Genomic DNA, 61,785 nt, shown 5'->3' on the forward strand with positions numbered 1-61,785 from the left:
GTGCTGCTTGACCCATCTCTGAGTGCCAAAACACTCCTCTCCCTCATCTATATTTCAGTGCGCTGAGGGTGTTCTGTAATCATCTCAATTTGTGAACATGCCCGGCGCCACTTTGCCATTTCCAAGCACCGTAATCTTTAGTCACATTCTGCTAAGGTGCTGCAGAAACAGGGGTCACGACAGCCTGAAATGCTATACGTGTAGTGCCTGCAGCAGCCATCTTCTGTGCTGTTGGAGTACTTTAATTTCCCGCTGAAACTCAGCTCAGCTCGCACAGTTCTCCAAATTCGTGACTGCTCTTAGCATTAAAAGGGCTTTCAGTGAGTCATACTTTTCAGAATTTGACCATGAGTTTGGTTGGCTCAACCTGAGGTGCAGTCTAAGAGTTGACACCTTTACAACAGTCTTCGATATCATTTGGGAAATGCGCTTTGGGGATGTGAACGAATAGTATTAGTTTCACATTTGTGACAGAATATAAAACCTTAACAAAAATGAGGGGGGAAAGAAATCTGACTGAAATATTAATTTTTAATGAGCTGCTAATGTGTAGCAGGGCTGTCCTTTGTTTCTGGGATCAGACTGAGCCTTAAAGAGATAGTTTGATGTTTTTTGTGAAATACGCTTATTTGCTTTCTTCTTCTGGAGTTCGATGAGAAGATTGACACCACTTTCAGACATGAATGTGGTGTTCATGTTCTCGTCTAACTTGTTAAGAAAAAGGAAGAAGCATATTTCCCAAAAATGTAAAATTATCCCATCAAAGAGAGTGTGTGTGTGTGTGTTAACCTCTGGAGGCTTCGAGTTTGGCCCTTAGAGTCTAGTTGACTCTCAGGCTTAGCCCTCCATTTACAACAAAACCCTGCTGCTTCTCTCTTCTCTTAATGAGGGCTGGAGGGATATAACGGGCCTTTAGCTGTTTTCTCTTCTCTCTCTTTCTCTCTTTTTTTCCCCATCCTACACTGCAGTCAGCTAGGCAGTGTTAAATATCTCATCTTATTTTATCCTCCAGCATGCCATCAATTTCAAGCTGTTCTCCTCTCATTTACAGTGGTGCCTCACCATCCACGATATCAGGATACGCATCAGCTGCCAAACGTACACTTCTACTCAGTGCAAAGAGAAGGGGGGATAAACAGTTTTGCTGCAATCCTTCACATGTGCCAACCAACCTGGCGCTCCATCCGTCGAAACATGCTGGTCCCTCTAAGCACATTTATGGATCATTTGATTCAATTTCATGTGCCATAAAACTGTAATAATAGCAGACTCAATTATACAGCTTCTTCTTCCCTTCCTCTCTCATGTCAGTCCTAATGGTGTCATGTCACCGCTTCCATCCCGACTGCCTGCTTCATGTTTTTATCCCGACATTAAACTTCTGATTGTCTCCCAGAAGAGAGTGGATGGTCATGAATGTTCTCACACACACACACACATCACCCCAGAGGTAGACTCCTGTCAGAAAGAAGTGTGCAAGACGAAGCGCTCCACTGCTCTCTGTTGGCTTGATCATGAAAGTGCATGACTGTAATCCTCAGAGTACTTTTTGTCTATTTTAAAAAAAGAGAGAAAAAAAGGCTAAATTTGTCTTGGTACAATATGTCATTAGCTGTGACATACTGAAGTTACCACAGATATAAGACTGCACTGTTTTAAGTGATTAAAAGCTCTTTTTTGGCCCATTTTGACACAGAAGCACTTAAAAGCTGCCTTGATATTATGCTTCATTTCTTAGACATAGAAATGAAATATATTTACACTTTAATCCAGGATAATAATTTAATGAATCTAAATGAGTCCGCACAGTGAGAAAACCTTTGTTCTTTATTTAGTTTGCAAATCCCCTTCAAAATCAGCTGGATAAAGTCTGAACCAGATGGCTGTCGGTCAGAAAAAACTGTCTTTCCAAACGTGGATTATTTATTTATTTATTTATTTTTTTTTTTGGATTGTACACTGACTGGAAATCCAAAATCAAGTCACTTTTGCTGTCATTTTCACAGGCAATGCCTTCTTCCAACCATTTCATACTGAGGCAGAGTCTCGCTCTCCTTCTCATGCTGAGTTTCCTTCAGCTTCCCCCCCTCCCCTTTGCTCAAGTTCTCAATTTGTTCCCTATAGGTACCTATAAAACCTTCCGATAGCATTACACTGTTCAGACGAGGTGGCATGGTCATGACATTGTGTCTCCTGCTACCTCCAGGGTCACCTTTGATGTTGGCTGGACTGTTAGAGCTCTCTCTCTCACCCACTTTTAACTTTCTTTCACTCTACCACTGTACCTCCTGAGTCAGCGTTACACTCAGAGTCTGCTGTAAGAATAAAATACAGATGAAAAGCTTAAGGAAATGGGATATGATTTATTTAGTAAAGTAATCGTGTATCAACATCCAATAAAAAGATGACACAACTCTTTTGTATGTATAAGTACTTGTGCATGATGATGTATGTGCAGAGTTTGGCACAAAAAGACACATTCATCTCCTGAAGGGTGAACGTTTCTCTGTGCTCACCTTAAATCTGAGTTCAATGTGTGTACAGACAAGAATGATTTGTGACACTGCAACTACAGTGGAGCCAGTCCTGGTCGAATAAGCAACTTACACAAGTCTGACGTGGAAACTTGAAGCCTCCAGTGCACAAATACTGAGAATGAACTTTACAGTGAAGTAGTGAAATCAACTTTTGAAATGAGATATATATTAACAGATTCTAGGGGGTTTTCTGAATGATGAATGAGGGAGAAGGAGAAAAACGTCATCTTTAGAATTCTCAACTAATTAACTAAACTTTTTCATGTATAACCATATTAGACACATATTATTATTCAAAGCAGACTTTTTTTATATGTCTTAAAACATGTCTGGAGGGGATCTCTAAATAAAAGTGCAGAAGTATCATCAGTTAAATGTACTTTGCGCTGCAGAAAACAGACCCTGCCTAGCAGCTAGTTTTAAATACTTTACAGTTAGTTTAGTCTAATGGCTCTGAACTGGGGGGGGGGGGGGGGGGGGGGGGTCTCACTCTTCTAAAGGATAACATAATAATGATAGAGATTAATGGGAAAGAAAAACCTAAGTTCATGCTTCACAAGTTTGTATTCTTTTTTCACTTTTTTGTGAAATAGATTTAATGTATGGACCTCAAACTATTATTAAAATTAAATGAGAGTTTTGCTTTAAAGTGTAGAAGAGTAGATGTACAAAGTAGCATAAAATTGACAAAAATGTACATGTTGATGTCAGAGCTCTGTGCAGGTCAGTCAAGTTCTTCCACACCAAGCTATTTTTTCATCGACCAGGCTTTGTGCACAGTGCCATGTCATAATGAAACATAATTCTGGAAACAAGGGATCCTGTCCAAACCAAGAAAAACAGCCACAGACCATAAGTCAATAAAAAGGCATGTATATCGTGCTGTATAAACCCTTCCATATTACTCTTCTTTTACTTGTTGACAGCGTTAATGAAATAAAATTCAACAGTGATGGGGGAGTCACTGAAATATGAGGTTTAATTAATATACTATATTATACTTACTTAATTTCTGTAACAGTCCTTCACCCCTCATTTATTCAAAATCAGGATATTAAAAGAAATTAGTTTTCCTGACAGATTCAATCGGTGGTGCACTAACACACACACACACACACACACACACACACACACACACACACACACACACACACACACACACACACACACACACACGCACACGCACATACCGCACACAGATATAGAGTTCCTGTGTCATTTCAAGGGTAAAACTTTGTAGAAGAAAAAAAGAAACAAAGTATTTTCCAGATATCTCATTAATCACTCAGGGGTCCATGTGTTGTTTTATATAATCTGGCCCCACATGGAGTGAGCACATCACGGTGGACAGATGTAAACATCAAAGTGGATAAACTCAAGCATGTGGTCTCCAAATGGTGAGTCATGTCCATGCTCCTGTATATCGAAACCTTGCATGTGTGTATGTGTGTGTGTGTGTGTGTGTGTGTGTGTGTGTGTGTAGTGGAATGAGGGCGGTGGGCTCAGCTTCATCCTGCTACTCTTCTGTCATTCATGAGTGCAGACCTATTCCGGTCCTCTCAGCCACCTCTGTTACGGCAGAGAAATGAGGGCTGACACAACAGAGTTTACAAAGCCCAGCTGGCAGGCTTTGTTATGCAAGCATATTACCGTTCTGTTCCTGTCAGTGCATTACAGGAATAATCCACCCGAAAACACACTAATACTGTCAGTAAAACAGCTATTGGCGTGCTCCATGTATTTCTGGGCCAATTTCATTGTTTGATAGTGTATTTCTTATTGCTACAGTTGGCTGAGAGAATGGATTAGTGCACGACTGGTGTGAGTCTTTACAGTGCCCGATACTGATATCATTATATTTATGCAGTGAAATGCCAGCATGTTGATAACCAGATATGATATTAATTACTTTAAATCTGATGTTTAAAAACAGTATTACAAGGTGATTTATTTCACTTGTCTTGGAGAAAAAAGCTCTGACCATTTAGATTAATGTGTTTTTTCATGTTTTAGTTGAATTGTGTATCATCTATGACTATTTCCAAGGCGGATACAATTCTTTTTAGCAGGCTATGAAAATCAACTCGGAATGACATCATTATTTCATCATCTTTATGTGGTAATACATTGGGGAGTAGGGATTGTTTTCTATCATAATTGCTGCATTCAAATGCTTGTGGGAAATTCCAACATCAAAGACTTTATAGTTCTCTGTTTGCGTTCATGGCTTGTTTGAGAGATTAAAGACTGGAGAGACAGCCAAAAAGGGATAACATGAATTTAAGACTGTTAAGCAGTAAACTGTCACTGTTTCTTACAAATACACAAGCAACACTCAATGAAGAGGACTCCAAAACTGCCATTACATTTTCATGAGAGTGCAAAAAAGAAATATTTTTGAAGAGATGTAGAGAAACGAATGCCCTGAAAGCAAATAAAGCACATCTGTATTTCAATCAATCAATAAATCAATCAATCAATCAATCAATCAATCAAGCAAACAACTTTATTTATCCCCGCAGGGCAATTCAGTTTGCAGCCTCAAGTCACATGGAAAGAACAAAGAACAAAGAACAAAAAACAAAACAAAAACAAACAACAAAAACACATACAGCATCCGCTCTGTCAGTACCACAGGTTGACATGGGCAACCGGAGCTAGCAGCAAGTAACAGTAATAGAAATATACACATTAGGGCTCTCAGGTTTACAATGCCTGGCCTGTGTTCATTTAGCTGTCAGCAGCATTTAAAAGCCTGATGGCCGAAGGAATAAATTAATTTGCGTATCTGTTTGTCTTCCTTAGGGGGGCAAGGTATCGCCGCCCTGAGGGCATCAAACAGAATTCCTGACTGAGAATACGGTCAGGATGACTAATTTTATTTGGGGATCAAATTTAAGACTTAGGACCAGTTAATTTGGGACAGTGTGTCCAATCGTTAGCAAACATTGTATTCCCCATTACACAAGCAAAAAAAGATGAATTTTAGGTTGGTGATTAAGGTCAAGGTTAGGCAATTAGTGGGGATGATTAGGGTTAGCATTAGAATAAATCTCCAGAAAATGAATGTAAGTCTTTGTAATGTCCCAAAAAGTGACCATGGTCTGATGGTCTCTCTCTTGCTCTCTGCGTTTGTGCGTGCGTGCGTGTGTGTGTGTGTGTGTGTGTGTGTGTGTGTGTGTGTGTGTGTGTGTGTGTGAACTTGTTCGACTATCATTGTGAGGACCAATTTTATGAACGTGAGGACATTTTGGCCGGTCCTCACTTTCTGACACACCTTCAAAGGGGCTGTTTGAAACTTCAGACTTTGTATTGAAGGGTAGGTTATGTGTGTGTGTGTGTGTGTACTGAATAAACCACCAAATACATACCACATTGTTCATACAAAGGCCCTTTTTAAAAGTTTAATAAATATGTTGTACCTGCTACAATCATCCACATAAATAGAGGGCGCTGTCGGTCTTCAATCTTAACTTCGTTGTTTTTTTACCGTCACGTGACCGGATGTGCAGCTTCAAAACACTGAACAACAGACGCGGGCAGTGCACCTGTGTCTGACCATACGATGCCTTCTGTCGCTTTTAGCTAACATTTTGAGTAAAAGTGGGTGACTTCGCTGCTCTGGGGTCTGTTGCAGTGGCTCCAACATGGCGGGTCCTCTGCTGGAGTTTGAGACCGAAATGTTCCTCAGTCTGTTCGGCTGTGACGGGCTGCTGGTGGCGGCGGAGGGGATGGGGATAGACCGCATCCTGCTGCAGTTCATGCGGGTGTACTCGGAGCAGGGCAGCCTGGTGCTTCTGCTCAACACAACCACACCTGAACAGGTAACAACGGACAAAAGATGTTAATTTGGCTTCATGTGTTAGCTTGAAAGCTTTATAGGTTGTCAGTTGCCTAGTGATAAGTGGCAAGAAGTTACAAATATGTAGTTTTGACTGTTAAATGTGACACTGGATGTAAGAACAGCTGATAATTGGAGATGTGGGATGTGTTTAAAGACACCTAATAGCGTGGCTGTATGAAAATAACACATAACCATATCTTAAAGTCCTCTACTCTTCTTCTTATTCCTACAGCGTGATGTTTGAGCTTCACTGTGCAGAATGATGTATCAGCAGAGTTTGACACCAGAGGCTGTTTTCATATTCAACTGCTGACAGTGGAAAGTTTCTTTGCAGTCAGTCAGAAAATTTCATTCTTAGGGGCGAGCATTATGCATTAGAGTCAATCCTGGTCCAGTATTCAATTTACACAAGTGTGATGTGGAAACATGAAGCCGCCAGTGCACGAACACAGATAATTGAACTTTGTAGTGAAGTAGAAAACATCTTGTGTCCAGCAGTTTAACTTCTGAAATGAAATTTGTTTGTGTATTTATAGATACTACTACTACTACTACTACTTGTTTCGGCTTTACCTTTCCATATCCAACGCACTTTGAAATTGCCTGGCACTGTTGTCATACCTCAGAGAAGGAGCAGCTTATACTGGTGATCAGTGCATTGTCAGATAATAATAAATAATTACCTAGTTAAGTTGCTGTTATACACAAATTATTTTTTAAGATTTGCCACACGATTACTATGTGCTGAACATGTTGAAGATCCCCTCCAGACCTGTTTTAAGACATGGTAGAAGTCTCTGCTTTGAGTAATGATTTGTGTCTGATGGTTTTTTTTGTAAAGTTTAATTAACCGATTAGAAATTCTTAAAATCTACTCATTTTGCCTCATAAAAAAATCCAGAATCTATGAGTATGCAAATACTACTTAATTTAAAAGTTTGCATGATGTCTCCTGTGTCACTGAAGAAGTCCATTCTAAGTGTATGTCCACTGGAGGTTTCAGATTTCACATCACACACATAGAAGTTGTGTACTGGACCAGGATTGGCTCCAAACTAGTTATGATGTCACACACCTTACACTCAGATTTCTGTTAAACACAAAAAAACTTCAGTAGCTGGATGTGAAAACAGCCTTTGAGTGTCAGTATCTGCTCTTGCATCACTCTGCACGTCTACGTTGCAATAGTGAAGTAACAATGAGAAAAACATATTTTTGAGTGTAAGGGGACTTTAAATGTTTCACTGACAAAGACAACATAACACAGTCTTCCTTCTGGGTATCAAAGTTTTATGGAGTTACCTCTCGCTGTAGCTAGTGTGTGAAGTTAACTCGAGCAGGATCATAAAATACTCTCTTCCTTGCTCCCTCCTCCTCTCAGGAGTATTTCACAGAGCAGTTGCGAGTGGAGGGTGTGACCCACCTGCCCAGGACTGTGACCAGTGACGTCCAGAGCACTGAGCGCTACAATGTGTACACTGAGGGAGGAGTGCTGTTTGTCACCAGCAGGATCTTGGTGGTCGACTTCCTCACAGACCGCATCCCTGCTCATCTCATATCAGGTCTGATTGTGATGTTGTGATCTTGATTATCAATAGACAAATGATGAGTCTCATTTATTTTGGGAGGAATATTTGTTTATGTGCCTGTTATATCTTCTATCTGTTAGTCTCTGTAAAAACTGGATATTCAAAGTGAGGCAGTGCTTATGCCTTGTTCCTATTTTCTTGGTTACTCAGTAAAGATTCAAAGAGCACAATCCTAGAACAACATGCTCATATCATCTTTCTTTGCTTCCCCTGCCTTCAGGCATCCTGGTGTACCGCGCTCATAAAATAATTGAGTCGTGTCAGGAAGCGTTCATCCTTCGTCTGTTCCGACAGAAGAACAAAACAGGTTTCATCAAAGCCTTCACTGACAAGGCCACGGCCTTTGCCTCAGGCTTCTGTCAAGTGGAGCGCGTGATGAGGAACCTATTTGTCAAAAAGCTCTACCTCTGGCCCAGGTACGATAGATGTTTTTCACAAGAGATATTTAGACAAGTCATAGCAGACTTGTATGAGAGTCTCGGGCTCTTCTCATCGCTCTCCGTCTTTACGCTCTGTGTGCTTGATCCAACAGGTTCCAAGTATCTGTGAACACAGCACTTGACAGACATAAGCCGGAGGTGGTGGAGCTCCATGTGTCTTTGACGCCAGCTATGAGGGCCATCCAGAGCTCCATTCTGGACATCATGAGCGCCTGTCTGAAGGAGCTGAAACGCTACAACCCCAGCCTGGAAGCTGAGGATCTCTCTCTGGAGAACACACTGGGCAGTGCCTTTGAAAAGGTGTGCCACTGTAGAGATGAAGGTGTCGGAATGTGGGATTTCAGAAATATAAGGGGGTTATGAGTTATCTTTCATTGCACCTGCTCTGCATTCCTGCTGTTTAGTTGTGGTGTTTACCTCCTTACCTGTGTCACTCGTAAATCCTACTTAAAACAGGACACATTCTGTTTACTACAAAGTTGCATTCTGCCTCGTCTCCATCCATCCAGGTCATCCATCACTACCTGGACCCCTCTTGGCACCAGCTGGGCACAAAGACGAAGGCACTGGTTCGAGACATGAAGGTGCTGAGGGTTCTCCTGCTCTACCTCACCCAGTACGACTGCGTCACCTTCCTCAATCTGCTGGAGTCGCTGCGCACCAGCCAGAAGAGCTTTGGCTCCAATGCAGGTGAACTAAAAGTATTTATCTGCTGATGTACAAGTGATATAAAATCTATGACTCTTGACAGCATGATTTAAAGATTCTTGTGATGTCAGATGTCATCAATTCACAGTTACATTTAAGGCTTTTCATCAATGAGCCCAGTCATTTGCATTTTTATGTAATATATTATCATCACCATCATGTTGTGCTCTAATAGATTAAAAAATGACTTTATTCTCATATTCAATCTTCTTTCTATCTTTGGTTGTAATGTCTGATGGCTGTAACCATCAGGGTGGCTATTCCTGGACTCCAGTACCTCCATGTTTGTGAACGCTAGGAGCAGAGTGTACCGCATAGCTGAGAAGAAGAAGAAATTCAAAGTGGGAGAAGAAGCAGAGAAACAGAAGCCGTCCTCTGCCTCAGGTGACTAACCAGTGAACATTCATCAGAGAAGATACAAGCAGTGTTTTACTGCTTGTATGATTATTATTGCTGAAATTACTAAAGTATGCTTTTGTGTGTGTGTGTGTTTCAGAGGTGAAGCGGGAGCTGGTGCTGGAGAACAGCCCCAAGTGGGCGGCTCTGACTGAGGTACTGCAGGAGATTGAGAGGGAGAACAAGAGCTCTCAACATAAACCAGGTTAGTGTTAAAGCGTTATAAGGACCCATCATGTCAACAGCGCATATCATCTCTATTCTACATATTCACATACAGTGTGAATTTCACATAAACTACCCTTTTAGTTTACAAAAAAGTGCTTTTGTTGTCTATTGAAGTCTTTGAGTCCTTGATCTTTTGTAATTTAAATTTTAGGCCTACTGCACAGCACAGAAATGCCTCCCATGTAGACAAGTGTGCATTTCATTGCATGCAGCAGCGTAGGGCTCTGGTGCTGTGCATACTAACTCACTGACATAGCTTAATCTGGTGTTATGCTGTCCGTGTCCATAAGCACACAACGGTCTGTTAGTGACATAAATGTTGTCATCAAGTGTGAGTGTGTACACATAGGGTGTGTGCAGGCATCCATGTATCACCCAGTATCTCTCTGCGGTGTCTGGAGCTGCGTGTGTACGCATCCTCTTGGGAGTATATTTGAGGCTTTACTGGAAAACCTAATGAAATGCAGACAGAGCGCTTAGCAATGAATCATTTTTCTTTCGAAATCACAATTTGATAAGACGCAATCTTCAAATTGGAAGAGCTGCGAGTTTAATCCTAAATTTCATAAGTAACACTGTCTTCACAAGCTGTAGCCAGTGAACATTTAAGCTGGCGGCCCATAATTAATATGTTCTATGCATGCCAGAGTTTGCACTATTTACATGGCGATGGTTTTGTCAAAGAAAACAAACCACTCTTTATAATTTTTAATGATTGAAAAAGTATCGAGTGGGCTGCGTCTTTAAGGCACGTCATATCATTGTTTCAAGCTAATCACATAACAAGCTTTAAATTAGGGCCTCCAGTAATTTGGGCAGTGGAGCAGTCTGTTCTTTCTTTGAAGCTAATGTTGGCTTCAGGCAGCTACAATGCAGAGCTGTCAGCAGTGGAACCATCAGTCAGATATTACAACACTGTGTGATGTGACCTGCTAGTTAGTTTATCATTATTAACATGACTGAGCGTTACGTTGCTGTTGTTACTAATAAGTTTAACACATATTTAAATGTTCACTGAGTTGAGTTTACCACAAATGTAATAAATGTGAGCTAAATTGGTCATTTTTTCAAAATAGAAAACTAGTCAAATTTAGTCATTAGTTGACTTCCTCTGATTGGCTGGCTGGGAAAAAATAGTTATTAACAAGCAACAGCAGTATTTTATGTGTTCATTTGATGCATGGTACAAACTTATTTTATTTAATACTAGACGGCAAATACAATCATTTAGTTTTTAATTTTCCTATTGTAGTATTAGTCCAAAATAGGAAAAAAAATATTAAATATTTTCCTCAAATTATTCAGCACTATGTACACCTATGTTTAATGTCCAACATAAAAAAAGGTCCATTGGGATGTATCACATATATGATGTTGATTCACTATAACAAGAGGATGTACATCCTTTTGTGTGTGTGTGTGTGTGTGTGTGTGTGTGTGTGTGTGTGTGTGTGTGTGTGTGTGTGTGTGTGTGTGTGTGTGTGTGTGTGTGTGTGTGTGTGTGTGTGTGTGTGTGTGTGTGTGTGTGTGTGTGTGTGTTATAGTGTGTCTAACTACATAACAATCCCCCACCCCCAGGTCATGTGCTGATCTGTGCCAGTGATGACAGGACTTGCGCCCAGCTGCAGCAGTACATCCGGCACGGGTCAGAATGGTTGCTGAACCGACTGTACGCCCGCACCATTGCTAAACGAGACCCCGTCGCCGCCGCCGCCTTCGACCTTGACTCTCATAAAAAGGGCAAAAGCTGGCCCAAAAAAGGAACCAAGGGAAAGGAGCCCGCGCAGAAAAAGAAGCCCACGAAAAGTAAAAGCAGGCCATCTCTGACCCTTACCCAGATGATGGGGAAAGAGGAGGCAAATGGGGCAGCAGCAGCGATGGGCAGCAGCGGAGATGAGGAAGAGCTGACGGAGGAAGACGAAGGGGAGGAAGAACAGCTGAAGCTTGATTTGTCATCCGACGATTACTACGCCGTCCTGAAGGAACCGCTGACTGTCATTCACCCACTGAAGGGCTGCACCGACCCCCACAGCTTGACGCGGGTTCTGCATGAAGTGGACCCCAGTTTTGTGGTGCTGTACGACGCCGAGATCAGTTTCGTGCGCCAGCTGGAGGTCTACAAAGCTACCCGGCCTGGAAAGCCACTTCGGTGTGTGAGGCGGAACAAAAGTTGTCATTTCAGATCATTAGTGCTAAAGTTACGACCCATTAACTCAACTCATGATCTCCTTTTTCCTCTTAGGGTGTATTTCCTCATCTACGGAGGCTCGACAGAGGAACAGAAGTACCTGACAGCTCTGTCTAAGGAGAAGAAAGCCTTTGAACACCTAATTAGGTCAGAACCGTTACTTTCACCTCAACAGGCTCAATAAGATTGTTACAATCATTTTAAGAGTATGTGTTGATTTGGGGCTGTGTCAGTTTCTCATTGGTGCTTGTGCTTGTCTGCAGGGAAAAAGCCACCATGGTCATCCCAGAGGAGAGAGAGGGGCGAGAAGATACCAATCTGGACCTCGCTAGAAATTTAGAGCCTGCAAACGCCACCACCAACACCCGCAAAGCCGGCATGTCTACTTTAGTCATTTCCTTAATCTGTCTTCTTTTTATTATAAAACTTTCACTCCAAAGTGTTCTTGAACAGGTATTGATTTGTGTTTTTGTTTCTATTTCTCGTTTGATGATCAGGAGGTCAGGAGCAGCCCAAAGAGCCTTCACGAGTCATTGTGGACATGCGCGAGTTCCGTAGCGAACTGCCCTCCCTGCTCCACCGCCGCGGGCTGGACATCGAGCCCGTCACCTTAGAAGTAGGCGACTATATCCTGACCCCGGAAACGTGCGTGGAGCGCAAGAGCGTCAGCGATCTGATCGGCTCGCTGCAGAGCGGGCGTCTCTACAACCAGTGCCTCTCCATGACCCGCTACTACAAAAGACCAGTGCTGCTCATCGAGTTTGACCCCGCCAAACCATTTTCCTTAACAGCCCGGACAGATTTCCGTCACGAAATATCGTCTAATGACATTACTTCAAAACTCACCTTACTCACTCTGCATTTCCCACGCCTCCGCATACTCTGGTGCCCCTCCCCACACGCCACAGCCGAGCTCTTCCTGGAACTGAAGAAAGGTCGCTTCGAACCAGATGCCGCATCAGCGCAGGCAGTCACAGCTGAGTCAGACATGGTTGCTGAATCAGCAGACCTCTACAACCCTGGACCGTATGACTTCCTGTTGAAAATGCCTGGAGTCAATACAAAAAACTATAGAGCTCTTATTAAAAACGCTGACAGCTTGGCAGATCTAGTCAAATTCAGCCAAGAAAAGCTAGCAGAACTACTCGGGAATGCTACCAATGCTAAGTTGCTTTATGAGTTCCTTCATAATGTCGCAGATGTTCAAGCTCCGGTGCAGAAGAGCAAACATCAAAGGCAGTAAAACAATGAGTACCACACCCACCTTCCTGTTCTCTTGAATGAGTGAGTGTGTCCAAACATTTGACTGGTGCTGTAACTGTATAAATATGTTTTTGCCAAACATCAGGTGTTTTTTAGTGTAGAACTATGTAGATTGAATCCTCATCTTGTGCCTGTACATTAGGAGTAATTTGTCTATGAATTGAAATATGTGTGAAAATGTAAAGAATTAACTAAAATAATTCAATTGTTTTGTACAGAATTTGTGAAAATATTCCACAAATGTGTACAAATTTTTTATTAAATAACTTAAAAATATTTTTTACATTCTGGAAAAATACTTTTATAAAGTGCTTTGATATTTCGTAATACAGCTAAACTCAAAATAAAGCTTCCTCGAACAACACGGTTTCTTGTCATTCTTAATGTGTCATGTACAGCCTAAAAAATATAATTTCATTCATCATTAGCATATCATTTATTGTAAAATCTATTAACTAATTGTAAGGGTAAGGGTAGTGGTAACAGTTACACTAACTACTGTTATTTAGAGGTAGAAAATTGCTCAAATGCCACAAATGAATAATAATAGTCTATCATGTAGGTGGATTTTCAGTTAAATGTACTTCAGTATAATTCTGTAGAATTTTATCTTATATCACCGCTCTCCTTTTTTGCTGCTACTTTGGCGAATCACTTCAATACTTCTGATGTGCTCTCAGAGAAAGTGAAGAAAATGCCAAGCAAAACCAAGTTGTATGATTTAATTTTATAATGAGTTTCTTAATGAGGGTGAATGGTTCAACCCTCCCCTGTGTGGATGACATAGCAGTTTCACTGTTATGCAACACTGCTAGATCACATCTGACAACAAACATCAACTTCTTCTTTGGAATGTATTTTTTTATTGGTGAAAACAAAAAAAATATTCCTTTGGAATATCAAGTGGTTTCTTGAGACCTTCTACTACCTCTTTATTATTTTTAACTGTCTATGATGGTATTTTGATATCATTTTTTCTCCCAACTTTATTGATAACAGTCAAGCTCAAGCGACAGTAACATATAAACACGTTTAAAGAGCAAAAAGAACGCGCAAAGTACCACAGAATTCAGTTGTGACCAAAAAAGCTTTTAAAAAATAAGAAGAATTTTAACATTCAATAAAAGCAAAATAATATTTAGGAGGAGGAACACATGAATAAAGGGATACAGATTGATAATTAAATAACATTAGTTGATCATTTTAGTTTCAAATATTGTTTGAGACTTTGTTGCTTATTTTTCAGCTTGATTAGAGAATTGTAATTACGGTTCAATCAATTGGAAATAAATAAAAGTTAACTTTACTAAAATTAAGTTAAGTGATAAACTGTTGCAGACCATGCTCTCAGGTACATGGTGGCTGTTAAATGTTGACCCCTGCCCCCCTTACCCCCTCCCGCCACGCCCCTACTGTCCGACAGCGTCATTACGTCACTCTGCACTCTCGCAGCCATTTTACTCCGCGAAATAAACTTCAATCTCGTTGCCAGTGGGAAAAAAAACAAACAGAGAAGACTATTCCGCTGACATTCATGGATGTTTCACCGTGAACCAGAGCCCGGACGCCTTCAGGGGTCTCCCGCTTTCACTATTCGGTAAGACCGCAGAGCCTGTGTTGTTTTTAGCATGTTAGCCCGTGGTATGCTAAACCGAGCTAACTAGCGAAAAATGTGAGGAGGTTGTTGTTTGTTGGGGAGCGTCCCGTGATGCGCAGGCAGAGACAGCAGACGAGACTCGGTAAGACTACACAGCAACACCACGGGAGACTAGTATTTAACCGTAAGATATCTTGTGTAGCCGTAGAAACGATTGGCGCCGTTTTTTTTTTACTGTCGGTGCTGTCTGTAACTCACTCACCTGTCAGATTTAAAGTGTCTAGCCAGTGTTAGCTTCTCCCACACCCACCCACTCCCACCACCAATATCACTAATATCTCCTTGGGTAACTGTGCTTTGCGCTGTTTAATGTATGAATTGTGTATTTGCGTAGTGTGTGTTTATTTAGGCATTCATTCAGGAGCATGACATAACGTTACAGTATCGTTGCGAGCTGGCAATCCAGTTATCACTCCAGGATAATAGCAAGCAGGCACGCACGCTGTGTCATGCCCCCCTTCCTCTCTAGCTCACACGCAGACCGGATGATGTGGTCTGATTGCCCCTCCGATCGATTGAAGCGAGGAAAGGGAGGCAGTGCTGCAGCAAATCCAAACAGGTCGGGGTCTGTGTGAGTCATAGTCAGACAGGATGTATGCTGGTTTCATTTACGGATTGATCCAGTCACAGTCTGTCACTGGAAAAAAAAAGTGTGAATTATTACGGTAAACTTAAACGCTGTGCATATGGCTGGATGGCAAAGTAATTATCTTCAAGGCTGTTATTGTGGTTTGCTTATTTTAACCCCCGGCCCCCCGCCCCCCAGTGCAGTATTAGTTTGCAGGGGAGACTGTCTGCTCTTGATCGGTTCAGACAAGGCTTTTCATGTCGCTCCCTGTGGTGAATTCAATGGAAATGAAACACAATATCACAATGTAGGCAGGGGCGTTTGCAGTTAATATTACTTGAGCTTTGTCTAAATATAGTCTAATATTAAAATGTTTGCGAATCAATCATTGTAGCTTTATTTATGTAGCACCTTTCACAGAAATCTCATTCAAAGTGCTTTACAAGGGACTGAGGAAATGTAAAGATGGTAAAAATGGATTTAGAGGCTGTTGTGGCAATTTGACAAAGAGGAAGGACACAAAATCTCTTACAGTATTGTCACGCTAGCTCAGAGCATCATATGCATGCGGACTGAATGTCCACATACCTATGAGTGTCAGACAAAGGGAATCACATATGTGTGTGTGTGTGTGTGTATATGTATATATGTATATGTATGTATATATGTATATATTCACCCATCATGAAAGCTGCAAACATGTCATCACTCATAGAAGCAGTTGAAATTCAATAGTTAACCCATTGTTTGTTACTTATCATGTTTCTTTCCTGCACAGTCTCTGCCTCTGTGCCCATCTGCTGAGAGGCCTTTGATACATTTTGCACCCACTGGGAACAGGGGGCTCCACACCTTCTCACACTTCCTTATCTGCACTTTACCCGTGGCTATTTTCTGTTCACAACAACGGCATTTTAAAACAAACGTCCATACGGGGCTTTTAGCTTTTAGTTTCAAAATTAATCTCCGACCTCACTCACACGCCTGTTCTCGTACATTGGGCAAGTGCAGCGGATGTAAACCATTGATAAAATGATCCCACCATGGAGTAGTGGGAATAAAAGGCAGAAAAATCAGTAAATCAGTCTGCATTGATCTATTAATAAATGTCTGGGATTCTTCCAGTATCTGCTGTCCTTCAGTTCATTGAATCCCTGCAGCATCACAAGGCAGCAGGACTGATATTTTGATAAATGTGCAGCCTCTGAGAAGTGCCGTGCCAGAGCGCAGTGCTGTTATTCACTGTTTACCTTCATTAAATCTCCTGATGTCACCAGGCTGCTACAGCATAACCACACACACAAACACCTCTACACACATCAGACTGGTCGGTTATAACTCCATATTCTGCTTTTTTACATGAACGAGACGTCAGGTTAGCAGCTCAGGATAGCCTCTTTTCCAACATTCATTTGAACCAAAGTAGCATCTCATATTTTATCCTTGAGACACAAAATGCAAATTTTGCTGTGTCACATTAATTACTAAAGTATGTGACCAGATATATTATAATTAATGCTGAAATAGCATGAGTCCAATATAATCATATTAACAGCTTTACCAAATCAATGTCATTATTTCAGTTGTATGCAAATGCTTGGGCGCCCCTTATTTACTTTTTAACATAAATTGAACAAAAAGTGTTGTCAGCTTTCAGCTTCCACAGTGAGTGTGTAATTAAGAGATGGCAGTTTAGGGAAACTGGAGGTTAAGATGAGATCTGGAAGATAAAGATAACTCTCAGAGAAAACTCCCCGTATGCTGATCAGAAAAGCAAATCAAAACCCCCCATTTGACTGCAAAAAAACCTGCAGGAACATTTAGCTGACTCAGGAGCGGTGGTGCTCTGTTCCACTGTGCACCGACGCTTGCACAAACAAGACCTTCATGGAGGAGTCAGTAGAAGAAAACCTTCCCTGCGTAATCATAAAAAGTGTGCAATGGAACTTCTACAGAAGCCTGATATGTTTTGGAAACAAGCGCTGTGGACTGATGAAGTCAAAATAAAGCTCTTTGGACACAATCGGCAAAGGTATGTTTTGGAGAAGAAAAGCAGCAGCATTTCACGAACAGAACATCTTGCCAATTGTTAAGCGTTGGGGTGGATCTATCATTGTGTTGTGTTGCAGCCAGTGGCACATGAAGCATCGCACAGGTGGAGAAAGAAGAATGAATTCCACTAAATACCAGAAAATTCATCATAGCGTCAGTTAGAAAAGCTGGAGCTGAAAAGAGGATCATTTTATACAACAGGATAATGATGTGAAACATACCTTGAAATCCACTATGGACGACCTCGAGAGATGCAAGCTGAAGGTTATCCATCACAGTCCTGACTAACATGTGACTGAAAATCTGTAGGTAGATTTTAAAGAAGCTATGCATGCAAGACGGCCAGAGAGTACTTCTACTAAAAGCCTTTAGCAAAGAAGAGTGAGAGAAAATCACAAATACAAGAATTTAAAAACGTTTAGCTGCTACAAAAAGGGTTTGCAAGCTGTAATGTATGCAAGAATGGACTTACTAAGTACTGTCTATGTAGGGTGCCCAAACCTACCAAATTTATGACGTAAAAAGAAACTATGTATGAATGTTTGCTGAAAATCGTGTTTTGTTTAGTTTTTTTCATGTTAGATATGTTATTTATCAAGTAGTGCCCAAACTTTTGCTGTAAAAACTGTATAGTAACTAACTGATGAATAACGACTCCACCTGTCCGTGGGTGCAGATTTGTGTGTTCTCACATTTGAATCACGCAGATGTTTCTTGGGAAAAAAAGCCTTCTGTTTGCAGAGTTGTCATTACATCACGTTTAACTGGGATTGGCACAGCCGTGTCAGAGCTGATGTAACTGGCTGAGAGGTTATTTAATTGTCGCCGCACCCGATGATTTACCTTCAGACCTTTTGCTCTTTGCACACTGCACACATATGATAAAATAGTAGGTACACATAGAGACACTAAAACAGTCTGTGTGCTTCTGCGCTTTGCATTTATTATTCAAATATTAAACTGAGGGTGTAATGTATGCTTTTGTACCTTTAGTAGAACCGGGCCTGTCTGTGTCATCGTTTTCATGGCTCTGTTTCTGCCCGTCCTGACTAAAAAACAAAACATCTTTCAGTCTGAAACTCCCTCCGTTTAACATCACATGCTGAAGATTCAGAATAATTAAACATTGTGGAAATTAAACAGGATTACATACACAGTAAGTGTATTAACAGTGTAGTTTGTGAAAGACTAAATTACAACAAAATAATTAAAAAGCAGAAAAACTGTTAATTGAATAGACAGCAAGAAAAGATGGGTAGTTAAGATAAAAGATACATACTAAAATTTAATAGAAGCAATATAAATAACAATAAAAAGAATACAATTATGAAATGTTACAAATAATTGAATATAGTGAAACAGTAAAATGTTAAGACAGAATAAAATGCAATGATGATAGTAAATAAGATCAATATAAATAATAAACCCTTAAAATTATACAACTGAACATAAGACTCAACAGATGGTTTTTAGTTTATGTTTAAAAAACATCATATTTTCAACGTCGGTTACAGAAGTGGATTCATGTCAGAGTGTTTGTGTCTTGACTGACATTGGAGGGTTATCCACCCACAGAAAAGCTGCACACAATCTGGGCAGTTTATTTGTGCTTCAGTTGATTTGTGTTCATTTCTCAGAAACTACTTTACATAACAAGCCCACATAACTCATCGTTGCAGGCAGCTCTCGCTAACTTGTGTCCTTTTTAGTTTGAGGCTGTTTTATACGCAGCTGCTGAAATACGCTTTGTTTTCTCAGGAGTTATGGCATCCAGTCAAAGAAACACCTTGTTTTTTTGTTTGTTTGTCCAGTCCTTTTCCAGAGGGTCTTTTTTAGCAAAGTTCACAAAGGCAGCCAGGAAGGAAGCAGCAGCAGCAGTTGTGTGTCTGTGGGAACCGAGCATGGCACTGAGGCTCAGTGAATAAGCCACGGTGATGTCATCACTTCTGTCTTATCTCTGGATAAAAGCAGACATTTTTGTTGGACAAGACTTGATCTATTTAAGGCCCCAAAATAACCGACTAAAACTGTAGTTTGGCACAGAGCGGTTCTCATGCTGTGTGCTCACATATGTTTGGGTTTGTATGTGAATGCTACATTTGCATAGGATCTCTCAACATGGTTATAGATTAGTTATAGGGCAATGAGATTTTAATAATGTTAATACTCTTAAAATGATTTATTCTGACATATAGTATTATAACACAGTATAACATGCTAAATAGATTAAATGAATGGTCATTGACTCGCAGTGCATAATAATGTTATTTTTGCAGCATTCCTCTCTTAGTATCGGCTTTAATTTAGCGAGATTCGATTCAGTCAGTTTATTTTCTATTAAGACTCAGTCATGTGAGACAGAGGATATTTAGTTTCTAGAAGTGACATTTAAGTCGCAGCGTCAGCAAAACTCTGTCAGTGATTCATAGGGGAAGCGTGATTTTTAATCAGTGTCGTGTTTACATTCATTAACAAAAAGCAGACCACCTCGACTCTTCATGGTTTATTAACTCTCAGGACGAAGCTGCAGTTATCAGTTAACTCGTCCTGTCAGTTGACTGGATGTGCGCGAGTGCTTTCTTTATCACAGCCGAGCCTGTTGTAGTACAGCTGACCCCACGACCTCTTCTCGTCAGTATGCAGAGACCAGAGAGCAGCAGCTTCTCTCTGTTTGTTATTGTTCTGGGTACATAGCATTATTATTATTATTATTATTATTATTATTATTATTATAATTATTATTATTATTAGCTTTAATTTACTGTAAAACTAGCAATAATGTATTGATTGTCTAGTTGGTGATTGTCTTGCATCATTTTCATTCAGTGTCATCAACCTTCAGATAAGCAAGATGTTCCAGGTACAACGTCGTAAAGGCTTTCACCTGCACTGCCTGTACGCTTATGGCCGTGAGATAAGAAGAACAGCCTGAGGGGCCTGACACACCTTAATACATACTGCAGAGGTGTCACTCAAATAATGATCTGGTTGATCTCCCTGCAATGCAGATAGACATTACTAACAATTAGAAATAATTAAACTTGGAGCTACTTTTTGTTCTCAGTTATTCAGAGTATTCATCCAGTATTCATCCATTCTGAGACGCGTTGTGGGACGCCACAGACTGAGCTCTGGCAGTGTGGAGAAGTTGCTTCGAAACACCATCAAAGTGAAGTCTGTTGGGCAATAGCACTGTCCCATAAGTACTTCGTCTCTCATGATGTATTCTTAGCCTCTCCAGTGAAAGCGTGGCATTTTGAGGATGGCATCATCAGTTAGTTTGTTGGGTGTTTGGGTGGTGGCTCGTAGAGGTTATGGACCCTTACATTTTCCTCTAGATGTGACGTTTGTTGTAAATGATCCATTCAAATGGTCAGATATGGCTAGTCCACATCACCACATTTTTTCCAACTTTCCAAAGCAACAATTTGACAAATATAGGCCTCAGACGAATGTGACAAATCAGCTTTTTTTGTAGGACTGGTATAGGTGTTGAACGTTGGCTGCTGAACTCCTCTAATCAGGGTCTTCTGCTCTCTCCGTTCTTTCTAAACCTTAATCTCTGTCTCTAGCTGTAAAAACACAAGACTCCATACCAATGATGTTTATGTTGCGCTCAAATGTAATAAAAGGTCTCCTCATTCCTGATGGTGTTGCTAAAGTTTTCCCTACGGTGATAAATGACATCACTCATCTGTCTTAATAACACGTCGAGCAGACGAGCTGACAGCTGCTTGGCAACATGTCTGACAAAGAATAAAAGACTGTGTGCTGACAGTTAAGGGAAAGGTTCATTTGTTAATATTTCTGTGGTTGCACGGCACAGTGTTTGATGATTGACAGGAGCGTGGGCCACTGCGGTGACCTCACGCATCACCTGCGTCAGGTTTTAAAATACCGAACACACCCCGTGGTAGAAAAACACACAGTACTGCTCTGACTGGTCATGGGACAATCAGTGAACCGCGCAGATCTATTCATAGCAGTCACTGGTAGTTTTTTTTCTTCTTCTTTCTTTTAAGCCCACCTTTGTCGCAGCCAGTGTGTTTACTTGTGTGTCGTGTGTTACCCTTTGATGAAACACATGGTACTTGTTGCCCCCGTGCCATTAAAAGAACAGTCCAGCACAGAGCAACATGCAGCGCCTGCCATCTGGATCTGCTCTTTGATTCCGCCGGGGCAGCGCCGATGTTTATCCCATAACGCCCCGTTGGCCGTGACAGTTGTTTGTTCCTTCCCCTCTCTCTCTCTCTCTGTGTCTCTCTGTCTGTCTTTCATTCATTGCCCTTTTCTCTCTCACTCTCTCTCTTTCTCGCTCACATGTTTGCCCAACCTTGTTCACCTCATTTTATTTTGCCCCCAAACACATATACACACATACACCGCATGTGGAGCTAGGTCTGTTGGAATGAGGCCCTTGCTTCATTTATCTTGCCAGTTAAGTTTCTGATGTAGGCTTTTGAAGATCAGTATAGATTTTTTACTTTTTTATTTCAGAATGTGATGCTCCAGAAAATCATTAATACCTTCAACGTGCAAAGAAACGGTTTATATGATGCTGTTGTTGGAGAATCTTACTACACTCAAACACTATTTCAATGAGGTAGTACAAGACAATTACCTGCCCTGAGTGTCCATACATTTCTATATCAATCTAACCCAAATCCAGTTATCTGCCTCCTAACCCAATCATATTTGCTGGAAGCTCACAAGCGTGCGTTTCGTATTCTCAAAGAGTCTCTTCCCTCAGACTGCAGCGTTGCGCTCCAGCTCTTTAGGTAATCACTACCAAGAGTTTCCATTGTCTCTGCACGGAAAGACTCACTCTCATCGTCATAGAGACTGCCGCAGGTTTTCCTAGCAACCTGTGAACATCAATTTTCAGACCTCGGCGCATCCTCGAGTGTCGGCTAGTTTCAATTCAGGCTTCTTTAAGTGGTGCTCATCGTCTGTTTTATCCTCTACTTATCTTCAAACACGCCTATTCAAGTAACACCAGCGTCTGATTCCTCAATTAGCTTTATTTGATTATTTTTTTAATGGACTTTGGAATGGGTTTTCAAAGCATAATAAATATGCCATTAACTTGAGATAGTTGTCCCCCGGCGTTACATCTATTTCAATCTTTTCCCTTTTTAAATGTATTCTTTGGCAGTGTGTTTTAGCCCTAATGCCATATAAAAATGCCATTGTCTTAGTGGGTTTTTTTGAAGTTTTGCTTGTAGGGCATCTTTTGCTTTTATGTCCAGAAAAGTGTTTTAAACTTCTGTTGACAAAAGCGGTTTGTTTTGGAGTAAATGGAGCAGTGATAGCCAACAGGGCTAGACAGAAAAAACCCCAAAACAAAACATAAAATTCAAGTGGAAAAGACAGCGCCGTTCTCGACACAGATGTGCAGTAGCAGGAACGGCACAGGAATGAGCGCCCAGTGTCCCAGATGCCACCAAAAAGGAAAGAAAAAGAAAAACCTGGAGTCCTGGTTTAAGTTTAGATGATTGCTACATTTATGATATTTATGACATCTCTTCTTCTTCTCTCTCTCCTGCCAGGTCTGGCTCCATGGCTTAATGTGACTGTTGACAGAATCTAGCCCTGACGTCTCTGTCCTCCGTCCCCTGCTGTCCTCTGCTGCTTAAGGTATGCACAAAGTCATCGATTGACTGATAAATAAATGGTGTCCAAAGGCCAGCTTTGGCTTATCTGACAGATTCATTAACAGAAAGTTGTTTTTTGTGCATTCCTGGCTACTTCTGGCTCTAAATCTCTATTGGAGGAACTACAATAAAGGGAAATACAGTCAAACTTACAAATACACTTTTGACCTGGATCAGAAAATTCAAAGAAAAAGCAGCATAGTGTATGATGTGCTGTTTGATTACAATCTACATGAATTAGTTACACATTTCTTACTGAAGATGGATATCTCTTGTCACAGAAAAACCATTGACGTGGAACCATTAAACATCAAGGCCTCGATTGCTTCTTTAGGTTTGTGTTTTAGTTGCACTTCATCATCATTAGGGGGCCAGAAAGTGGCTGTGGGTCAGAAGCCAAGTTTTTTTTGAAGAGTAGTGGAACTTTGCACTGCTGGACAGATTTGAATCTAGTTGAGATGAAGGTGAGGACAAGTACCCGACTCAGAATTTTGTCAGTCGAATCGGATTTGGCCGTCCCAACACGAAGATTCAACTTTTCATTTCGTCTTTTTTTTCCATACAGACTCTCTGGCGATCAGAAAATCTATTGGCACGAGTTTCCGTGGTGATTTTGACCACATTAATATAGTAAAATGCATCAGAGTCATGGGAGCATATTTTTGAGCATTTAAAAATCAATAAAAGACAGCTGCATATGATGCAAGATTTAAATTGCAGTCTATTGAACTGCCAGCATATAATGTCAGGCTTCCATATGGATTTATGTGAATAATGAGACAGCACACATAAATCAAACTATTATAGCCTATTGTTTAATCTCACTTTAAACCTTAGAAACAACGTGTAAACAATTAAATGAAGCAGTTAAAAATAAATTAACAGCATTGCCTGCGATGATATAACTGATAATAACTAATAAATCTAAACAAGAATAAATTAACAGATTAAATGATTTAAGATTAGAATATTTTTAGATGAAAATAGTAGGCTTGGATAGTTTTGATAAATTCACGACATTGTCCGCTTTAAGATAATAACTCATCTTTAGCAGGCTTCTTAAGATTATATATTTCTGTTGAAGTTTGAATGATTTATTCAACGAATGAAACACTTGCAATTTAAGGTTTGACTGACCAGAAGAAAGAACTGGTCAACATGAAGAATCTGAGTGAAGGGTGTCCAGCAAAGCTAAAATTCCCCATTTATATCCCCGTCATTTCCTGTCATTTCTGTAATCATGGAAAAATATTTGAATGGAAATGTCATGGTTCAGCTTTATGCCTTTTCATTTGTGACATGTAGATCCATCCATGGCAGGGACTCATTATTAGTACTTTTGAAAAGCATTATTGAGAAAAAAAGAGAGTTTATTTTGATTTGATGAAAATACAAGAAAAATGAATCGAAAAAGCAAGCTGAAAATTCGCAGCTTGTTTTTGCTTTTGCTTTCACTTTTTATCACCGCCTTCTGTAAACAGTTTTTGGCAGGACGATTAAAAAACGGATAAAAATCAGTTTAACCCAATGTCTGAAAATTGTAAAGTCAGAAAAGATAAGCTTTATGTATGACATACAGCAGATTGTAATTGTGAAATGATGCATTTGCTTGAAAGCAAAGATGGAACATGGTTTATTTTTGAAGTAATAGGAAAAGAAGGAGAAAGACAGAGAAAAGAGTATAGGCTTTAGGATTTGTTGTGTTTGGATGTATTACTCACCGTCAGCATTCAGAAACCAGAAGGAACAACATTCACGTGTGTTTTAACCAAATGTGGCTAAGTCCACTTACGTCCCATAATGCCAGAGGCATTACTGGGTCATGTAATGCCTTTGGCACTTTAAAGAGTCTACAGGGGGAAATAAAGACAGCCATAGGAGCATGGTAGTTCTCAGCCAAAAACAACACATCAGGATGGTTAGTGAAGAGTGCTTCAGTCCCAGCGTGGATAGATGTGCTCCTGGAGAGCGATAAATAGCATACACACTAAAACTGAATAGTCTGTCATCTGCCAGTTAAAAGACTGCTGGGAAGCCATGGATACTAAATTGTTTGTTTTGCTCCCTGAAATGTTTCCGTTCCCTCCGTTTGAAACCGCCACGGCGACGTCATATTCCTGATCATGAAGCCCGTCTGAACAGAGAGAACATTCATGCACACACTGGCGTTGTTTCTCATGAGCAGCGGTTTGAAGTGATTATTCAGTATAATAGCCAACCCTGCTCATTTAATGAATAATTTGGGCTGGGATTGAGCTCTTCCAGATGGCTGAAATGAAATGCCACCCTTAGCAATTTCACCAGTCGGGTGAAGCAGTCATACCAGCAGCATGATGATTATTATTCTGAATTACTGCTGTTTTGTTTTTTTTTGTTTTTTTGAGAGTCCTCAAAATATCCCAGAGTGATGTATTCCTCATGTGCAAGTCAGTGTGTAACTCATGTTCAACGCCTCATTCTCTTTTCCTTTTTCTTTCCAGGTAGCAGCGAGACGTAACCTAACCCACCCTGTTGCTTGCCTGGGACCCCCCCTCCCCTCCTCGACCATCCCCCACCCTCTCCAGAGGCAGGATGGAGCCCCAGGCTTCCCAGGGGTTGCTAGTAGCAGAGGGGGGCTGTGGGATGACGAGTCTGCTGGTGCCCAGTCCCCAGAGCGAGGCTGTGACCCATGAGATGGAGGAGCTGACGCTGCAGCCCACACAGAACCTACCTCCACTCAATGAACGCAAAAACGGTAAGGACGTGCTGCTGTACACGCCTGTCAGAACATGCTAGGAGGTCACCGTGTTGGAAGAGTGACCAACAAAAGATTTCAATTTCTACCTTTTCGTTACTTAACAGGAAAACATTTTCGTGAGGAAGAAGATATTTAGTCACAAAGTAGAGAATGAAAAATCCTTTTTTGCAGGGAGAGGTACACAGAACTACTCTCCAGAGAGTGAACGTGTGATTGCTGGTATGAGTCTTTGGATCCCTTTATAAACAAACTACAATAGCTATTACCTTTGGAGTGAAGGAACTCCAAAATGCAGCAGTTTGGCTCACTGACCTTTTTGTAGGTTTTGGACAACGATGGAGGTCTACAGCACAAAGGAATATGATATATCAGGCTTTGGACACACACATTACTTTAAAAAAATATCGAAAAACCATATTCTTTAACACATTATATCTTGTTGATTTTGTGTGTATAAAAACTGAACTGTAAAAAATGTAAATTCACACCGCAGCCCAGTTTTGCCATCAATGCCTCTGCCAATAGAAGTCTGACACAAACTTAATTAATACACTTTCTCTTGCACACAGGCACATACTCCCAAAATCAATTTATCAGTTGAAAATGGGCCAGGAGTCCTCAACTCCTGGAACCTGCATCACCTTCTCTCTATGCTCTGCACAGTGCAGTGATCCTAGCCAGCTTTCACTTTAGCTTCTCATCACCATCACTATGTTGGTGTTGTTTTGGCAGCCACATGGGACTCAAACAGTGATGGATGGGTACGCTGCTAGCAGGGCTAAGGGAGCGGGGCAAAATTCACTGCTGCCTTTGCCAGTTCCTAATCATGGCTTAGATGCTGAAGGGAGATCAGCTAGTCAGTCAGTCAGTCCAGTCACTGTGATGCTAATCGCCACGCTCCAAAAGAAATCAGATTTGTCAGATGCAGTGAACAAACGCAGGGTGTTTTGGCCGGAGCCGTTCCAGCTTGGATTAAACATGTTTTGGATAAATGTTGGATTTTGTGCTGTCGTGCTGCGGTCTGCAGGAGAGCGCAGTAAAACTTCTCGACGGTGGAAAGTTTCTGTGGAATGTCAACAGTAGTAGTACCCACTCATCATCTTGGCTTTTGTCGTTTCCCTTCCTGTGAGAAACACACACACACACACACATACACACACACACACACACACACACACGACACACACACACACACACACACACACACACACACACACACACACACCTCATACTTTCCACCCTGTGAGCCATCTCCAGCACTCTGCCAACCGCAGAGACCCCTCTCCTCTCATATTGATTTTAACGTGCAGGTGTTAATCTGTCTACCATCATGACAGGTCTGAGTGTCTGTGGCCGCTTTTAGTTGCACAGGACAGGAGTGTAGAGGGCTGCTCTGTCAGCAGAATGAGACACGGAGGCTGAAGTTTTTGTGACGCAGAATAATTGTCGGGTTATGCTAGAAAATAACTAGTGTGTAGGGCTAAAAGTGACACTACAAGACCCAGACAGGAATGAGATGAGATAATAGTTCAAATATGGGTGGTACACATGAAAAGTGACAGAAATAGCTGTGTAACAAATAAAAGCTTTTGGAAAGCTTCAGTAATTGTCTGACATAGACCCCACTGACTCCCTCTGTGAGGGGGAGGGGGTTTCCCAAGATATTTGACAAACACTTGTGATAGAACATTCTGGCGCCTTAAGAGTCTGAGCAGTAATATATAGCTTAAAGACCGAAATCAACAAGGTGATGAGTGAACTGAACGTGTAGAATCACTGGAATGCCCCTTTAAGAAAATCCCTAATCTAATTGTAGAGGACTGGGTCAGTAACTGATTATGACAATGAATTAACTGTTGGGTTTCCCCTTTTTTAAATAATATTTGCAGAGTAGCTGCTTTTTCTGTTGTGTCGTAACTGCAGCTGTCATGTATGAACAATTTTAGGAATTCAGTCTTTAATCAGGCAATGAGAAAACGGGTCAAAGTCAGGGGTGGGCACACACACACCCTCACTGTTTCCACCACCCAAGTTTAACAACCTATTTGAACTTTAATGTTTGGGCAACAGGAGTTCTGCTGCGACTCAGAAACGTGTCAGTGTTCATCCAGGATGACACACACACACACACACACAAACACACACACACACACACACACACACACACACACACACACACACACACACACACACACACACACACACACACACACACACACACACACACACACACACACAAATATAGGCTGACCTCTCAAACTAAAGTGAGAGAAGTCAGTGAAATAGTTTACATATGTAGGACTGTAGCGTCAGTTTTGCATTCTTTATTCTAACTCATAACTTAAATATGACTAAAATGCATCTGAACTGCAATAATTGTGATAATTGATCAGTAAAAATGTCAAGAATTTGGTGCTTCTCCTCGTCTTAAATTATATTGAACTGAATCTCTTAGTTTTGGACTGTTGGTTGGACCAAATGATTCATTCATTAATGGAGAAAACCACTAATTTCAGCTGTCTGTTACACCGCTCATTTATTGCTTCACTAATTTCCTTTTGCGGTATTGTGGTCAAGTTGTTGAATTAGTTTAACATCCATTAAGATACTATTAAAAAGCTTTCTATCCCTCACTGACTGCAAATGAAATGCAGACATGGTTATCCTTATCTTCGTGTCTGTGTGTCTTCCGTTGACCGGCTGAGTGTTTGCATAAACAGCTTGGTCATATCTACCCATCATCACGACCCGGTGAGGTCACAGGTCAGCGTGTGTTTGTCAGGCTGAAGCAGCATTTCCCGGAGGAATGGAAGACAATACAGCTGACTGGAAGTCTATATGAATCAGCTTAAACAAACACGTACCTTCCATTCCTTTCTTCTATTTAGTGATTGTAATTTGAGTCAGACATATAGCCCCCCCCCTTTTTCAACAAACCTCCTTATCTACATAGTATCCGTGTGAATGTCATGTAGAAACCAGAGTCAGAGTTTCTGTAAATGTTTCACCACAGCTCTATCTGGAATGAGAGATCCAGGGAAAATATGCAAAAGATTCAGATATTTTAATATTTTAATTTATGGCCGTTTTAGAAGTGATGCAAACTCTGGGAGAAGAGGCTGCAGTCAGTTTATATGTTTACCACCTAAATATGCCAGTGACAACAAAAAGGACACCAAATAGAGTCCAGCTGTTTCCTGTCGAGGAAAGCTTAGCATTTCACTGCAAGTTTTGACTCATCTCTCCCAGCGAATGAAGAAGCGCCCGCACTCTACTCGTGGCTAGTGTTTAATTTGTGCAAATCAGTGCCTCCTCCCACTTAATGTGATACTTCCCCCCCTGCTTACAAAATCGCATTAAAGCCCTAAAAAATGCTCATGCTCTCACCACAAGCTTGTACTTGCAGTCGTCCTTTTTTCTTTTAACAGTTTCCCTGGGTGCTGACTCAGACGTTTTGACTGTTGCTCAGTAGTAACAAGGAAGCGGTGTCTTCAAGTCCTCTACATCTGGCTGTGTTTGGATCGCCTACAGCCAGAAAAATAACTAGCCGGCTGAGTGAGAGGGAAATAGGAGTAGAGGGGGGGAGGAGATAGGTTGAGGTCCTGTAATTTAAAAAAAAAAAAAAAAAAAAGAGAGAGAGAGAGAGAGTCAGGGCGGGATAGAGAAGTAGAGGATAATGTTGTAGCAAATGTGGATTTCCATCAGTCGGTTAATCGTGTTGCACTGGAGCCAAGGAGATATGACGAGAAGCTTAATAAATCACTCAGGTGTAATGCAGATTGTTCTCAGGGCTAAGAGTTTAAGACTATGGCCTGTATGGAAGTAAAGACACTCGACTGCTGCAAACACTTCAGGGCAGGTGAGAACTCCTCCTCCTCTTTTTACGCTGATCGATCAGCTCATTTAGACTATTTAGAGTTTCTTTTAACTAAGGAAAGACAGAATAAATGAAGGTGAAATTGCTTTGTGTGGGTTTGCAGCAGGTAGAGCGCATGTTGAAGAAGCAGGCCTGATAGAAAATATATCAGTTAAGTTATGGTTCGTCTGCAGAGGAAGCACTTAGGTGTCCGATGTCAGAGCGGTCCTCTTATAGAATGACAGTATTGTTCATTGTCAGCCTAATGATGAAAAAGCAGGATGTGAGTTGGGGGTTGGGGGTTGAGAAATGTTTTTTTATTTTTGTTATACTACCTCATCTATGTGCTCTTACTTACCCTTTTGTGTTTCTTCTCCTATTTTTCTTGGTTTCCTATTTTGCCTGCTTAATATAGCAATTGAAATATCTGCTTAATTTGATGATGTTTTTTTTCCCCCTTCTCTTTTTAGTCCTGCAGTTGAGGCTTCAGCAGAGGCGAACCCGGGAGCAGCTGGTGGACCAGGGCATCATGCCTCGTGAGTAACGGCGCTACCAGGGCCGCGCACATAATAACAAAAGTGGAACCCTGCTGTAAACTGACAACTGAGATAACAAACATGTTTGTTTCATCATTTAACTGGACCGCGTCTGTGCTTAGATCTGCACATTCATGACACTGATCTGTGTATCTGTTGCAGCTCTGAAGAGCCCGGCAGCTTTCCATGGGCAGATTCGCAGCTTGGAGAGAGCCAGGGTAAGGTGACAGTTTGGATTTGGGAAGCAGGAGGGGGAAAAAAATGCATGCCTTGACTGTTGAGCTGCTCATTATTTTCAAAGCATCATTTGTATTAGTTATAAAGAAGAAACAGGACAATGGCGTGAATTTACTGACTGATCTTTGTCCATCTTTCTCTTAAGACTGAGAATTTCCTAAAGCACAAGATCCGCAGTCGTCCAGAGAGAGCAGAGCTGGTCAGGATGCACATCCTGCAAGGTACCTGCTAACCCTCCATTTAACACTACACACACTTATTGTATTATCTAGTGTTCCCAGTGGAATAGTACTGAAACAAAATTGACTCTTATATTTGTTTAGTATTGGTAGGCACCAGCAAGAACATTTCTCCTTGTTTATTACACCATCGTTTATGAAACCATGCCCATTCCCCAAACAGCTGTGAAACAAAGGAGTTTATATTCTGACATTAGAATATGCCTTGATATATCTACTGTATATATTCGTCCCACAGAAACTGGAGCAGAGCCCTCACTACAGGCCACACAGATGAGACTGAAGAGGGCCCGACTTGCCGACAACCTGAATGAGAAGATCGCCCAGAGACCCGGCCCCATGGAGCTGGTGGAGAAGAACATCCTGCCAGTGGATTCAACCCTTAAAGAGGCCATCATCGGTGAGAGAGATACACAGAGATGAGATGTTTTTTTGTTAAATCAACCATACTGCAGGTTATAGGAGAGAAGTAAATGCAGGGCAGGTCATGACATGTTTTGTCACTTCGTGGTTTTCCCACATGTAGGCCAGGTAACCTATCCCAAGGTGTTGGATGAGGACAGCAATGAAGCTCTCTCACCTGAGCAGCCGGCCAGTCAGGAGTCTCAGTGTTCTATCCCCTCTCCCGTGGAGATCAAAGCACCAGGGACGCCCTCTCCAGCCCCAGCACCAGCACCAACACCAGCACCAGCACCAGCACCAGCACTACCACCCAGCACCATGCTGCAGGTCAGACAGAGGACAAGTAATCTAGATGTTTGTATACTACCAGCTACATGTTCTGTAAGAACTTGAGTAACTATAAATGTCTTTTGTTTTTGTTATACTTCCTCAGGCCTTCCCACTTACCACACAAGCCACTACAGACTTTGCTAAATTGATCTCTCCAAATGAGTTCCCTGTGACCCGTCCGGCCATCTCTCCCGCTCAGCCAGTCACTATAGCTCCTCCCTCAAAACCAGGTCCAACACTGGTGAAAGTAAGGGCAACACTTTTTCCCCCCTTCACCATTAAATATATTATCACTTCTTTCTATCTATCTGAACGCCATTGGACAAACAGTATAGTAAGAAAATGTTCCGTTTCCTCTTACAACAGCAAAGCCAGCAGAAGTCATCCTCTGAGAAGAGTCGCAGTAAGAAAGGCAAAGAGCCCAAACCCAGAGTGAAAAAGCTCAAGTACCACCAGTACGTTCCCCCAGACCAGAAACAGGAGGCCAGCGAAGCACCCATGGACTCCTCCTATGCCCGACTACTGCAGCAACAGCAGCTGTTCCTCCAGCTGCAGATCCTCAGCCAGCAGCAGCAGCACTACAACTATCAGACTATATTACCAGCACCACTCAAGTATGTCTGTAAAACATTACAACCACAAGCAATAATCACTCCCACCCTCCATAAAAATGTAATTATATTTATACCTACACAAGTCAAAAGTTTGGACACACCTCGCCATTCACTTGATTGGCAAGGTGTGTCCACACAAAAATCCAAACATACAGAGTTTTATGGATTTATGTTTTCAGGCTTTTTTACCACTGCTGCATCGTCTGTAAACGAGCTTGGCTTGCCTCCATGACTCCTTATCTGAAAATGCCTGAGAGCAAGCCAAATATTGTTGTTTAGAGGGGCCATTAGCGACTTTCCAATAACAACGCAGCATGTAATCATATTAATAACTAACAGGATGTCGTCTCACCAGCTGCTGTTTTCATAAATGTCCTCTCAGCGGCTGCATGGCCGAGCTCCCTTTGAACTGTCCTCGCGTACTGTGGTTTGGTTGACTGGCTTTGTTAGTGAGGCGCAGGGCACAGGATGGATGGTCTGTTTGTATTGGGAACACTTTTCCTCTCTTTCTTTCCTCGCATTCTCTCCAATTATTTCTACAATTATCATCTTTCCACCTCCTCTTCCTCTCTTTTGTCTGTCTTTTTTCATACTATAAATGATGCTGTTTCCTGAGATAACACTGATCTTTTTAAAAAAACATTTATTCTGTGTTCTCTCTGTAGACCTGTGGCAGAGGGTCAGAACAGCAGCGCCGGCAGTCTGCCAACCTCCATCATGGTGTCTTTGCCCAATGTCCCCCCACCGCCCCCGCTGCCCTCGGCTCCAACTCGGCCAAACAACTCCCTGTCAAACCGCAAGCCAGGAGTTTTGCCTGCGAACCTGGAGGACATGAAGGTATTTGGAAGCCATTTGTACCAGCAAACACAAGCTAAAGGGACAGCTCAAAAACATGCCCATAAATCATAGTGTGGGTGTCAGGGGGGGCGGTGTTCAGTTGTTAGAACCAGACTGTATCAAGACATCAGACAGCTAGTAGAATAATGTTTGTATATATATATTTACCCATTCCACATGAGATCCATGAAGATGTTTGGTTGTTCAGTTAATTTCATACAGCTACAATAACCTGCAGCCATTTGTGTTATTGTTGTATTTTTAGCCATGCTAGCAGTGTGGGTCAAAGGATGGCAGTCCACTGCTTTGATCCAGACTGATATATGCTTACAACTATAGTATGGATTGCCATGAAACTTGGTCCAAACATCCATGTCCCCCTTCAGGATGAACTGTAATAACTTTGGTGATCATCTGACTTGTCATCTTTAGCATCATCAGGTCAAAATTTCCATTTGTCCAATACTTGAAGTCTTTAAAATGTCAGTAATGTAAATTTTCAGACAAGCAGAAAACAGCACGTTTCTAGCATTTTTGCTTGAAAAATGATTGAAATAGTTGCTGATGAATATTTTGCTCAAAGCAATGCTGTGCCTCGGTACAGAGCTGCTAACCTAGGTGTAGCATTTTAACTTTGTTACAATTTGTGTATCGTTACCTAAAGTTAAACCCCTTTTTGTTGAAGTTCATTGGATCAAAAAAGGAAAATGCAAAAATTCAAAAGAAGCTCCATTGTATTTATAAGGGCTTGCTGAGCAATAAAAAAAAAACAAAGCAGTAGATTTTTTTAATTTTATGAGAAGTGTCACACTAGCACCTGAAATGAGCTGCATTCCTCTTCTAGCACTACCCTAAAACTCTGATTTTATGATCTATCTATGATCTAGGTGGCTGAGCTAAAACTGGAGCTAAAGCTGCGTGGCCTCCCTGTGTCAGGAACAAAGACCGACCTGATAGAGAGACTGAAGCCCTTCCAGGACACTCCCAGCACCTCTGCTCCTACCACTTTTCCCCCACCTACCACCACCCTGTCCTCCATCCCCATGGAAATCACCACCGCTACCGGCCCTACCATAGTCTTCCCAGCCCACCAGAGGGCTCCAGAGAGTGTGAGCTCCACCCCTCCGGTCTCACCCATTTCCACTGATCCCTTCACCCTCCAGCAGGATGTGGGCATGTCTGAAGCTCCATCTGAACCACAGGTGGTGAGCTCTGGCTCAGCAGGGTCTTTTCCAGTACCGGAAAAGGACAAGAGGCTCCATGAGAAGGAGCGACAGATTGAGGAGTTGATGAAGAAGCTCGAGCAGGAGCAGAAGTTGGTGGAGGAGCTGAAGATGCAGCTGCAGGTGGAGAAGAGAGGCCAGGGCACTGATTCTTTATCTGTAACCTCCAAACTCATGTCTGTACCCGCCATGAACCCAGTCCCAACTGTCTTGAACTCAAACGTAGTCAAAATGGAGGGAACAGTCATGTCAAACTGTTCCTCCACTGCAGCTACCATCTCAAACTCTCTTCTGGGCTCTCAGGCCCTCAAAGCCCCCCTGCCAACGGTGGTGAAGTTAGAGGATGTGACCGTTTCGTCTGGTAAGCCGCTCCAGCTCCAGACCCAAACCCAACTCATCACCAAGATCCAGTCCCAGGCTCGGCCACAATTAGCCAAGAGCCCGCAGCTTCTCTCCCAGTCCCAGAGAAGTCCCAAACTCCAGTCCCAGGCCCAACCCAACGCTCCCAGCCTGCAGCAGTTCTTCATCAGCCATCACGGCGGAGTGTCCCAAGTGCTAGGACAACCTCAGACTCTACTGACCACAACTGGCCAGGCTGGAACTCAGATCCTCCTCCCAGTTTCACTACCCAACAACGCCACTGCGATTCAACTGCCAAGCACCACTGTCAGCCTGCAGGTAGGATTTCAGCAGATATGTAGGAGGTACTGCTGTGTCATTGTATGTTCACCCTCAAGGGTAACAACTTCAGCTTAGTTTAATCCTCAAACACCTGCGGGAGTATCTGAGATCTCGGCCAACATTACTGTCTTTCAAAGGCTCAGTTTTAGAGCTAAGATACTGAAGATACTGGTATCATATGAAACTAAATGACCCAAGGCATCCATTGGTACCAACCATTTCATACTAGCTTGTCATGAAGGGGGCTAAATAACACTGCACAGTTAAGCTAAATTGTGGTCAGGGGAAAACCAGCATTGCTATTTTCAAAGGGTCCCTAAACTACTTTTGCATGTGGTATAATTGTTTTGTTTAAGCCACTTCTATGTGGCATATACTGTTGACCTGCAATCTCCCCCTGTCCTAAAAAAGACAAAAATGGGTCTCTAAGGGTTGATGACAAGATAGACGACAAAAATAGTCAAGTCTGAGGACTCAGGCTTCTTTTGTTTTTCTTCTTCTCTCAGCCTGTTCTCCAGGCCACGGTCTCAAATCCAGGCCTGGTCCAGGCTTCTGTTCCTCAGCTGCAGAGTACTAAGATGGAGACGACACTCAGCCAGCCGATAGCCAACCACAACCCGATGCTACAGGTCAGTAATGCTTTATTACCAGTTGCTTTTCTTTCTTTTCTTTGCTCTAGATTACTGTATTGACCCGAATATAAGGCAGCCTTGTTTGGATGACTCTCTTTTCCAAAAGTATCTTTTGAAGATACATCACAGTATAGTCACATACTCACACTCTACTGTCAGGCTTTTGAAATCAGTCAAAAATAATTTCCTCCAGCAGTTATGTGGGACCAGAAAAGTAACAGTTAAATTTTGAAAATAAAACCTGAACCGAAAAAGGAAACATCAGCATTAAAAATCAAAACTGGAAAAAGTTGAATTGGCACTGAAAAATGTTCCAGTGAAAAATGAAAGACAAGCATTAAAAAGATCTTAAAATCTTATTATCTTATTTTATTTTCATATTTGTTGCATTATGATGTGTTTTTGTCAGTCTTCAGATATTTTTTCCCTCGTGTCTGTCTTTTTTCGGCAAAGTTGTTTTTTTTCACAGAATCACTGGTTTTCAATTTCAACTTGCTGTCATTGTTTTGGCATAGTGAGGAGAGCCCTTGGGCCTACATTACCCAGTATGTGTTACCATCCAGCAAAAATATCAGAGGGTGATGGCATCATAGTGGAGATCATGACTGGTGTAAATCTCGTTCTAGGACTGTTAATATGTCAATTAATCTGTAATATGTTTTCATGTGAGAAATTAACCGTGTACAAACCTGTGCTCCTCATCATCTTTCACAGTAATAATCAGCAGTTTAAGATTCAGTCTGTGATCTGTTTCTCCAGTCAAGATGTTAGGAGACATTTGGATTTGTTTTCACTCATCATGAATTTATTTCCTCTGTGGCCTTCAGATACTCCTGCAGGTTAAACTGACCTAACAAAACACTTTAATGGCTGACTGACTCTAACAGATTGGCCATTAACAGACTTCAATAAACTGGCTAGCGTAGCCTACCTTAAGTCAGCGTCTTGTTTGCAAGATCAGGAAAAGTCTTGAAGAAGTCCCATTTTTAAAATCAGCGTACCACCTCTGTGATAAGAGTGTGATGTAACAAGGCCTTGTTTGCTACCAGCATCCTGACTGTTAACATGTTGCATATAATATTCATAATCATGTCTCCTGTCATCATTGTGCCACACATGTCCCAAATGTTTCATATTTTCCGTCTTTTTTATATCTTTATATGTTTTTTGATGTTACTGTAATCACATCAAGCCCAGGGTACATGGACTCATATCTGATGATGTCTCTCTAATCACATCCTAACAGACGTTGACAATGTGCAATAAAACTACTGGTTTGGAAAACCAGGCAAGACCTGAGTTGAATCCCCAGTGTTTCCTGAAAGGTTCCCCAGAGAACAGGGTCTCTCCCCGGGCATCACCCAACCACCACATCTCCAACGGACCCCTCAATAAGGTTAACAAGCTTAACAGTCATCCCTCTTATTCCATGCTTTTTGAGATGATTTTGTTTTCCTGACTTAAAGTTTGTTCTTAAATTGTAAAAACTGTATTTCTCCATCCGTCAGTCTCCTTCTCCGTCCCAGCCCACCTTCATCCTCCAGCAGACCTCCCTCATTACTCAGCCTCACAAGACAAAAGAGCCTCCCCGCTATGAGGAGGCCATCAAACAGAGCCGCAACATGCACATCAACAACATCTCACAGGTTAGACCCAGAAGACACACACACTTCTTCTTCTGCGTCCTTGAGAATATTTTCAGCTATTCAAGTCACTTAACCTGATTGACTGTCTTTTCAGGTTCCCACGGCAACCAGCCAGCAAATGGATGATTTGTTTGACATTCTCATAGAGAGTGGAGGTAAGAGGGCGCGAACAGTGACATTGCAGACACACTCGACAGTACAGCACAGAGCTTTCTGTTTAGCATGAGTAGGTTTACACAATTTTAGTCTCAGGAAAACAGTTTCTGTGTTTTAGAGCCAAAATGAACAGCACTACTCTTCATTGTTTAATAATTATCTCCTGTCCCTTTTACCCCCCCCCTCCAGAAATCACTCCATTTATCCAGCAGGACTCTCCAATGTCTCTCAATAAAGCCCTCCCAGTCACAGCTAATATCACCACCCTGCCGGTCAGCACTGCCCTCTCCAGAAACCCTCCACAGATCCAGATTGCCCCTCCGCCTACACTGAGCCCCCTCGTGGACCCCAGCCTGCCCAGCCTCTCCTCCCTGGCCACAGACAACCAGCTGGAGGCCTTTCTGGAGGGGACGCTGGCCAACACACCATCCGCATCAGACCCGCGCACCAGGGGCCTGATGGAGGAGCTGCAGGCTCAGCTGATGGACCAGCAGCCCTACTCCCCCATGGACACATCAGACCTGTCCTTCTGCGACTCCTCCTCACCCCCCTCCTCACTCAACATGGGCCTGTCCGACCAGGGTCTGGACAACATGGAGTGGCTGGACCTCACCATGCCCCCGGGTTCTGGCGGAGCTCTCACACCACTCGGGATGCCAACAGACTTCCTGGATACACACGACCTTCAGCTGCACTGGGACTGACGGATAGAAAGAGGAGAAAAAAGAAAAAAAGGATGGAGGAGAGTTGGCAGAGCTGCTGAGCTAGAATTTAAAGATGGATGGATGAAGAGAAGAAGAAAAAAGGGGGGAAAAAAGGCATTTCTGTGCCGTATAACTCTGAACCACACATCCATACCATCTGTAATATTCCCACTATACCACAGTAAGAGACACTGTACAGACAGTGCACTGATACAAGGTGAACTACAAGCAGGAGTTTGCACAGCTTTAAAAGAAGAACATCATGACTAAGGTGACCAAAATCACCTGTAGTATTTGTGACAAAGGGATTTTAACCAGATTAGACAGTTTGAGTGTCTGATGTCATGATTTTTAAAGATTTTGAGATGAGGAGACAGAGCCAAATCACAGACTGTTTGTACATACTGTTTAAACCCCACTAATATAAAACTCATCTTTCTCTGAGATACTGAATAGTACTGACGGCTGACATCGCCTCATTATTTCTATCAGAAGTTTGACTGTGTAGCCGTCAGTGAATACTGTGTAAGCACAGTAACTACATATGTAAAAGGTTCCTGAATACTTCAGGATCTATTGAGGCACACTGAAAGCTGATCATCACAAAACAATAACTGTAAATGTAAAGTTCAGACTACAGACTAAACCTACATCTAACGTCTGAATTAAAAAAAAAAAAAAAAATTAAAAAGGAGATTAGTGTCATTTGAGGCTTCAGATGAGCTTTAAAATATTCCTGGGACATATCTGTGCAGCCTCAGCTGTTGACCACTTAACACGGAGAAGCTTAAAGCGCTTTGAGACGTCGCTTCAGGCTGTCTGTCTGAGGCGACGGACACTCCAAATCCATCAGTTCCCTTAACCAGCCGAAGCCAAACACGCTCAGCCACTCATTGAGTTTTAAAGGGATTTTCTTTCTGAGAGGAAGTCAAGCTTCTGGTCCAAGTCTACCACACACTGGTCCAAGTCTACCACAAACTGTAGACGGCATGTTCGCTGACTTAATCTGATGCGCTCTATCAGGTGCGACTGTTTTTAATTCTGACCTATCACGACCCCCACGCGGTCTTAGCTGACGAACCAATGACTCTAAAAGAACAAAGACTGGACTCGAGTCGGGCGACGAGCCGAGAGGAAGCTCGTCCGACCGCTCACGAAAGAGAAAGAGAGAGAGCTATGCACTAGAGAGGTGGAGAGATCTGACAAATGTGCCACAGTCACCTCAAAAAACAAGGAAATGTGAACTCTGCATATCCGAGGAATCTATCAATACGATGGTGGCCAATTGCTCCCGAAATACTGCAGTTGTTGTCGAAGTCTCTTTTTATTCTGAATGTATTTTGCAAAGATCAAAAAATAGAAAATAGGACTTTACTTACAAATGTTGGCAGCTTTTTTTTTTTTCTCTTCTGATCGTAAACTGACGAACAACAGTGGAAAGGGAACAAATAGCAGTTTATGAGAAATGTGTGTGCTGCAAGTTATATGGAGGAATAAAGATGTCTGTGGAGAAGGTGAGCTTTATATCTAACTGTCCGACAGTATCCCTGCACTTTGTGTGTGTGTGTGTGTGTGTGTGTGTGTGTGTGTGTGTGTGTGTGTGTGTGTGTGTGTGTGTGTGTGTGTGTGTGTGTGTGTGTGTGTGTGTGTGTGTGTGTGTGTGTGTGTGTGTGTGTGTGTGTGTGTGTGTGTGTGTGTGTGTGTGTGTTAGGGTGGGAAATGACTGCAGCTCTAACTAATGAATGAACGCTATAGTTATATTAGCTGAGAAATTAAGTCTACTCATCTAGCCATTATATCAAATGAGGAATCGGAATATTCTAAAGTAATACCTGGCAGGTGAAGTAGTCTAACTGTATCAGAGTTAGTCCCCTGACTGTGTGTGTGTATATGTGTGTTAGAGTGAACGAGAGCAAGCAAGCATGTCTGTTTTTCTCTCTGTGTGCGTGTGTGTACGTGTGGACTTGTCTTCCTGTCTTTTGCATGTAAGTGTGCGTCTCCGTGTGCATGATTGTACCCCGCGTTAAATCTCGAGCTGTTTTTTGAGGTCTTTCTCTCATCCGTCAATCTCAAGATGTCTGAAGAAATTAGCTAATATCTAAAGAAAAGAAATCATTTGCTATTCCAAAAGTTGCTCTTCAAAAAGGCTTTGATGACTGTTTTTATCCGTGTTGTTCAGTTGGTGTCCTACAGTCAAAAAAAACAACAACAAAAAACGCACATTCACACTTTTTGAGGTGTGGTTCACAGTGAAGAGGGCTCAGCTCCTTTTTTAAAGCTGTCATCAATTTGTGGATGTTTTTTGTTTTTTTACTACTCTGCAACATCTTCCACTTGCTGTTTCTTCTTGAGTCTAAATATGGAGTTACTGAGTTTGTATCTCAGTAGAAATATTCTGTTAAGATCCTTTATAGGACTGATACAGTTTTACTGTATGGCACTTTGACCAGAATAGCTTCTTTAATTCTCTCTTTAAAAAAAAAAAAAAAATTCAGTTATGTTCAGTGAAACCTATTAACCACTTGTTCTGTTAGGACGTCCATGGGCACTAGAGGGCGTTGCCTCTCTTCTGTTGTGGCACATTGTTAACGGCAACTGTTGGTACTTCAGGGTCATTTCTAACAAACTTTGCAAAAACAAACGAGTTAAATGAGGCTGTTATTTTGCATTTTAAAGAAATTTATTTTCTGCTTGTATAAATGCTGATTTGCTGTTCACGTCAGCAATAATGTGGTGAGCTGAGCAAAACAAGTGAGAGCCCTTTATGTCAGTGCTGTCTGTCAAAGAAGTGTGACGCTCTTACTGCTGCAGTTCCACATTGATCATTGGATGTATTTGCCCAAAACATACAATACATTTGACCACCTGAAAGTTTTGCGCCGATTACTGCACAGACATTTATTTCCCACATTACTGCATCGAGGAGAACAAACTAATTCATGTTAAACCACGTGTTTAAGATTTCCTCTCATTGGTGCACCTTTTGGTTCTCATATTCATCAGGGTGCTTGGACCCGGACATGCCTGCATGCAGGTCTGTTTCTATTCCTTTCCTAAATCCTGTGTAGAAGGAACAGTCACTAGTTGTATGTGTATCATTTTGAAGATTTGATGAGTTAATAGTGTTTTTTGTTGTTTGTTTGTTTTCAGTCTGTCAGCTTTAAAGCTGTCAAATTTGATATTTTGTTGCCAAAAAAGGCAGTGGAACATATTATCACTATTTTGTCATTTTTCTTACTTTTTTTGTATTTATCACTTGTTTTGAGGTTGAAAAGTGAAGATAAAAACATTTAATCATGTTGTCATGTAAAAATGTGTAAAAGAAAGGTTTCATGTGTATATCTTTGGTTTGCAATTTGTTTGTTTTTTCACTTTATTTTTCATATCAGATGTACACAAACCTCTTAGTTGCAGTAAATCTACGCATGTATGTGGTTTACTCTCACTTGACACCACTTACCATTGGTCAGACAGGGACAGCTTATAGCAATAATGGCTGCTATCCCTTGATATACTGTACTGTATGTCATATCCTGCCTTGATTTTTATTAAGAGCCTTTACTACAGAGTAATACAAGTTCAAAAGCACTTCATATCTGAGGGGTTTTCTTTAACTAACCCTCATGTGTTAGAGGTTTGTGGAAGCACCGTCAATCTGAAGAACCTTTTAAAGGTTTCATTTAATGTTTTTGTCAGCTGACAGATGTTGGCTCCGGCTTCCTTACATTGACTTCAGTCCTCCCGCTCCTGCTTATGCTCATGTAAACATTGTACATTTTTCGGTGGAGAAGCTTAATTTCAAAACAGAGGACATTAGTGTAAGCACAGGTGAAGCACCAAGCTTCTCCACCGCCATCCGTTGATACACATCCTTCATTGTAGCCGAGCCTCCTCTCTGTCTCCACCACCCGCGCCATGCCTCTCGTCCTTTGTATGCCATATGTTTTGCACATTGTGTACATATTTATATAGATGTAATGCATATTTTTATACATGTTCAACATCCATGGGCTCTCTATTTTGTAAATACTCAAAAAGATGTATATAAGTACTGTATGCCTTTATGTGTCAATAAAATTTGGTGTACTGTGAATGCTCTGGAGGTGCTGATTCATCATATATGCATCAAATAACTGGTGAGTGTATAAACAGAAGAATTAAACAAGCCTCTACATTTGAATAGTGTTGTGGTTGATGCTGTATGAACAGAGTTCTTTGTTAGGCTAGCTGGGTTATATACCTGTGTTTGCATATGTTAAGTAATGCATTTCCATTTAACTTGGAGATACTGGATATATTTTCCTAATAGCAAGAGAAATTATCACAAAGGACATGGCACTGTTGACATACACACCATAAAAAACCCTAACCCTAATGTCGGCAATAAAAAGGCCTTGATTCTGGGTGCTTCGGTAGGCAGCGTTCCTGGTTCAAATCAGGCCAGGGACCTATACTGCAGGTCATTCCCCTCTCTCTCCCTGTTTCCTGTTGGCCTGTCTGCCAACTACTGTACTTACAAATAAAGGCAAAAATAAATCTTAAAACAAAAAAGAGGCCTAGACTCCATGAAGTTAATACTATCTGACACATAATGCAAGTTTCCAGGCAGGCAAACTGAGGCTGAGATCTGAGACAAAGAACCACAACATGATTTCATATAACTGATTTTCACCGTTTTGACAGCACGATTTCCAAATATGTTTGACTAAAATTGTCAATCCATGAGTTGAGGCAGATTTCCAAGATCTGGTTCACAGTCAGAACTAACATCATCAATACACCTTGTCGAGATGGAAAAACAAAATGTGAAAATGATTCAGGAGTTTTTTGAAGATAGTCAAAGATGTGGATCTTTCTGCAGGAGTTCTTTGTTAAAGGAGTAGTGTGGAGGATTTAGTGTCATCTAGCAGTGACCCAACATAACCCAACGCTTTCACCCCTCCCTTTTGTATTTCAGTGGCCATAAAACTTGCCAAAATTGAGAAAGGTACTCCAGAGCCAGTTTTTTGTTTGTCCATTCTGGGCTACTGTAGAAACATTGCAACCTCTATGAAAGAGGACCCGCTCCCATATATATATATATATATATATATACACGTATATATATATATATATATATGTATATATATATATATATATGTGTGTGTGTATATATATATGTATATATATATATATGTATATATATATATATATATATATGTATATATATGTATATATATATGTGTATATATGTATATATATATATATATGTGTATATATATATATATATATATATATGTATGTATATATATATATATATATATATTTATATATATAAGGGCTCATTATAACCTAACAAAAACACAATGATTCTTATTATCAGGGGATTATACAAAAATTAAAACATAAATATGAATATTATATTACATTTCTGCCAAGTCTGTTCGCTAGATGCCAGTTAGTTACGTCACATCACTGACTGCTACAACTCTCCACAATGTTGGGGAGAAAATAACAACGGAGGCCAAGACCCAAACAGTGCCAAGACTTGAGTGCTCGAGACTCATCACTCAAGTGTGTTGATCACAGTGTCCAAATGACACAAGTAACATCCATGTCAGAATGGCTGGTGGATGTGTATGAGTGCTCGGCACTGGGGACAGTGGTGTTTGACGACCTTCAGCCGGCCAACGAAGAAAGGGATTAAACAGCAGCCTGCGATACACCTGTTTGGAACAAGAAGAAGCAGAGATGTGACTGGTGATTTGAAGGGGAAAGATCAATATCCGCAACAACAAAACTGTCATCTAGCTCTGTAAAAGAACTGGTTTCTCCTTACTTACTGACTGTAAATCACTGGTTGGGGTTAGGGTTAGCTTAAACATGAAATCGACAAGGGTTGACAAAATGTGAAAAGCTCATTTAAGACACTATGAACATTTACAGCTGAAGGCTTAACACCATCATTTAAGACTGGAATTTAAGAGTTTGATTTTAAGTCTGGCCAGGTAAATATACAAAGAAACAAAAAGACTTACCCAAACATGGAGCATATACAACAAATTATCCACATCGCCTCGCCCACACTGCGGGTGGTTTCCGTATACACGACCTCATTACAGGATGGACACTTAGTGATCTCTGACATCCGACCGAGACTGTCCACTTGTCAAGACAGAGGACACTGTTACTGACTTAATAGACACTCGGATGCATTTGGATTGATGGCTGACCATGTTATGTGTGTGTTTTGTGTGTGTAAACCACCTGGTATCGTCGGGCATGTTATTGGTGTCTCTGCTTGAGAAGATTCTTTTTTTCCCCTCCCGTGCTGTGATAGTTTTGGAGGTGGCAGCATGTAGATGCCCCCACATGGCTTCTCAGTTTTATACAGGGCGAGAGTCCCCTGTTGAGCTGTAGTGCATTAAAGAGCATGTTAACATTCAAACATTGTCTTAAAAAGCCCAAATATAAAAGATGCTGTAACTAACAAGCATTATTTGGCACTTCTACAGTACGCTGGTCAATAATCTTTCATCATTTTAAACTCTATTTCTTTGAGATAAAACATGCCTTCATCTCCTTCCATGCTGGTGCTGTTTCCCTGTTTCTCCAGCATCTCCTTTTTCTCCAGCAGCTCCTCCAGCTCTTTCTGAATGGTCTCTATTTCAGACAGTTCATCACTGTCCTCGTGGGTCACTGAAGACATCGCACAAGGAGAAGAGGTTTACAAAACTGAAACAGATCAACAGGAAGCTCAACATCTTTGTTCTTTTAATGCAATGGTTCTGAACCCGGTCACAAGAAAGCCTGAGTCAGAGGTCAGGGGATTTCTTTTTAGCCATATGCCATTAGTTGGTCATTAGCGAATTTGAATGTCTTAACAGCTACTGAATGGATTGCCCTGGAATTCGGTGCACACATCTATGTCCTTCTCAGGATGAATTCTAATAATTTTAGTGATCCTCTGACTTTTCATCTAGCGCCAACACCAAGTCAAAAAATGATTTTGTGTTGCATTTATGACCAAACACCTGCCAAACTAATGTCATCCCCATCAGCCTCTGTATTACTAGCAAATGCTAGCATGCTAACATCTAGGATGATGACCATGGTAAACGTTATCTGTGTGAGGCATGCTAGCATTTTGGTGTTAGCATTTAGTTGAAAGTCCACAGAGCTGACTATATACTAGCATGACTATTTTATTTATCTTTATTTTGCATTCATACAGAAAAGATAAACAAGAAGGCTTATACATTGAACCTTCACTCATATACAAAAATAAATTTAAGAATTGAATGATAGATTCAATGATATTTTCCAACCTTTGCTTTTTTGTTCTAAAAAAATATTGTAAAATTTTACCTCTTAATGAATTATTTTAAAAATTGGGAATGAGCAATCAGAGATGAATGGTTGCAATGAAATGAATCTTAAAGGGTGGATTCACAACTTTTCAAGGCTGTCCTGAAACAATGATCAGGTGCCTAAATAAACATTAACATACTGTAATAATTCCTCCAATCCAAATTAGTCAATCATTTCTTTAGTGTCAAAGACTCTTTTTGTTACAATATGCACTGCAATCGAAGAAGAAAAAATTGTCTGTTGAGACACAAAGTGGGAAATTGTTACTAAAAAAAACTTTTGACTACCTCAGACAGCAGAAACGTTATATTATCTTCATAGATTACAGCAAGCATAACCTGTTTCAATGTTCAGTTGAACATAAGGGAAAGAGTAATTGATATGTGGCCACTAAAAAGTGTGTCAAGAATCATTTAGAAAGGAAATTCTGGCTTTGAAGAGATTTTACCTCCCAGTAAATTAAGTGTTCATGAACAGAAACTCTCGAAGAGGTCTGGGGTCAAATGAGGGTGAATAAACCTTTGAGCTTGTAAAGTCATGTTTGTAAATAATTCAAACATGTGTGGTTGTGAATCAACCTCTATGAACCTGTGAAACTACATACTTTGGAATTATTTAATAGCTAAAAAACAATATTAACCCTTATTTGATTCCATACTTTACAGATGATTGTTTTGCTGTCACTCACTTTTCTTTGTAGTATTGCCATTCTGGTCCTCTGATTTCTTCACCAAGGGCTGCATCTTCACCAGAAGGAGATGCCTGTTGTAAAGCTGCTCTATGCGGAACTCAATGAGGGCCAGAGAAGAGGGATTGCATTTTGCTTCTGTTGTATTCTGGTTGGATTCAGGCTTGGAGTTAGGTTCAGACTCATCCTTCTTTTCCTCTTCTGGCTCTGAACAGACATTACTTCTTATGCTATGCACCTTCCTAAGAGACTGAAGGAGCAGCGTCTCCCGGTCTGGAGTCTCCATCACTGAATCAGGCGGTTGAAACCAAGCACTCAATCTTCAACGTGGTGATGTAATCTGTGAACCTAAACCTGTCTAGAACAGCTCACTACCAGAAAGTAACCACATCTGAATCCAGTCTGGCATCCCTCAGGGAAAGTCTTTTTTTTCTTAAAAAAAAACCAGGATGATCACAATCTTGGAAAAAACACCAATCACCATCGAAAGATTTTCAGTGATTCCTCCAAAAAGTGGGTAATAATGTTCCCTGAAACATATTCTCTAAATATGAATCCAAGTGGAGTCACAGACTCTTCCGCATGGTATCATCATTTGTCCTCTCTGGGCAGTGCTGGTGTTGAATATGGTTGATAGTTGAATGATGTAAACAGTGTGCACAAACAAATGAGTGTCCAGGAATACTGTAAAATATGCAAATAGCCTGAACTATATGCAGTACAATGAACAGTCCTTAAATGAAGGTGCCAACTATGGGAAACAGCTCAGTGTTGCCACAACATGATTTGACTTGATGATGTCTTGCTTCCTTGGAAAAGAACAGTAATCATTATTTTATTCTGGCTAAGCAGGTTTATGATTTCCATCTTAATATTGTCAATAATTGCCTTTTATCTTATATTTTTAGTACAGTTGGTCATAGTCTATTATTAAACAGGCACGTTGTTTCCTATTATAAATATTAAAAAAAGGAAAAAATAAGTTTTTAAACTTTTAACTGGAATGTAGATTAATTATTATAATAATTACTTTTGAACCAGAATTTCCGGCATGGATTCATTACCACTCAAACGTTTGCTTATAGGAGATAGTTCATGCTTTTCTCAAATTAAATTCAAAAGTCTTAACTTGTTTATTTATTAATTAGCTTATTACTATAGGCAACACTCACACTAACTCACTATTTTCCCTTATTATCAAAACCACCTACCAAAAACTGGATGACTTTTTCCCTAAATATCATGATTTTTTAAAAATAGCTGTACAATAAAAACATTTAAAAAAATACTACCCTTGTCCAACATGAACAATTTTCTGACAACATTAGGACATTGATTTTAGTAAAATGAGATTCTATAGATGTGTCTTTGTTAGTGCTCTTGTCACTGGTTTTAAGCAGGTAGGGCCCAGTGATGAAGATGAAGTCAGTCGTGAGGTTGTTTGTGTATTTTGCTACAACACCATACAGTCCTGATGAGGCAGAATAGCCAAGTTTCCAAGCATTAAATAACCAACAGTGTTTTCCTCTGAACTTTATTTATTATTCAGTGTTATTGAAACATACTTAAAGAACCGTTAATACATTTTTGGTGACTTGGAGGCAGCAGAGGAAGCGTATTATAACTATAAAAATGTATATGGAAAACAAAATGCTTTTGGAGGCTTAAAAAATGTAGTGTAGTGAAAAGAGCAGCTTCAGGGAGTATCTTAGTGGTTTATAGACAAACAAGTCATTTTAATCATCTTAAAATTTCACATACTTTTTTTAGGTGTTCATATTTTGTTAAAGAGAAAAATTCACAGGCACAACACATTCCTATTTCTTAGATGAAGTTAAACATGAATATTGTTAGCATGTACAAACAAATTGCGACATTAAAGCTAAGTTTAAAGGTCACACCCTGGAGAGATGCTGTTTTATGTTGTAAAACACTTTAATCTCGTATGATTATTGGTCTAAAATGAACATAAAACCTTGTAGTGTTTGGTAGCACACAGCGTACTCACTTATTCAACTGTGAAATGTTGCAGTTGGCCCCATATGACAGTAGCCAGCCACCGTAGCATCAATAAAGCCTGGAGCCACTTTACAACATCAGCAGAGCAGATGATGTCTGACCTATATTCCAGACACAAAATCATTTTATACATATACAACACAACAGTGTGTGTGCTACATTGGTTGAAAATAATGGTCAACAGACTGTAATTACATGTACACAAAGATAAGGAGTGTATTTCACGAGCTTTGTCTCATGACCTTGTTTTAATTTCCTGTATCGTTTTACACCATTATATAGTTAGATAAGGCGTCATCGTCAGCCTGCTTTTGAAGTGGCCTCGCAATGTGTTTTTATGATACCGGGGAGGTAATTGGGCAACTGAGCAAGCACAGAAACAAACAAGAAAATCAGCATTCAATATTTTTACATTTTTAACTAAAAGTCATAAAGAAGACCAAAAAAAAAAACCTTAAAATGACTTGGCATGTTGTTGTTGCAGCTGGCCACTAGATGTCAGGATGGTACACTAAAGGAGCAGATCAGGATTATGTCATTAATATTCGTTTAGTTTGTTATTTATTTACATAGCTGGCATCACCAGTCCTGCAGTGCCAGACCTTCATCCACTTGTTCTTTATTTATCCTTCAGTGCACGTCCTGAAGCAATATTAACCTGCAATATTAATGCAAGCCTCATATATGTCTGTCTTTCTCCCCCTCCAGTTATACACTCACTCACTTTTCCTCTTCACCCTCACACACATATATAGAGAGACCCAATTTCTCAGCTGCTTGTTTGACAGTGTGTGTGTGTGTGTGTGTGTGTGTGTGTGTGTGTGTGTGTGTGTGTGTGTGTGTGTGTGTGTGTGAGAGTGAGATAAGATCAAATAACAGTTAAGTGTGTGTGTGTGTGTGTGTGTGTGTGTGTGTGTGTGTGTGTGTGTGTGTGTGTGTGTGTGTGTGTGTGTGTGTGTGTACCACCTGTCGGGGTATTAGTCACCCAGGGAAGGCTACACACAAAGTCATTGATGCTTAATGAGCTTCATTATTCAGCAACAAAAAGTTCTCATGTATCTGTGTTCATTTTAAACAGTAGAACCAGTGTTATCTCTTTGACCTGAAACAATTCAATATAAGTGATGAAAATACTCAATACAAGGACTGGCCAAGAAAATGGGGTTTATTCTCCCCCAAATGTATTATGGACAATTAGATGGTTATTCTTTTTCTCTGTTGTGTGAAATTTCAAATACAAATTGGAAAACATACTATTTAAAAGAAGAAAAATACAGAAAGAAGGAAAATAGTAATAATTGGTGAGATTTAATATATATTTTATATGATTTCCCTCTTATGCAGAGAGCAAATATATTAAAACGATATTACTTAAAGGTGCAATATGTAGGAACTACGTATTATTATTAAAGTTTCATTCAAAACTACAATTATCAATAGAATGTGAACAAACTATAAAATTAGACCTCGACTTTTTCAGTTGCATATAACAGACTTTGAACTCATTCTATGTAAAGGATGATTTTGGATGTGATGTTTATGTATGCTCCCGATAGCCTTGTCTGTCTCTCATCCCCCTACAGTGCTAACAGGGGCAACACTGTCTAACGTTAGCTTAAATAGAGTCCACTAACGTTTGACCACGAGCTGGCTTTCTTCCTATTGGACATGTAATGAATAACATGCTAACCAAACTGCAAAGCATGTGAAATATAATGTGATATCGTGGTTTTAGCTGGCTAATGTTAAAAGGTTAGCTTGTAATGACAAACCCACAGAGCCAGGGCCAGCTATTTCCCTCAGGAGTTGAAGAGTTAAAAAGAGAGTAAATATTGGACATTGTGAGGTGGACACAAACACAACTCCAAATGAAAGCTAATGTTTCTCTGTGTCTGCTAAATGTGTAAATAGATAATTGTTCAAGAAATGCTCAATTTTGAGAGAAAAAAGAACTTCACATCAGCGAAAACCAGCAGCTGTTCAGCTAATAAAAACATTTCACATAAGTATTGTGTTTATTGGAGTGATAATGTGTTAAACCCGTTCACATCCCAGACCATTCCAATGGACATAACTTTTATAGGATGTCTAGATTCATGATCAGTGCCATCTGAGTTCAACCAAATGCACAAACTTATTTGATTTGCTCTGCTTTGTCAGCGATGCTTTTCAGCAAGCGTGGCTGACCATGAGGCAAGCGTAGGGCACATTTTAATCTATTAATCATACTGTAAAACTACATAACTTGTGTCTACACTGTGTTTAAATGAGATGTTATATTACTTATATTAAACCAAACATCATGAAAATCTGAAAGGATATGCCATCCAGTGCTAACCCCAGTTAGCTTTTCTTTAATATGATATGACTTTATTAACAGGCTATATGCCCCAGTCCTTTAATATAGCTGTAATTAGGTCTTGGTGCTGCATTTGACACCATTGACCATCACATCCCCTTACAGAGACTGGAACATTTAATTGGCATTAAAGGAACTGCATTAAGCTTATTTAAGTCCTATTTATCAGATTGATTTCAGGTTGAACACATTAACTATAAATCCTCCATGCACACAAAGGTTCACAAGGTTCTGTGCTTGGACCAAAACTATTCACCTTATATATGCTTTCTCAACCAGGTGATGAAATGGTGAATCCAGATGAAACTGATCACTTAACTAACCTCCAAGCAGGCCTTAATGATATAGAGACCTGGATGATCTGCAATGTTCTGTGGCTGGCCCTCAATACCTTAGAACCACATTATCTAGCTACTCTAGATGGCATTGCCTTGGCCTCCAGCCACTACTTTAACACATAGCATAATGTATACTGTTGATGTGAGGTGTCAGTGAGTATATACACCAACAACATGAAATAAATCATAATCATTTTATTATACACAGATGCACTGCACTCCCTTGGGTCCCCAGCTATACACCCACTAAGTGTGGAAAATTATTGCATGAATGGTTCAAGAGATACGTGAAGGACATACATAAAGAACATCTGTCTACTAAAGGAAGGAATGTCTGTGGACCAGCTGTGTCAAAGGGTGCCAACATCCAACCACAACCTGTACACACTGGTCTCCAACTTTGTGGGCTCTGAGCTCAAGCCTAGACATAGGACGAGAAAAGAGAAGAATACATCAATATAAAATGCCCAGACGTTGTGAAGAGATACAACCAGGCCATGGGTGGAGTCAACCAGCCTTTGCAGAATGGAAATAAAAATCAAGAAAACAGCCGCTATGCATGATTAGCCACACATTTGATCTGGCAGTTGTGAATAGCCGGCTAGAAGGCACACCAGCTGAGTACATGCTGGACCTCCTACATTTCCACATGAGCATTGCAGAGGCACTGACTCACAAAGGCAAGCAAAGGGACATTAGAAAGAGAGAAAGACCTTACTTGAGAAGTCCAACTCTTTCAGCCAGGCCTGCATCACAAAACAGAGATGTGAAATGAGTCCCCTGCTGGAAGTTCAGACTGACCTCATCAACCACATGCAAAACTTCGACACAAAGAGAGAAGCTGAGATGAAAGGATGCACAGACAAGACACATGTGTACTGTGACAAGTGCAAGGTTCACTTCTGCATGGTTCCACAAAGGAAAGAATGCAAATAATGTAAAATCACTTTTCTTGTGGCTCTTCAGTGTTAATCAAATTATCTGGACGAATAGTTAAAGCTGCTGCTCTGACAATCATAGACTTTATCATAGACATCTTTCTGGGTTGTTAGGCTTGCTGCCCATTAATGTTTTTTAATCTATTTGAATGAATAGGTAGTTTTTTTATAGATATTACTGATACTTGTTACTTGTGTGATATTACAGCAATGCTTAAATGTCTGATTTTTAAAAAAGCATTACTCATGCTGATGAACTGAATGACCGCTCTGTACTGACCTCCTTTTTATTGCTAATCATTTATAAATTGGTAGAAATCCACCATTACAATATTTTTTGTGTTTGGAACATAACACTGAGCTACTAGTAGGTGTTAGCTTGTGAGCTAGTAGATTTTCCATGTAGTATTAACAGTAATGAGCTTATATACAGAAATTGTTTGTTCAAAATGAAAGTTGGATCCTTATAAGTATTAAATGTCACAACAAACTTGAGACATACTGAATGACTTTGCATGGTTTGACTAGCCCTCTATAATTCCCATCCATAGTAGTGGACTGTTACATAAGTGATATATAGAGAAGGCCTATCAGATGACTTAATCTTCAACTGTAACAACACTATAATACCACCCTGCAGTGAAATACAGTAGGTCAGGCTGTATTTACTTTTACTGTACGGTGGAGGACACAGATGATTTTAACACACTGTGCTGTCCAGTGTGTCCATTAGGCAACGTGTGTTTCACTGGGTCGCTCCCTCCCAGAGGACAACTCACTGATGATGACATAGAGTTGTGGCTCAGAGCGTTGCGTCATACCCGGATTAGTGTTTGTGTGTGTGTATGTTTGTGTATATTCATGTATTTCTATACTTAAAGGGACCAAATAGAAACGCATGGTCCTTCAGTGATGTCTTTTAAATCACTATTTGAAACCCACGTTTATTACCTCTCTTTGTTTCACTGTTTCACCAAATGAAGGACTTTTTTTTAGTCATTTAACTAGTTATGTAACAGTTTTTTTCACTTTTACTGTCCTCACAAGAACAGATCTGATTTTTTTTGCAGTAGCACATTATTTTAGTAATAGGATTTGTGTAGGCTCAAGATTAGAATCAAGTACAGATTACCGTGAATGATAATGTCATCATTGACGATGCTCACGTCATTGAGGATGTGGGTGAGTGAGCACTTGTGCATGAATGTTCCTGATCTTTTGTCTGAACAAAACCATTTTTACAACCACTTCCTGTGCAGCAGCTTGCAGCTGGACTCTACTATTGAGTAACAGGGGGAGAGTATGAATACACACACTCACAGCTGTTGGTACTACTCATGAGCTCAAACATGTTGGATTAACATGTGTGGCAACAATGATGTCATCAAAATGGTTGGATGGGCAGTTTTTTGTTTTTTTTATTGTTCACTTGTTTTTCAGCCGGGCAGGACAAACAGACGAGATCACTGCAGCGCTCAGGCTGATCAGAGTCAAAGAGAAGAAGTGGGAGAATATGTGTAGGGGACAAGAAAGAGTGGGGCGAGGAAGTGAAAAGAGGGAGGAGAGGCCGAGAAAAGAGAGGATGTCAGGCACGCTGCTAGCATGCAGGTCTAATATGAAAAACGATGTCTGCAGCTGCAGCAACAGGCAAGCCAGGATGGATACAGTTCTGCATCAGAGACACTCCATCACATTCCCAACAGACACCTAACTGCACAAGAGTTATATTCACACTCATATCTTGCTGTAAATCATCTGTTTGCAACAAGGAGGTTATGTAATACAGCTTCCCTTAAAAACTATGTGCAGCACTTCATTGTTATGCCTTGGACAGATAACAACAAAGATAAATCACTGTGACAAATCACAAGAGTTACCCGGTGTGTTACTACAGCGTGCCTCACTTCAGGGTGTGGGCTCATTTTTCTCAGGTGAACTGACTTGTCAACACATCCACAGTCACTTCTGTTCACATGTACAGTATGATCACCTGCAGACACTGTAAAACAAGATAGCATTTCAACAGGTTGGAAGTCACTGGGTACATTTTCTAGATTGCTTTACAGCTATGTGGCACATAGCAGGAAGAGGGTTCTTTTGTTAAGTGTTATGTACTATGAGAGAAATGTATCAACTGTATCTGCTTGATGGCAATATTAATGTGGCTTAAGAAAAACCTAACACAATGGTTTCACGGTAGATTTTTTCCAGATATGCTGCCATGATGTCACGATTTATATATTTTTATAGTCACATAAAATTACAAATTCTGTGATTTTAGATCTTTAAGAACATACCCAATCCTTAATGTCTGTTAGTATTCAGACTGTCTTAGAGAATGATGGAAGTGTGATAGGGATTTTTAGGAAATATGCTCAAAATTTAAAAAAAGAAATGCTAGCACCAGCAATAACAGTAGCATGAGAGAAAGGCTAATTTTCTTGAGTTTAACCTTTAGAGTGTGAGACAACAATGATCATGTCACATTTTGATAAGATCGTCACAAACCTCTTTTTTGTTTAACCTCCATTGGACATACAGTATAAAGTAGGAGTGTGTTTTCCCCCTGCACTAAACTGCACTAAAGGCCCCTTAACACTGTGTTTTGGGCATAACAAAATGTCACACCAGTCAGTGTATACTGTGTCACTTCATGTTATTTTCAGATTGGTCTGCTAGTAGACGTGGGTTTTAACAGCAGTCACATTGTGAAAATGTGGTCTTAACCTTGTGACACTGTCAGTCTTTGGTCACAAAAGCTCCAAATCAGTCATTGGTGTACGTGTCTCACAGTAAGATCTAGGACCACGAGGGCCAAAGCTTTCAACACTAATCTCTCACAATTGATGCTTTCATCTTAGATAGCCCAAATCGCAGTGTAACAGGACCTTTAAATGTCACAGATACTTCAAAACGTCAGTCATTACAGACTCAGCTAACTTTGTTGAAACTTTATTTTTCATTCTAGTGTAGGCCTTGAAGTTTTGACCAAATGTCCGTCTCTGTGCTCTGTGAAATCTCTGATTTGAGTACATATGGAACACCGCTGGGACGCTACAGAATGATATTAAAACTAATGGAGCAAATAAAATAAGTTTGGATATTTCACTTAGTAAATAATCATACAGCTTCAATGATTTCATAAATTCAGTATTGCTTAAGTTATCTCATATAGCTAAGGGATAACTTTTGTTCTGATTTAGCGCTGTATAAATAGAAATTGTTTGATTGTTTGCTTTATTGGACTAAGAGATGGTGTACATTAAGATATTTTTTACTTTTCACAAATACTTTATTATCTTACTCACCATTATCATTATTAATGTATATCTTGCACTCTTTCTCAGTAATCTATTCATAGTCATTCTACTGCTTCTAATTCACACATTATACTTCATACATTTGTATATTTAACCAAAATGCTGAAATCATCATTTTTCATTTTTGCTGTTCTCTTATTTGCTTTCTATTTTTCTTTTATACATACTGTTGGAGCTTGCTTGACTGCAAATGACCTAATTCCCCACAGGGATCATTAATTTTTCATTTAATCTAATCAAACTCCTGCTGTCACTACAGAGCCACCTCACAGCCAAGACAACAGTGCAAAGCTGCCGTGTTACTGAGCAGGATTGTAACAGAAAATCATGTTTGATGTAAAGCAGACAGCCATGAGCTCACAGTGAGTCATAAAAATAAATGTGAATGTACATAAATATAGCAATTTACAGAGCAGATGATTAACTTGGAGGCTCTGCTGACACAGAAACGCCTGTGCAGACAAAACAGATGTGGCACAAAGGGTTAACAGCCACACTGTTCCTATGTGAACGTCTGTGGCTGTGATGTCCCGCAGTGTAACAACCTGTTCATTCACCTGTAAACTGGCTTTATGGCCCAATTCCCCTCAGAGTCTTTTGAAAAGTCTCTTTTTCCACATTCCAATCTCTGTGTCTCTCTGCAAAAAGAGCGAAAGAGGCAGAAAACAAGAGATGGACAGATGATACAGAATGAAACAGAAAGATGAGAAAGAATGAGAAAGAAAGCTCATATGCTTGTAGGAGTGTTCTCTTGCACACACAAAGAAGGAGGGATGGTGATAGTTAGACAGAGGGAAGTAAAAAAAAAGGAAACAGTAAGGAGGTGTACATGTTCAGGTAGACCACACACAAACACACACACCTAACAGAGTCCGCGGCTGACACACGGTGTCACACGCAGACAGACCATACACCATGTCACTTATATGACTTTCATCCATGCAGCACTGCATGACATGGGAACAGAAACAGCATGCCTGCCCCACTTCCCCCCGTAGTCAGTGGTCTCTTTATAGTCCCACACACACATGCACACACATACAACTTCCCTTCGCTGTCAGTCTTCGTGTGATGTATTGTTTTAATGCTGGTGTGTGTGTGGCAGCTAAGTCCGGTGCTAATGCGTCCAGCCAGGCAGCACTGATACAACAGTGAGAGCACAGATAAAGCCGGCTTTGTGTCCAACTCAGGATCCCGGGCACAGAGCGGCTGAAATGGCACACAGCCATTGTCACAGGTTCACTGCGGTCATACACACACACACACACACACACTAAAACACACAGACATAGCCTAAAGTACACCAGCCCTGGCTGAAACCACGGATATTAAAGGTGCAATTGCGACACTGTTTAACGTCAGTGAATCATTGACATATTATTTTGAGACATTAGTATAATTACTATAAACAAACAAAACCATCCATCCAGACTGGCTGCCAAGCTGTAATGGCCTATTTTACATTGTGTGTGACTGGAATGGATTTCACAGGAAATGTGCACGATGATAAAAGAAAGTAGCAAGTGTGTGTTGTTCATCCACTGAAAATAATGCTCAAGCTATGCTAAAACAATCTTTTTCCCATTTAAGGGCAGTGCAAACTTGCTAGCAAACTGTTATCTATTTACACACTGAGCAGACTTAGGGCAGTATCTAGCTATATTAGCATTCATTTGTGTTTTTTGTCCACTTGGTGAATGTAAAATCTTATATTTACTCTCTCTTTAGCTCTGTATTGCTTCCTATTCGTAAGGGAAATATCTGTCTCTTTGGATGCTAAATGCTCCTCTTTGCTCACCATCACACAACATTAGCATTCATGTTGAGTCATATTTCCTTCCATGTGGTAATGTAAGTCCAATTTTCACTCTTTTTCTAGCTCTGTTTTGGTCTCCACCAACTCTTGAGTAAATATCAGTCTCTTTAGCAGCTAAATGTTCACCAGTTAGTAGCTAACTTTGTTTATTGCTGAGCAGGTTGTGTACAGTGGGTTTATCAGTGCCTTTTTGAACATTTCAGTAATTGTATGGAACTATTGATCAGTGCAGCTTTAACTTTAGCAGTTTTTGCATTAGTACTGAATATGGTGGGATATGTGAAAAACTAGTCTTGAAGAGTAGCTTGTACTATACCATAGTGGTGTGCGTTATGACTAAGGTGACCAGATTTGTATTTTAACCAGCTTTTATTACACAAAATGACCAGGTTAATAAATCAAAATATCAGCACCCACAAATATCATGTATCAGTAGCGCACAGCAGTGTCAAAAACACAAATGTAGAATACTTTAGAAAAAACATCTCTCTTCCAAAGTTAAGTGTCATGTGCAAAGACAGCTGCCAGACCAGTAGCTAGTAAATATCATCAAGATGTAATTAATAATAATTACCAAGTCATAACATATATTAAGTATATTAATATTATACATGACTCAGGGCATCAGCTAATCAGATGGTCTGCATGTATAACTACTACAGTCATTAGTTACCCACACAGCCCGACACAAAATACAGAAGTTAGCCTAACACACACAACCATCAACCATTGATTTATTTATTATTAATTAATTTATTATTTTTTAACAGAGTCTCATGTTCATGTTCAAAGCAGTCTTCCACCTCCCCCTCTTCCAAAACAGGGCCACATACAATGTCATCACCTGGTAATCTCATGCTAACGTTAACGTTACAGCGTCACTAATGACAGATATGAAAACATTGTCATAATGGAAACGTCAACTGACTTTTATAAAGTTACGTTAGGTCTTCAATTCAGATAAACAACTTACTTTAACGTTACATCACTTCTCACACACACACACACACACACACACACACACACACACACACACACACACACACACACACACACAGCCAAGTCTACTGCCAATTCACACAAAATAAATAAGTTCATACACAACATACCATTTATGACCGCTGGTCTTCTTTTCTTTCCTTTTTGCCGCCTCTAGATTGTTGTTGTTGACGCTGCTGCGTCTGGTCGTACGTCCTGATAACGTCTGTACGTCATACGACGTCTTCTCTGGCGATGCGCTAAATGGTTACCGTAATAACTGGTGTTTGAGTCTGCGCGCATTTTTCCCCCATTCAGTGTCAAAATCGGGGACAGCTTTGACCGGGGACGGGTCACCCAAAACGGGGACTGTCCCCGGAAAACGGGGACTGTCCCCGGAAATCGGGGACGTCTGGCCACCCTAGTTATGACGATTGTGAACAATTAAAATGTCTCCACGATCCTATTTTACAGAGAGATTGTTAGTATCATGCGGTAGTACGCACAGCACTGACATGGCTCATACCACATCTCCAATCTCCTGAAGAAAATGACCTCCAGTGATAAGGATCTCAGATAAAAACAAGATCACAGCAAGGCGAACTATCTGCACCACTCACAACAGGAGCCAAACCGTAGCAGATAACAGCAAGCAGTGTCAGGCCTCACTGTTAGCCCGCCACCTGTCCGAGCATTGTCACATTGCGTGCCCACCTGTAAGAATACAAATGTGATGCTAGGTAGCATGTTTGTGGAATCTACAGCAGTTTTAATGTCCTGCTAGGAAGCTCATCTGCTGTATATCATGTTAAACTGACGGCTACCCTGCAAACTAGTTCTGTTAGCTATCATCTGTTAGCTTTTCAGTCGTGAAATTAGTTTGGTCGTAGTTACTGTTAGTTTGGTCACACACTGCAACATCCATTTTGACCAAAGCCGAATAGATGGTCAATACTTTTTCATGTAGCTTTCCATACACCCGGTGGCTTTTTAATGTGATTTTTTGGGAGTCTTATGATTTTATGTTACGTTTTTGGAATGTTGAATCTTGAGTAGCCTACCGTTCAGTAACTTACAAAACAGCCTTAAACCTAACATGAAAAAGAATTGCGCTAAGATTATGGCTCGTGATCCTGCCTGATAAAAATGACAACATGATATTTTTAGTAAAATTTGAGCAAAGACAAGGAATGGCTATTTTATTAGCAGTCAACTAAAACACTCTACGTATTTATATGTCTTAGCCACAGAGTTGCGAAAGGCTCACAGCAGCTGTAGTAGCTGTTGAATGCTAACAAAATAATTACTAGGTGTGATAAAATGATGAGGTGTTCAAAATGTATGTAGACATACAATTGTAAGTCCTTTTTAAAAACATTTTACAATCTCAGTTTTTAAGAGGCTGACTTAGAATTTTAATACAAATTTAGACCACTGGTGGAAAAAAAAGAAATAAAAGACAGCAGCACATTAATCATACAAATGACTGTGTGTTGTTAGTGGAGTCTGACAGAGGTCTGATGAGCAAGCACACATGTCGTCACTTAATATTTTAACGATGACTTTACATCCAAAAATGCTCCTGTGGGGAACATTTGTTATGTGTTTTAGTGAACAAACAAGAATCCAAGAACAGAGAGTGTGCAGGTTGAGACAGGCTAAGTGATGGATGTGGCATCATTATAACACAGCTGCTCATTTTGCGAGTCATTTCTACCTCCTCTGAACTCTGACTGCTGTTTGACCGGACATGATGATGTGTCATGTCCACACAATGAATCTTTGGGGCTTTTTCATTTGTTTTTGTCTCCCAAGTCACAGTCCAACAACGCCTTAACTGGCAAGTAAAAACCTGCAGTCTTTATCTCCCTAATCTCCATATTCCTTTCTTTTTAGTTACTTTATACTAGACTAAAACACATTTGAAACACTGGCTGATGAATTTAAGGTTTGTTTTTCCAGGATATGAAATCTTTCATTCAGTTGATTTCTAACTACACATCCATCATTATGTATTGCTATTGTTTCCTTCCTCTCTTAACTTTTTCTCTGTCTGAGTCATATTCTCACTCCTTCTCCACCCAGCTTTAGTGAATATATGTATGTATGTGTGTCACCTTTCTCCCACTTCCTGCTGCTAGCTGCAGCTTGTTCAGTGCCAAGCCGGAGCCTCCACCTGTAGAGAGAACAAGGGGGGAGGTGAGGTGCCAGGTTACAAACGCACCCAATGTCACTGTGTCCGTTCTGCTCCCCTGCTCACCTCCATGCAGTGTGCAGTGTCCTATCCTTCCCCCAGCCTGCATACTTTACAAGCAACCTGTCCATTTCTACAACACTGATCCCCAAACATAGAACCTGCTAATCTGATGCCTCTAAATCCCATGTTGCCACATGCCTCCAATACCTACTTACAATCCTACACTCACGGTAACTGTACCAGGCTTTCTCTGACCTTGATTGTGGAAATACTTTTCTAATCAATAAAAAGGATCCGTTGGTACAGACAAGGCCATCCATACAGACTGGCAGGCATAGCTTCTGCAGTGCATTTTACATTGTGACAGTTCTGGAGAAGTGATTTGTTGTTATCAGCCATGTACAAGTCTCAACATACCATCAGTGTGCCATCGGTTGACACACAGGCTCATCATAACTCATCATGGTTTTTTCCATTTTTTCCCGTCACATCTGAAATATACTATACTGTCAATCACAAAAGATAGATTTACACAAGGAAGGTTTACATTTAGGGCTTTTGAACAACAATTGTTGCCACAAGCAGGACCCTCAAGTCCCCAAAAATGGCATTACTTACCTTATTAACTTCAGTGTTATATGCCTACCTGAACACTCCAGCTCTGGCACGCTGGACCTGGAAAGCTAAAGAAAGCTAATGGATTGTGGTCTAAACAAACAGTGTTGTCAAACCTCAAAATGCTTCACGGCCAACCCTGACACTAAAGCCTCTTTCTCAGTGGCTGAATATGCTTATTGATGTTTGCTTAGGTTGCATTAGTGTGCGACCAGTTTCTCACAAGCTGAAAGAGTGGAGCTTTGGCCTCTATGTCGCACATATACATCACGCATACCTCTACTTGTTCCACCATGAACATCCCAGAACAATTTAGGGTAGGCCTCAACCAAACTGCATACATCCTGCCTCTGGCCTTCCTGTAAATTGCAAAAGCTTGCTGATAATCAATCCAGGCCTGGCCAGATATCTACCAAACAGAGAACTCCCTCCAGGTTCTGCCACACTTTCTTACAAGCAAACTTCTTTCTGTTTTGCAATCATGACTGTGACAAAACCGCAGAATTCGGTGCCATACCATTACCAGTTCATATTATTATGTATGGCTTCCTATTGACTTGTCAGTTCAGGCATCACTGGAGATTGATGTGTTGTTACGTCTAGGGAAATTACTTAACATTATGCCTTGTGGCTATCAGATGCCAATGCCTAAATCAATGAAGGGTTAGGGTTAGGGTTAGCTGAATGCGGATGAGTCCAACTTGTCATCCAAAGGTGTGGCCTCCCTGGACCGGGTGGTGAGACCAGTCCTGTTATCCTTTGATGGTCCTTTAATTGTTTCAGTTCATCTAGGTCACAACATAAATACAGACAAAAAAACTACAACAACACACTTACTTCCCGTGTATTGTCCTTATGCTTCCTATCTTTCCTGTGTTTCTCAATATCAACATCCAACTTTTCCACAAGCTCCCAATTTTATGGCACAAAGACTCCTATTCATCCCTGAAGATTATTTTGAACCTCAAGAAAATGAACAACAGCTGCTGGTATGTACACAGATATGGTAAATAATGTGAAACTGGACTGTAAAGTAAAATTAAAAACAAATAATATAATACAACGTATGGTGGCTAACAATGTTCAGAAGAGACACAAATCTTATCAACTATGGTCTCCTTTGTTTGCAGAAAAAATACAGTAACACATTTACCAGTGGCAAACCTTGTTAGTGCTGTAAAATAGATAACATACGTGTTGTGTGTGTATACAT

The 61,785-nt window shown here is 40.7% G+C and overlaps 2 protein-coding genes across 2 annotated transcripts; both read left to right on the plus strand.

The window, feature by feature from the left end:
• The first annotated feature begins 6,067 nt into the window (after positions 1-6,067).
• ercc4 (excision repair cross-complementation group 4) lies at positions 6,068-13,541 on the plus strand. The gene is made up of 11 exons (XM_062442661.1): positions 6,068-6,361; positions 7,763-7,943; positions 8,191-8,386; positions 8,503-8,710; positions 8,920-9,100; positions 9,371-9,502; positions 9,615-9,719; positions 11,321-11,891; positions 11,985-12,077; positions 12,194-12,306; positions 12,428-13,541. The coding sequence occupies exons 1-11, from the start codon at positions 6,185-6,187 to the stop codon at positions 13,171-13,173; spliced, it is 2,703 nt and encodes a 900-aa protein (XP_062298645.1). The 5' UTR covers positions 6,068-6,184; the 3' UTR covers positions 13,174-13,541.
• Positions 13,542-14,667: 1,126 nt separating this feature from the next.
• mrtfba (myocardin related transcription factor Ba) lies at positions 14,668-42,986 on the plus strand. Its single transcript, XM_062442369.1, has 18 exons — positions 14,668-14,790; positions 23,020-23,107; positions 25,605-25,858; positions 30,188-30,253; positions 30,416-30,471; positions 30,636-30,711; positions 30,968-31,129; positions 31,256-31,458; positions 31,565-31,708; positions 31,828-32,075; positions 32,741-32,912; positions 33,800-34,813; positions 35,323-35,445; positions 36,695-36,844; positions 36,957-37,094; positions 37,189-37,249; positions 37,440-42,294; positions 42,816-42,986. The coding sequence occupies exons 3-17, from the start codon at positions 25,696-25,698 to the stop codon at positions 37,952-37,954; spliced, it is 3,291 nt and encodes a 1,096-aa protein (XP_062298353.1). The 5' UTR covers positions 14,668-14,790; positions 23,020-23,107; positions 25,605-25,695; the 3' UTR covers positions 37,955-42,294; positions 42,816-42,986.
• The last annotated feature ends 18,799 nt before the right edge of the window (positions 42,987-61,785 follow it).

This window comes from Scomber scombrus, chromosome 21, assembly GCF_963691925.1.
Source record: "Scomber scombrus chromosome 21, fScoSco1.1, whole genome shotgun sequence".
NCBI lineage: Eukaryota > Metazoa > Chordata > Actinopteri > Scombriformes > Scombridae > Scomber > Scomber scombrus.

Coding starts and splice junctions, on each gene's coding strand:
- ercc4 (XM_062442661.1), top strand. CDS start 6,185: ATGGCGGGTCCTCTGCTGGAGTTTGAGACCGAAATGTTCCTCAGTCTG. Junction 8,387..8,502: donor AAGCTCTACCTCTGGCCCAG/GTACGATAGATG, acceptor TTGATCCAACAG/GTTCCAAGTATCTGTGAACA. Junction 12,307..12,427: donor CACCAACACCCGCAAAGCCG/GCATGTCTACTT, acceptor TTTGATGATCAG/GAGGTCAGGAGCAGCCCAAA.
- mrtfba (XM_062442369.1), top strand. CDS start 25,696: ATGGAGCCCCAGGCTTCCCAGGGGTTGCTAGTAGCAGAGGGGGGCTGT. Junction 32,913..33,799: donor CGAACCTGGAGGACATGAAG/GTATTTGGAAGC, acceptor TCTATGATCTAG/GTGGCTGAGCTAAAACTGGA. Junction 37,250..37,439: donor CATTCTCATAGAGAGTGGAG/GTAAGAGGGCGC, acceptor CCCCCCCTCCAG/AAATCACTCCATTTATCCAG.